At 33.8% G+C, this 60,948-nt stretch overlaps 2 protein-coding genes across 3 annotated transcripts; both read left to right on the forward strand.

Moving 5' to 3' along the window:
* Positions 1-5,420: 5,420 nt before the first annotated feature.
* On the forward strand, positions 5,421-7,565 carry LOC148619395 (glutathione peroxidase-like). The gene is made up of 3 exons (XM_088579259.1): positions 5,421-5,761; positions 6,052-6,195; positions 7,159-7,565. Exons 1-3 carry the CDS (start codon positions 5,465-5,467, stop codon positions 7,345-7,347), a joined length of 630 nt encoding a protein of 209 aa, XP_088435385.1. The 5' UTR covers positions 5,421-5,464; the 3' UTR covers positions 7,348-7,565.
* Positions 7,566-15,402: 7,837 nt separating this feature from the next.
* Positions 15,403-58,721, forward strand: LOC148619396 (uncharacterized). Of its 2 annotated transcripts, none has more exons than XM_088579260.1 (37): positions 15,403-15,500; positions 18,077-18,104; positions 18,476-18,625; positions 19,174-19,550; positions 21,400-21,580; positions 24,823-24,992; positions 25,202-25,844; positions 26,412-27,854; positions 28,079-28,264; positions 30,294-30,514; positions 31,495-31,648; positions 32,401-32,498; positions 33,039-33,932; positions 34,989-35,293; positions 38,037-38,224; positions 41,341-41,601; positions 41,778-41,950; positions 43,368-43,536; positions 44,226-44,311; positions 44,498-44,569; positions 44,771-44,896; positions 45,625-45,750; positions 45,877-45,973; positions 47,178-47,260; positions 47,492-47,740; positions 48,078-48,480; positions 49,362-49,615; positions 50,367-50,594; positions 50,839-50,940; positions 52,104-52,219; positions 53,398-53,563; positions 54,048-54,317; positions 54,474-54,959; positions 55,278-55,404; positions 55,556-55,809; positions 56,206-56,377; positions 56,838-58,721. In XM_088579260.1, the coding sequence occupies exons 1-37, from the start codon at positions 15,465-15,467 to the stop codon at positions 58,277-58,279; spliced, it is 10,536 nt and encodes a 3,511-aa protein (XP_088435386.1). In that variant the 5' UTR covers positions 15,403-15,464; the 3' UTR covers positions 58,280-58,721. The 2 variants fall into 2 exon arrangements, with proteins under 2 accessions (XP_088435386.1, XP_088435387.1); XM_088579261.1 differs by having other exon boundaries at positions 43,368-43,509.
* The last annotated feature ends 2,227 nt before the right edge of the window (positions 58,722-60,948 follow it).

The following is a 60,948-nucleotide window of genomic DNA, read 5'->3' on the forward strand; positions in this document are numbered from 1 at the left end:
CATACGTGTATTTTTTGTTTTGTGTCCGTGGCCCATCGGACAAAGCATGCTTTCGAGGCTGGTCTGGTAAATAAAGATATTAAGTGTTTACTCTTTATTGTCCTGAACGTACACAGTGATCAAAATATATTTTTCTTATAATTTAAGCATAATACTATGTATACTTTTATTCATTTGATTAATATACTTTTTCGTTTATTTATTTTGAAAAATAAGAATTTAATTATTTACATAGTTGCTTTAAATAAAACTTCAACTAAAAACTTTACTTCTAAAATTCTAATTATAAAAGTTAGAAATAAAATATCATATTTAAATTGTTCACGTACCTGGTAAATAGAGATATTAAGTTTTTACTCTTTATTGTCCTGAACGTACACAGTGATACCAGGGCTGGGTTGAGCTCCCTTAAAAACCCAGTATCACGTGCTGTCGGACCTGTCTTTATTTACCAATGAAATTTCATAATTTTATTTAATGACCAAAGATGAATATTCATAACGCCAGAGTATATGATACGTTTGGTTATGTAAGATTACGTGTACTCAAACTTACGTTATCTTTCATGTCTAATACTGTTTTAATTTATTTATCCTTAAACAATGGAAACTATTACCTAAAGCAATTAAATACCTTTTACCGATCTCCATAAAGTGTCAGTTGTTAACATAAATTATTTGCAAAACAATTAAGCAAGTACCACAGAATTCAAACCTATTTAGTCTCCTGTCACAGATTATGTATTATTCAATATTACAAATATTTCTTTCTTTTGGATAAATTTACAAATATGTCAAGACATTATCAATTTACTTATAATAAGCTAAAATGCAATTTTATTTATTTTTAATTTTTGCTGAATCATATAGAATTTTACTGCATTATATCAGCACCATACCAATATACGACCACAATGTTTTGCATTGACACTATTATATTAAATATATACATATGTATAGGCAATTTCGGGGTTTGGGCATGATCCATTTTCAATTCCCTAAAAAGCCTGTCAATTACTCTTCCTTAGGACCAACTTTGTAGTGTGTAATTTGCTAAGAATTTACATTTATAAGGTCTTTGTTTTTACATTGGTCTTAATTAAACAGTTATCTAGCAAAAGAGAATGAAACTGCATGATGGAAAAATTTCTCACTTACAGTCGTGTACTCAGCAGAAAACATTCGAAATTCACATGAAACAAAATTACAATACCGGTATATGAAAGACTTTAAGGCTAAATCCATCGATACTGGCTCACAGTTCAAAATAAATATTTCAACTACATCTTGTATCAAACAAATTTAATTAACTTCAAAATAGTTATGTACATTTGTAGTTTGAAAATTACACAAAAATTATCAAAAATGCTTTTTTATATATGTAGTTGTATATCAATGCCTGCATTGGTAACTTGCATGCACATATGTGTACAATATCATAATAACATGAGATCAGAAAAGGGGATTATTACAACCTCATTTCAATTTCCTAAACTCTTTCTCCACTTATTAAGCTAAAGCTCAAATGCTGAAAATCAAATGGAGAAATAATACTGAGAATCTTGAGTAATACAAATACATGCACATATATACAGAAACCTGAAAAATAATCAAAAGGTTTGTCAAATTAAGATTTTGTTCGTGTTTATACACGAATTTAAGTGTTTTGATTTCAAAAGACAGTTAACCGGGTTACCTTTAATGTACTTTTGTACATGTATAAAACACACTTGATTTAACAAATGTAGACTTGAGGGACACGTCGTACAGTTTATAAACTATTTACACACAATACCATGTACACAAAGTCATCATATGACGGTTTTTTTTATAAATCAGAAGTTAAACAAAAAATGGTAAGTAAATTTTAAATATTGAAAAAAGATTGTATTCGGTAAACATCTTAAAAAAGAGTAATATTTACATGTACAATGTTTAAGTATGAAGGTGACTAAAATTATATTTTGATGTACATGTATACACTTTACTTTATTTGCACAAAATCTAATAAAAAGTGGTAAAATTAAAAGTCATACTAAGAGTTGTCAGTACATGCAGTCTGACATATATAGAAAAACTGAAAATCGTTAGGGCTAGCTCCTAGGGAATGTACTTCCATGTACACTGTACTTTTACGTGAATATAACCTCTATATGTATGATCTAGAGTCGCCGAAACTTCATGTTACAGTAATGGGCAACTAATTCGAATAACCCAAATTAACAGATTCCTCAATGCCATGTGTTTTGCAACAAAACGTCGAAATGTTCATACGCGTACGTGTATGGAACATAAACTCCAAAAAGATATGTAAAAGAATGGTAATATCTAATCTTGGACGCAAAGTTTTTCCTTCAACAAAATGTGAAGAAATATGGACCATATTCAACTTGTGTTCTTAACAAAATGCAATTTGAAGAATATTTACCTACCTCCTGGACTGCTTTATGACCATTTTTACAATGAAAATTTTTTTAACAATTTGAAAAAAAAAAAATCGATTTCAGAACCGCTTTTGAAAACACAAAACCCAAACCTCATACTATTTGTATATAGACTACTACTACTACTACTACTACTACAATGTAAGAGGTTGGAATTCCGTTCCTCCATACCCCAATGCAAGTCAGAAAAAAGCTTGCCGGACAACCTCTAGCACTGCTGGAGTAATTAATAGACCATCCGTTTAGGACTAAAAATTGTTTCCAGCCACCTGCGACCGACCGTCAGACCCCCTACCCAAAAGTTTTATTTGTGATACTGAAAAAATAATAATTATACAGTCTGCCGATTGTTTTTTAGAAAAAAAAGAAGAAAATAAAGCCATAGATTTTTTCTATCATAGATGGAAAAACAAAGAGCCAGAAATACTGGTTGTTTGTATTTAGAATAGATTGTAAACACACATCCCGTGAGTGTGCTCTTGGTCGTGGATTATCCCTTATGGGATTCGGCACTTGATATATATTTTTTTGTTTTGACCACCACCGTCAAAACAAAAGAAAATTATCTCAAACGCCGAATCCCAAAAGAGATTAGGCCGTGGACTAAGTCTAAAATTATTAGTTATTTAGTCTTTGCATATTTGGTTTTCATTGCATTCTGAGTTTGGTGTCACTATGACTTATTTCATTTCAGGATAAAAATAAATGATCGGAAACATAACATTATTTGTTTTTTTTCGGCCTTGGAGATTTCTCATCAATTGACTGGCATGCACCAATAAGTTGACTTACTTATCTGTCTTACATGCACTGATTTTATCCCAAAGAGTATTTTGCTGGGTCAAAGATTCAGCAATTGCTGCGGGCTGTACAATATAAGCGTGCAGTTCACAAATTGGATCACTAGGTCACGGATCGACATTAAATCACGTGATAATGCATTTAATGAATTTAAGGAATGAACGTGGTCACATGACAACTAATTTCCCCACTACACCATGACCCACATTCATGGCTATGACTATGCCCGGGGTCTGTGTAAACGCTTTGATGCTTTACACCGTCCGTGAGAGACCCCAATTGATAGCCAGGGGCGTTAAGAAACCCCCAGTCCGTCATGTACTAGTATTACAAATACCACATATTAGTGCAAGCCGGGGATTGCAGTATTGATTAGATATGTTAGCACGAAAACAAAAATTTAACCAACTATAGGAAGAGTCAGCTGATGGTCAGCGTCACTCATATCGTGTAAATGATTGGCTAAAACCGTGTTACGAAAGATTTTTTTGGGGGGAATTTTAGTGGTTTATAACCACAAAGACAATCGAATTTTCTGCAAGAAGCAACGATGTCCTAGCTTTGTGATGCACGAAATGAAGGGTGTAACGGATATACGGAAAGTGCTATCATTTCCAACTTTGTCATAGTGTTATTTAACAACTTCGTGGTTTTCTAGCTGGTGAAAAACGTGAACTTTGTCATTCGTTTACCAAGAGAGCAAACTTCTCTCCCCCACCGAACCCGCTAGATAGAATTCTGTGGAACTTGTTCACATTCTCTATCACAATTGCCAATTGAACGCTTTTTGTATTTTTATCTAAATGACTTTTGGGGTTCCTGTGCGAAAAATGGACTTTGTCATTGGTTGGAAAATGGGGATTCTCTTCTCATCCGCAACTCATCTGAAATCGCTGAATGAATTCAATGAAACTTTCGCTCATTTTTATCACACGATGCTTAATGACCTGCTGTTTTGTATTTCCATCTGTCTCATATTGCAAAACACACACTTTGTCATTTATCGTTTAATTGGGACATTTTTCTCTGCAACTACTTTTAAACTTCCACTTGATATTTTAAAGCATTATTTTAGTATGTCATTTTATTAGATTATATTTCAGGTTCCAGTTACATAAACTTCCCGTTAGAAGACTTCGTTATGCCTCCTGCTTTGAGAGGATGCTGCGCCCGTTCGTGCATCCCTGGTTTCCATTCGCAAGGGTGTCGAATAACGCTTTAGCTTTATTCCTCCACTGCATAACTTCGTTTCCTGTTTATCTTTCTAGTTACGAGCTACGTCAAAAAGCAATCAAGGGATCCGAAATTCTAGCGGAAATCAAAAGAAAATAATCTAGGGACTAAGACCAGACATGGAAAACAATAAAGAACATAAAAAACCGAAATAATAAATACAAATAAACAAAAGTAAATGAGCAACTCGGACACTAAAAACTGGAAGAATGGAGCTGGTGCACCGGCAGGGTAAGCGTCCTCTGCTTTTCTAGAACCACCGTCGAGTTACTCATAAAAGTCAAGTCCAGGGTAGACGAAAGAGGAAAGAAAAACTACAACAAGTTGATCAAATTGGTTTTCGTACACTTTAATGATCCACGAGTTCATGATGACGACCTAAAACTTCTGTAGGATGACTTCAATCTTGTAGCAACATAACCCTGTTCCAGAAGCCTATAGCTAATTGTAAGAAGTCTAGCGCGATACAAAAAGCATGTGGCAAGCTCTGGCATAATGTATGAGTTTTGGATATATGCAAGTGATGAAGGGATGTTGCCACAGATGTAAGGAAAGTTGACTAGGCGGAATGAAAAGTCAAGTTGCCATTGTCGATTAAGTAAGTATGATATCTCGTTTCCCGTCGTGTATTAGTGCGAGATTTCAGTTAGTTCCAAACCTATTTAATCACAGGTCTATTGTCAAATAAATTTGATATCTTCCTGCAATATACATGTATTGTATATTTCATCTTTAAATAACAGAAGACCGATAACATTGTACATGGTCAGACTCGAAATTTATTCTTGTCATTAAGCAAATCAACAAATAAATGATAAAACATGTGATTAGTAACTTGTCTAATATCAGTAAAAGATAACTCACGTGAGATCAGTGAATAATCACGATAAACATATATATATATATATATATATATATATATATATATATATATATATATATATCACAAGGGTTCGGTCACACGTTAGTGGCCTACCAACAGTTAGGATGACTAGACCGTCATTGACCGCTGCCACTCTGTTGGGCAGTATTGCCCTTGTGGTTGGCCTGGTAACGGAATGCAAACGACCGAATAGTGATATATACAGCTTCAGTGCTATGGACATAATGGGGAAAAGAAATATCAGCATGTCAGAGTTCCGGAATAAAGTTCTAGTCATCACCAACACGGCAACCTTCTGAGGGTTAAACCCTGGTCATTATAATGGCTACAATGCACTGAAAACTAAGTTTGACGGACAACCTTTCGATGTTTTAGCTTTCCCGTCAAACGTCTTTGAACTTGTAAGTAGATCACCGGTCATTCCTGCTTTCTGACTTTTTGCTAATAGTGTATTAACTTACCGAATTCAATGCGAATAGAAAAATTAAAGAACAGTTTTTTTTTGTAATACTATCTTCATTTAAAGAATTTGGTTTTATTTCCAACAATCGTACTAGTGTCACCATTTTTCAGTTTAGTTTTTTGACAAATAGAATGTCCAACTATGAATAATGTATTATAGTAAATAGGAAAAATATATTTTAGAGGATAGTATTGTAAGAATAAATGAAAGAAAATAAGTTCATTTCAGCAAGAACCCGCCGACACAGGATTGGAGATCTTGAATGGTTTAAAGTATGTCCGTCCCGGTAACGGCTATGTTCCCAAGTTTACCATGTTCCAGAAAGTTGATGTTAATGGTGCCAAGGAACTTCCTCTTTTTACATTTTTGAAGGTAAATATGTTATGTATTTCATGAACTCGAAAAAGTTTTAAAAGCCTTAAAAGTTTTATGAATGCGTCAGTGTCTTAATTCTTTGTACTGCATACCCTTACTTATCAGATACTTTTCCAAAAGCGTCTAATTGCATAGTTTACCAGTTGCATTCTATGACTAGCCTTAAAAAAATCTGTGTTTCCAGGAATTGCACTGATGAATCATTATGGATTAAGAAACTTATCAGATCACAAAATTGTTTTCACGTCTATCTTAAAAAACATGATGTAATTAAAGGAAACACACAGAGGCCTATGTCTCGAAATAGACAAAATGCAGGAATGTCTACAACTAAATGATTTTCACACTGATCCATTTTTGTGATATTTTAATGTAACCAGCTATATTGGTAATGTAGGGTTATTGCATGAATACTGGGAATATTATCCCGAGTAGACTGGGAATATTATCCCGAGTAGAATTTTATATTGCACAAGTTTACGTATTTTCACATGACTGTTTGGGGTTTTGTATAAGAGGTTCCGTTTTATACCAAAAATTCATTTTATGATATCCAAAAGTTTATTTTCTCATATAAGCAAATCTTCTGACAGCAGAAAACATAATTGTTGATGTCACAAAATAATATAAAAATAATTTTCTGATACAAACAAATTCTTTTTGATATAAAATAATCGAACTTTGATATTAAAAAAATATTTGTTATTGAATACATAGTAAAATAGAATGAATGAACTCAGTTTCACTAATCTATACTTTTATTTTTTTTCAAAATTTGCAAAAAGTTTACATTATCTAGAAGGAATCAATGGTTTAATTGCTATTCAATTAATTCTGTAATGTAGGCTAAATTATTAATGAACTGTGTCCATCATCATGATTAAATACACATTTAACTAAACGCTTCGTTTTTTTTTATGAAGAATAAAGTTAACAACTTTGTCATTTTAATCATTTCAGGCTTACTGTCCACCTGTGACTGACAAATTTGAAGATAGTCTTTTTTATTCTCCACTTAAAAATGAGGACATTCGCTGGAACTTCGAACAATTTATAATTGATAAGTCTGGAAGACCAGTCCTGCGCTACAGTACAGACACTCCACCAACGTCATATATAAGCGTCATACAAAAATACCTGGACATGTAAATTATTATTCGTTCTTTGTAAAACAAATATTTAAATTGTATTTATGTTTTTGATGTAGAGGAAGAGTGAAGCAGCCTCATCAAAAACACGTGACATGAGGTTGTGGATAAGTAGCCTACACCATACTGTGAGTTCAGTGCATTGCTCACGGGAGGTTTAACTACTGCCTTTTGACATCCAAGACATAAGTATGATCAAATAAATAATGTTCAATTACATTTGTGAGTTCATTCAAAAGCAAATGCCAAATTGTTCAAACAGTGGGAACCAGGGCCAACCCCCTAACGAGTTCCGATCACAAGTCGGACCAATTTTAAAACTTGTCATAATTTCAAAAAAGACTTGAACCAACTTTTCCGAAAAAAATATTTTTGCGTTTGCGTGTAACTCAACATAAAATCCCCCCAAGAAGAAAATGGTCAGTGCCTTGAATAGAATACTTTGTACGCTCTTGTCTAGTCAGTTTGTTTATTGACATTATATGAATCACCTCGTTGGAATTGGTAGATAACACCCTTGTTGTTACGAAAATGAAAATTGGGAAAAATCACAAAGAGAAAATGACAAAACAGAGGAAAAAAAGTAGCCTTTTTTTTCTGAAATGAACATTTTTTGTCGTGAATTTCGAAGTAAGCATCTGTGCAATCACTGTAATATTTGGTTTTGGCATTCTAATACCATATGCAGCTTATGACGACCGAACTAATCAACTAATTAGTGCCCGTATAATAGTCCAATTGCCAAGACCGTCATACCAATGGTTCTCTATAAGGCTAGAAACCACTAATTCCACTTCCCATAGGCTTCTATGCTAATTTCACAATATTCTCTGGACTTTACCTTAGGTTTAACCTGATGATATATCAGCATGATTCGACATATGTCAGTTCACAAGTCTCAGAATGGCATGTGGGGTTAGCAGACTTGCAGTGCAGTACTGGTCACCGGAAGTGAAGGGTCTATAAATAGCATGGGAAATCCCAGTGTTTTCACAAGATAGGGGTATATTTCGATTTGTTTTTTGTTTGTTGGGGTTTAACGTCCGAGCAGCAATATTTCAGCTATATTCAGACGATGAACATGAAATTGATGATAAAATGAACATGAAATGATGGTGAAATGAAAAAGGGATGGGACACAAGGACAATGGGGTCGACAAATTTTGATTGCCACTGGAAATAGGGAGAGATGGGTAGGGTCGGGCAATTTAGCCTCCTGTGGCGGAGCCCTATGGTTCCTACTCCGGGAGAATACCACAGTAGGGTTCTTTAACGTGCGAGGAACGTGGCATCTTTCCCAACACGGTGCACCACTATGGTTTGCGATCAGGTTTTCCGTATTATAGCCTGACAATCCCAGCATGTAACACGCCAGGGTTACACCATTCCACCACCTGGGGCACACATCCCAGTTGCTCTGTGGGCAGAGCGCCCTAGTCCCCGGTTAAAGTTCTGAGCACTATTTAGTTGCCTTTTACGACAAGCTTAGCGCTGCTGCAGGCCTATTCTTTTAACATCCGGACCTGCACGGGGCGGTATATTTCGAAATCATTATGGAGATTAGGCTTCACATCAAAAGAAGCAAATGCACCTGTAAATTGTACAGAAATGATTTTCCTTTCAGAAACTGTTTAAAATTTAAAAAATAAAATGAGAACTTGTTTCACAGCACCTATGCGGAACAGGGGGTAATTTCTGCGTAGGACTATTTTTGCGTACGTTCCAAATGCTCATTGGTTTAATTGGTGGTCTGTAACCTATAAGGATCGATATTAATTCGTTTTTTATAGAGTTTTTTATTTTTATTGCCATCACTTGGCGTCCATCGTCGTAATTAATAATTTTTTCAAAACTCTTCTCCTCTGACACTACTAGACCAATTCGAATCAAACTTAGTATGAATGTTCCTTTGGGTATCATACATAGATTTGATGTGGGGATTTTTGATCTGTTGAAAAACAAGGCCGCCGTTACTAAAATAGAACATAGGGGTCAAACAGTAGTTTTTTGCATACATCTCCAAAACCATTAGGTTTAGCAAAATTCTGTTTGGGGTAAAAGTGTTTAGCATGATGAGATCTATCTGTGGTCATATTTTTGTTTTAATCTGTTAATCCATGTTGTAGTTATTGCCCTTCTTTTACGCTTTTTGTTACTTTTAATGTTATTTCTTTCAAAAATCTTCTCCTCTACACTATTTCATCAATTGGAACAAAACTTGGTATGAATTTTCCTTAGGGTATCCTGTATAGAACTGATGTGGGGATTTTCTATCGGACGCACACAATGAAGAACAAAAATAACCAAAATTATACGTACAAAGCAACAAAGTAAATAAGCAACTCGGACTCCACTAAAAACTAGTAGCATGGACCAGGTGAACCGGTAGGGTAAGCGTCCTCTAATTTTCTAGAAACACCCGCCTAGTTGCTCATCGAAAGTCGTGCGGTGTAGAAGAAAGATGAAAGGAAAACTGTTACACGTTGAGCAAATCGGTTCTCATAGTGCAGATATATATACACCGTAATGATCCACGAGTTTTTGATGACGACCATAAAGCTTATGTACTGGTGACTTCAATCTTGTAGCAACATAACCCTGTTTCAGAAGCTTAATTATAAGAAGTCTAGTGCGATATAAAAAGTCTGCATATTTAAAGCAAGCTCTGGCAAAGCGTATGAGTTGTAACATGAAAACTCAGATGCTTGAAGAATTGTTGCCTCAGAAGAAAGGAAAGTTTACAATACGGAATGAAAATCATCGCGTTGGTCGTAAAGTTTGGTCAGTAGTTTGCCTTACTACCGACCTCTAAGTGTAAGTCAAGATATGAAGCTGACTTCACAGTGTCTGTCGTATCCTTTATCTCAAATTCTTTTGGGGCAGGTGTGACGTATAAAATTGCCGAAGCTAGGATTTTTTAACGATAATACGCCATCTATATAGCGGAGACTGAGATCAATGGATCTGGCTAAACGATGCTTCTTCTTTTGGATTAGATCAGCTATGAAGTCAGTCTCATAAGAGTGAAGGAGTAGATGAGCAAGTAGAGGAGCACAATATGCCCCCACTGGAATGCCGATCGTTTGTTGAAAAACGCACCCACCACACTGGACAAATATGTTGTCGATGGAAAATTCCAGCATTTTGAAAACATCTTCTTCGGTATATTTTGAAGATGATTTGGAATAGTTTTTTTTACAAAGTATGAAGAATCTCCACTAAGTAATACATATCTAGGTGTATTGTCTTTTTTGGAGTAATAACGATGTATATTGTTTTTGAGTCGGGATTTTAACTGAGTATTGGGAATAGAAATATAGAGTTGACAAATCAAAGGTTTTAATGTTATTGAATTCTTACAATAATCTTGAATTGAGGGCTTCTAGAAGATCTTTCGAAATTTTCAGGATCACTACGGGAGTAACAAGTGTTGTGGTAGGACTGGAGACCATCTTTTACAGCTGTGAGTATAGAAGTTAAATGTTTTGTAAGCGGTATTGTGGTACAGTTTGCAGATCCAGCTATGTAGTGTTGTTTGTATGGATTCTTGCGGAGTAAAGAAATCCAGTACAAAGACGGTAGATCACAATCATTGTCTTTGGTAGAGAGACAGAAAGAGGATAGCACAGATTTATGGTTTTCTACCATATTTTCTTTGGAGAGTTTGGTAGCAGTATAGGTCATATTACTGCTATTATTTTCTACGTCTACCTCTTATAATAAACATGGGATATACTGTGTTTTGCAGACAAAAACAATGTTGTTTTGGACTTTTTCTTCTGGTACGACAACATATTTTTCATGTATAATAGACAATGTTTTTGCTTCATCAGGATCTTTAAAGGACCTTACGGAAAGGTTTGTTTTCTATGATATTTAAATCTCCCGTAATGACATGACCGTAAGGAATATATTTGAATTGAAAGCTTTTGCAAGAACAGTCAGGTGGTTTAGCTATAAGTTTTATCATTATATCGTCATTTCTTAGTTTCAATAACCGTTTTGTCATTGTTTCAAAGGAAAGTTCGTATACCTATTTTTGTACTTGTTATAATCAATATTTCTGGAATGTTAATTCGTGAGTAATTTTCTATGAACACAGTACTGAGGTAATTATCTGACATTTCCAAATCAAATTAATTCAGTATTGCCGTAAAGTAAATAATAGCACTACTAAACATGTAAGTACTTCTCATGCATGGTACTGTTATAAATTTCAAAACTGTATTTGCCCCACAGCATTAAACATTGTTGGTCTTGTTCTATTTAAAGGGTAAGAAGTAACATCACCCTTTTAAACTTCTACTGTTTTTATAAAAGCATTTTTATAAGAAAGAAACTCGGACAATTCCTCGATGAACTATAAGCGCTAGTTTGGTGGAAACGGTGACAAAGGCTATATTTACATGTACCAAATGGGCCCAAAATGAAGCAAATTAAAAATCGTATATTTTTATATCCAGCGGGGCAGTGTATGGTGTTCATGATATATCACCATTCGCCTGTTACACTTTGTTTACCTGTAACTCCTATTTAAAACTGCTTGAAGGACTTTTTAAAGTTAGGGAATGTAACAATGTACCTGCTATATTGATTTTTTCTGAATGATGGTGTATAACATGGACTTTGCCATTAACTAATATGGACAGTATGGGTATCATCGACGCCTTCTTAACCGCCCTAAAGATTTTAGGAGAGTTTCAGGGATCGTTAATTGTTGTCCTTGTGTATAAGCTATTTTGGTTATTGATCCGAATGATATTTGGGTATCCATTAGCGTAATGCAGAATGTGGATGGTTGTAACTGTACCTCCCCCTAAATCACAGGATGAATTGTAGTGAAACTTTTAAGCAATGAATACTAAGTAATGCAATTGTAGACATGCTATTTAGAATTTTGATCCCAATGATTTATTTTTTTATTCTCTAAGCTTTACTATGATTTTGCCATTTACTCAAATGAGGTACCATTCTGTTTTAGGAGAACAGTAACACAATACTTTTGGTGTAAAAAATGGATCAGAAATACTTAGTAACTGTGTTCATGTTCAAAGGTCGACCAATATATCTTTCAGACTGAAAATCGGAAAATTGATTCATATTAAAAATGCTGTTTCCTACTTGCAATACAATATAAAAAAAGAAACAAACACCAAATTTCAAACTATCTTTGAAGAATTCTCTATTACTCAACAAAAACTTAGTCCCTTTTTTATAACAAAAAAGCCTTTTTTTCTAGAACAATATAAATGTCTGGTTTTCTTTGAATCAATAAGAAGTACACAAATCATCAGTTTCCTGAATTGCTCCAGAAATTGACGTCAACAATAAATCTCAGAAAGTATTTGATGGTTTATACCCACAGGAATGTATAAACAAGGATTGATAATACACTTGAAGCGTTAAAGCAGCCTTGGTAACAAAGAAAGTACCATTAAATCAATCATTAATGTGAAATCAAATGAAACATTCGATGTTAATCTGTCGTTGACATTCTTGGATTGTTGGCACCTAATGTCAAAATCGATCACAAAAACATTACAATTAAAATATTATTGATCTGAATATTGTTACTTTCAGATGAGAACCAGGAATATTATTGATTGAAATTTTAATGAAAAATTTTCAAACAAAAGCAGCATAGGTGATTGTTTAGAAGTTATATTTCGAATGGAAGTAAAGGTTTTTCAGGCTAGTTTATTCAAGCGAACATAATACAGTGACTGTGTTTGTCAAGATTTTGTCAGAAATATCGACATTAACTTCACTTTTGGACTATATCATTCCCTTGATGTATACAATGTAAACGATGCAGGAATAGTGGAAAATTATCCAATATAGACAAATTAAATTACACCAAAGAACGCGGGCATATATACAATACATGTATATTGCCGGAAAGTATCAAATTTATTTAACGAGCTTTAGGAAGGGTTCCTCGAGCTAATCTGACTCTCGAAGCGAGTACAAATAAATATATTGATATTCTCGGCAATGTTCATGTATTGTTTTTATCCAGCAACCATATCTTCTAAATAAAACATGCAAAATTTGTCCAAAAGTTTATTTTTTTTTCATCCAACGTTTGAGCGCGGCGGTCGTCGAGGGTACCTTTAAAGTAGTCATCTGTTTCCTGTTATTGACGTTGCCTATAACTGAAAAGGTAACCAGGAGACGATATTATGCAATGGAGGAATAAAGCTTTGCGTTATTCGACGCCCTTTATTTGTATAGTAGAAAGTCTAGTTGCAGAATAAAAACATCAACTATATGTAAAAACGTCGGAACATTTGATCTTGGAATTGATATAACACAACAACAAATCACGTGGAAAAAATGACATCGTGTCAAGAAATTAATATAATATGCCAAAGAAAATAAAATGTATCTGTAATATCAACGTCATCACATGATGATATTGTGATTACAACATGTAACTGAAAAAAACCCAGTTGAAATCATATTGTCATTTGTTATACGAACTTCCGTTTTAGCTATTCCCTTTGACTACTGATAGATTTTATCAGTTCGGGAATTATTGTACAATTACCCTTAAATAAACGTACTTTCCCTTTATTTCATTTTAGAAGAATATCCTGTTGTTCTAGATTGTTAGCTTATATTCAAATGGCATGGTCAGTGGTCGTGGTAACTGCAACATGGTAGAAATAACCCAAATTAATCCATGTTTAATTGCTCCATTCTCAATGTGTCACCCAGCCACCAGAATGGTTGTACGTTGTTATTTTGTGTTTGACTATAGTTGTTCCTGTTGCTGACTTATATGATTATGAAATAGAGGAACACTGTTTTTCGAATGGGTCAATTACAACACTGTAAAAGATTCGTAATATTTTTGATACTATAGAAGTTTTCATTTGCATATTTTAGAAATATTTCGAAAAAAACTTATCTTCACATTTTAAACTGATCTATCTCAAATAGAAGCTGATTGTAGACCGGTTTATAATGTCAAACTCGGGAGATTTCCTAATCTATCCAGAAGTATACTAACCAATTAGACATCTGAAAATTGAAGTTAAAAGAAAAATATTTTATTAGAGATATTTTTTATGACACTTGGCATGGATTGAATAGATTGTAAAATTCTATTCTCTATCAGTATTGTCTATCTGTAACAATTATGACTTAATTTATTCTTTTGAGTATTATAGTAAAACAATATCAATAGCATAATATCTGATGTGAAAAAATGGTAAAAAAGGCTTATAACACACAGTGAAAAGATGGCAATGACAAAGAAGCACGTACATACAAATGTAACCCCAAATACACAAACATAGAAGGATAGAACAAATGAAAAGAGTAATCAAGGGAACCGAGATTCGAGCAGAAATCAAAAGAATATAACCAAGGATAATAACCAGACAGGGAAACGGACAAAAAAAAATAAAAAAAAAATGAAATAATGAATATAACACACAAAAGAAACAAAAGCAAATGAGCAACTCTGACTCCACCAAAAACTAGGAGTGCTGGGAGCAATTCAGTTGCAGTAATAGTTCGTTACATTTCTGTGACCCGGTTATAGGTTTCTCAGATTTGATTATATATGCATATTGCCCAGTCACTCTATTATCTATATGCCGGCATACCATTGTTAAGATCGTGGACGGTATTCAGATGGCAACTTATACATTGAATATGTTATAAATTGTTTTTTTCATGATACAATTTCAATAAGAGAACGGACTTAATCGTTTAAATACCAGTTGCAGTACGATGCTTCTATGACAACTAGAACTGTCTACCTAGTAGTGCGTTGATTTGATAGAAAATCGTTTGTAACATTTAAAATTCTTTTTAATAACTACAGAGCAAACAATATTTAAACTAAATTATAGATTTGTAGAACATGTTATTATATTTGGTTCCATTCCATCAAACAGTTTTGCGTCAACACCGACAATACAGAAACGCCATATCGATGAAAGCAATAGAAATGACTCGGGAGCCTTATAGATTTTATATCACCGTATCGACTGACTAGCTAAGTTTGGTGCTTTGTTCATTGGGTGTTTAATTGATGTTTCAACTTGAATAAATTACATTGATTTTACCTGGCAGAAATAACAAGAACAGTGGAATGAAACAGACATGAAATATAAACTAGGATTATATATTTTTATCTATGTAAGTAACTTTAATACAATCCTACAATATTTTCGGGAAAAAAGAGATTATCAACCTTTACACTCGAAATGAAAATATGTTGTGTTTTTTATATTTTACTTCTACTTCATATAAAGTTGAAATAAACATTACAAACTTTATCTAGATCTAATTAAAATACATCATCCGTAACATTTTGTTCCTTATAAAATGTACAAGTCTGCATAGCAATGGATTTTCAAAGAATGAATATTTCATGTTTTAACTTGGCTTGGATATACATACTCTTTAAACACTATATATTATACATTTCTTGCAATTTTGTTTATTCACCCATTTACAGAAAGGCTTATCCTTTTTACAGATAGCCCTATTACTCTTGTATTTATGTTCCTTGATGTATTTGACTGAATAGTCCGTCTAATTGAGTATTTTGTATTGCTAGTATTTATCATATTCCCACTTTAAAGCACGGACTGTGGTCAGGATGTCCAGCAGTTTGTCCATTAATATCGTATTCTTTACATCTTCCTAAATGTACGGTAGATACTTACAAACTTGCACGGAATGATTATTAAGACATTCGTCTACTATTTTGATGCAAAAGATGTTTCCGTTATCATAGTATTGACTTTTCCATTACTCCCGAAATATGACATTGAAGTATACTCTTTGTATCCACAACTTATCTTCTAAACTTTCAAGAGTTAACAGAAATGCCATTGTGATATTTGCCAGGGACCCAAAAAGGAGAAAGTGGTACCCATTTTGTTCAACAACTCATCATAAAGTTTTTAATGTGTTTGTAATAAACTTTCAGGAAATGATTATCAACAGGTATTTCCATTGTGCACCAGTTTTTCTAACACTGAACTCGAAATTTGGGGTTTTAAGTTTTCGTAGCGTAAAGAGAACTTAACTTTCTCTTAAAAAGGTTGAAGAGTACACCCATTTCTTATCCATAGTTTACTTAAACTAAATTATTTGAAACGGGAGTTAGTTTCACTGTATATCCTTATCTCCTTCGCATCAGTAATATTAGGATAGAAACAAAATTTTAGACATAAACAGATTGTTAATTTACGAAACAGCAAATGTTAATGCAGATATGAAAAATTAAGTGGCAACAAAAACGCTGCAATATAAAACAATTTTTAACAGCTTTACGTCCGACTCAAGAATTTGTCGACCAAATTTTGTATGTTCATTTTAACGATGATAAATTTATTTCTTTATGACACACATTAGTTTTACTCTGTTCTATTTTACTGGATAAGAACATTTCGGCGTGAATTTCTAGGAAATGTTTTTGATTTTTAACTACCGATGTGCATTTCTAGGAATTTCTTTTTTTATTTAAATACCAACATGTGTTTATAGCAAAATCTTTTGATAATGTTACTACCGACGGATGTTAATAAGAAAAGCATTTGATTATGTCACTACCGACGGGTATTTTTAGAAGATACATTTGATGGTTTGATTACGGACGGGTGTTTTGATCTTTTAACCACAGACGTGTGTTTAAAACTAATGCCCCTTTAACTGGTCATATGTCCTAGTACAGTTGAGCTTGGAGGTGAAACACGAGTTGTCAAGACAGTTTAGTATATTCAACTAGATTTAATATAGAAATGTAAGCTTCATGAGTCGGTAAAAAAAATCACCGAAAGCTTCTTCTAAAACATCCGTCGGTAGATCGATCATCGAAAACTTTTTTTTTCTAAAAACACCCCTCAGTTGTTCAATTATTGAAGTCTTCTTGTAGACTTTTAAACACCCGTCGGTTGTCAAAAGTGTACTAAAAAGCCTGTCGGTAGTTAAATAATCAAAAGTTTCTTTCCTGAAAAAACTAAAGTTACACAATAAAACACATTGTGGACTGATTGCTTTTCAAACACTGTTTACAAACAGAGAAATCTTGAATTCGAAGTGACGACTCTGCGAGAATCCAGAAATTAGTCATAGTACCATTCATTTTAGAAAAACCCACCAAACAATCAATGATTTTTTTTCTTTCCTCGTTTGTCTACCCCGGACTTGACTTTTTATGAGCAACTCGGCGGCTGTTTCTAGAAAAGCAGAGGACGCTTACCCTACCGGTGCACCTGGCCCATGCTCCCAGTTTTAAGTGGAGTCCGGGTTGCTCATTTGCTTTTGCTGCTTTGTATGTATGATTTTAGTTGCTTTGTGTTGTTTGTTGTGTGTGTCTGTTTTCCATGTCTGGTCTTTGTCCCTGGATTGCGTTCTTTTGATTGCCACTGTGGCTTTGGTTCTCTTGGTTGCTCTTTCCGTTTATATATACTATATTTTTACATAACGATGATCCTTTTTGTATTCAGATCTGTACTTTTGAGAAAATCATACATTTATCTCCCTATAAAATCAACCAAATCAAACAAAATCATAGGATAGGTAACAGTTTCTGAATAAGAAACAAAAAAAATCGATGGGTTTTTGACATGAATGAATCTCCTCTTGTCTGATTTTTACAAAGATTGCTACTTAAATGCATAAAATTGGTTATTTACGTATATTTGTAGCCAATCTAACAATATAAAAGAAAACAGCTTTTGTAACAATCGTTTCGTTTGCAGGTGGTTACTCTAGACAGTGTATCGGGAGGTAGGTTCACTACGTACTTAATATTTATTAAGCAGAATAAACCTTTTAGAAGATAAACAATAATTATATTGAGTTTCTTTCAGACTTTGTTTATGAATTAATGGTTACTTAGATTTTGCCTTCTATAATTCGAACGTGGCGATGAACTTGTACCCTGCTATATTCGATTTATATCTGTAAAGAATTCAAATTATCAGATTTTGAAAGGAACATTCTGAGAATGACTCATTTATAAATATTTCATTTTAAAAAAATTAAGTAGATTCGTGGGAGCAATCCATGTTAGCAACAGGATTCAACTGCAAATCAAATTTGTTAACTTTTTTCAAGTTTTTCAAAGAAAATATTTTTATTGGCTGATTTAATTCCAGTGATTGCAGGATTAGGTTGCTACAAAGAAAACAAACGACATCGGTATTTTAGGAGAAATCCAGGAGATTTTGATCCAGGAAATTTAACGCCAACAGTTTGTGCTGCGAAATGTGGTAGTTTTCAGTTCTCTTATGCCGCCATTGCTGAAGGTTAGTATTAATGTATAAGGTATTGAAATTAATGTAGGTATATATTGTTTCATTACAAGCAAATAAATATAGCTTGGATGTTTTTTTAGTTTTTTTGGGAGGGGGTTTTGTTAGCTCTGATAATAAAAATATCAAAACATTTAAAATATAAATATTAATGGGAAAATTAATTGAAAAGACTGAAAAGTGAAGTATTACGAGTGCCTAGGAGTACCTAGATTTAATGAGTGAGCGGGACTCATTCAGCGCACGTTTCTGATTTCATGTAATTATATTTTGGTTATTCACGATAAACAATAGATTATCATTTTTATTTAGATTTTCTTCACAATTTATTGCTATTTTCAATATAAAGTTAAAAGTTCGTGATCAGCGTATTTTTATTTGCGTTGTGACGCTTTGACGGGAGAATGTACCAAATTTAGTATTTCACAGCGTGAGCTATCGTATTTTTTTATACATGAGACATTCGATAAAAAAATTTATAAAAATGTAAAGGGTGATGTAATATAGATCTTTTACTCCTTCTGACATTTGACACATTGCAGGGAGGTTTTGTTTTTGTGGTGATAGTTTACCAGCAGACTCATTGAAAGACAATTCTAAATGTACCGAGAAATGTTCTGGGGATAGCGCTCAGGACTGTGGTAGTAAAGATTATGTAAGCGTGTTTACAGCAGCACCACCCATTCTTGGTCTTACTCTGACGTCATCAGCAGGCAGCAATGTTTTGGAACTTCACAACCCCGTCACATTTACTGCTAGTCTCTCGTCCGGTGGAGCACAACTTGCATTTAAGATGGATTATGATGATGGAGCTGGAAAGACAGACCAAAACGCAACCAATATGTGGAACAGAAAGTATCATGTGCCAGGGCACTTCAAAGTTTCTGTATATGGAAATGACCAGATGCAGTCATTAATGGTAGGAATGCTTTGTAGTTTTGTAGAAGAGTATTTGTTTTTTTTCTTCTAAACAAACAGTGAAACCGACCAAAAATTATTGTGACACTTCATAAAAATCTCTAAATATGTAACTACATTGTATATAATTAGAACAAAATGGTAAAGCTGTTTAAGTTAATTGATGAAAATACAAGTATAACGGAATTTGCATGATTAGCCTTAAAGAATAATATAAGGAAGGTGACACGTTAAACGCTCCCGAAGAAACACCAAAGTCCTTTAATTCTTTCTGTCCGCCCTATTATTATAAAGTTCCAAAATGGTAAAATCTGTTATGATATGCGGTTTTTATTGTCCTTACGCCTTATCCTGCTGTCGAGGTCTGAAGTATGTATGGACCGCAATGTTCGGCTTTGGTAAAGAACTAGGTTGTTATGGTTCGAAATGTTTTTGGGTCGAATTGTCCGGTATCGATAAGCTGATAAAGCCGTTTTCGTAAAAACGATTGAATACGAGAATGAAGCTACCATGATGCTGTTTTGTTCTGAAGTGGAATAGTATGTAGAAACGTAGTCTAAAATAACACATTTATAAGAATTACCATTATTACAGTTATATGCTTCGTGGATGAAAATAGGTATAACGTTGTGAAGACAAAAGATTTAATATAGTTTACTTTAGTGGAGGAGCGATATTTAAGATTATCTAAAATATCTTAAGAGCTTGTGAGTCTTTACATATGATTAATACCATTACGCGTGCAAACAGATTAACAGTATTTTTTGTTGTCCCCCTTTACTGCGGACAAAATCTTGGTGAACCATACTGCTATTTGTTGAGTAAGAGGATAATCTTGTTCTGTCCATTTGCTTGTATGAATTTTTATGAATTGTTAGGATTCAATACAAATAGTCCTCAGCCTTCTCACTTGACAGAGTATTCAACGAGACCATAAAGGACTTACGGTTAACTATGATTGTCGAACGTACCACATTTGTATTTAGGGTTACCCGAACTATTTTGAATTTCTGGAATTCAATACACGTTTTGCTTGATTCAATTTAGAACCGTGATTGTAATTTGGTACACTATTTGCTTGATTTGGCCAAGAAAAATGTTTGTAATGCAGAAAAAACATTTGCTTGATTTAGCCAAGATCCTTGATTTGACTAGGAACTATGTTTGTTATTCAGTAAACTATTTGCTTGATTTGGCCAAGAAAAGTGTTTGTAATGCAGAAAAAATATTTGCTTGATTTAGCCAAGATGCTTGATTTGACCAGGAACTGTGTTTGTTATTCAGTACACTATTTGCTTGATTTGGCCAATAACCGTTTTTGTAATTCAGTACACTATTTATTTGATTTTTCTAAGAACAGTGTTTGTAATTCGGTACATTTCTTTGCTTGATTTTATTTAAAGCCGTGTTTCTAATTAAGTACATCTTTTGCTTGTTTTGACTAGAAACCATGTTCACTTCTTGCTTGAGTTTTCTTGAAACCGTTTTTGTAATTCAGTACACATTTTGCTTGATTGTTCCTGAACCGCGTTTTTAATTCAGTGACTATTTGCTTGATTTGTCTAAGAACCGTTGTTGTAATTCAGTGACTATTTGCTTGATTTGGCCAAGATCTGTGTTTGTAATACATTACACGCTTTGCTTGTTTTACCATAATTTGTAATTCAGTGCACTTTCTGGTTGATTTTTTTGGGAACTGTGTTGACACTATTTAATTGATTTGACTAAGAACCATGTTCACTTCTTGCTTGATTTTTCCTGGACCGTGTTTGTAATTCAGTAAACTTTGGCTTGATTTTTTCTTGATCCATGTGTTATTTTTGTTCTTGATTTTGATGTTCGTATTTTAGGAGAAGGAAGCTACTACAACGGTTATGGTTGATGCTCCAGTAAAAATGCACACATTAGAGTGTCCTCTGTATATGGCAACACACGAGGAAGATTTCTGTACAGTCGGGGTATTAGAGGGATCCAATATGGAACTGAATTATTACGAGAATAATGTACTCAAATCAACGTTTACCATTGCAGGTATATTGGTTAACATACGACTGTTCTCGAGTTATATCTTCATAGAAACTTTTAAATAGATATCAAGTTTGAATACATGCATTCCAAAATGTATATCTAAAAGTATCTTCACCGCTGAAACTGAAAAAATGTACGATTTTGCGTTGAGTTGACCATTCGTGTTTGGGTAAAAGCATATGTCTAAATAATCGAAGAAACGATATGCAAATGAAACAATTGATGAAAATATTTGAATGAACAATACGCAAATGACCATAAACGGGAAATCCGTCCACCAATGATAACAATATTTGCAGAATAGACGGTCTCCTTGGAGCTTATAACTCATAATAATTTTTGTTTATTGTTTTTATGATTTCCATATTGGAAGATGCGTTAGATTGCTGAATTTAGTGTTTAAACAACTTCATTTCAATTAAGATTACAATTCAGTTAAGAACAATGTAAGATATTCAACAACCAAATAAACAGACGAAAACGAAGCAAAAAGAAAATAAATGATTTGCTAGAAATATATAAAAAAGGCACGAAACTCACAGTACCGATGACTTAAAGTAAAGAGCACCCTACATTCACAAGTCATTACTTGATGATTGTAGTGCAGTACAACATGGTTAATGTATTATTCAAAGCCTTACGGATATAATGAGTTTGAAGTGGTAGATAAGTAGAATAATAATGCAATGAAGACGGAACGATCTTATCTATATCATTTGACAAGTTTTCTATGACATAAAAATTACGTTGTCGTGTATATTCATCTTGTCACCATCGTCATTTCGTCGATATTCAGTTTAACGACAATAACTTCAGTATAAATTAATGGAGTTCTATAATGGAGAATATTAAGATTAGTTAAAGAGGACTTTCACCTTCACGAATTAGGACGTATTGTTCAAGTAGTAAAGACACACACATTTTATTACCTTAAGTAAAAATTGCTGATTTCTCCACCAATATCAAGGTAATTTAATTTGAGTATTTCTTTGGTATCCTCAATTTTACCTTACATTTTTAAACTCGCAAAATATTTTATATTCAATATTTGGTGGGGAAATATATACGATCCTTTGAAGTGATGACTTTAGGAAGCATACCTCGAATGCTGTGGGAATGCTTTTCTTAATCCACCAACGGATAACAGTACACATATTTGCTTTGTCTTCATCCGACTCGAGAATAAATATTTTACTAAGTTTCTTAATTTAAGTTATAATTATTAGACTATCATCAATTATAACCGAGTGTGAGGCTCTGAAAAAATGTAGCTGAATGTGAAACTTGGTTATGAAAAATGAATTATGTTATTATTATTATTATTATTATTATTATTATTAGTTTTATTATATGACATTTGTGTTATGCATTATCTAGTAACACTATTACTCTTAGCACTTTACATGTTAAATACATATGCAAACATGAGCAATACATGTATACCAATATATAAAAAATATTGATCACATCAGCATGCAAAAAGTATTGAGGAAAATTACATAGATAAAAATAATAAAGCGGATAAGCAAAAATAAATAAATAAATAAATAAATGAAAATAATCAAATAAAAAACCAAAATGAATGAAATCTATACTGAAATTAACAAATGCTAGTGAATTGAGTAAAAATATAAAATGAATTGAAAATTTCTAACATGTCAAAGAACGTATTGTAAACTTGCAAAGATAATAAAATTAGACTGAGAAAACCTAGATTCAAATTGGACGGAAAATAAATATGGTTTGAAATAAATCATATAAATTAACCAATATAAAGTATAGGTAAAGGATATGTACCGTTGTAAATTCAATAGACAAGCTTAAATCAAATAATAATAATGATAATGAATATAATATTCAAATTCAAACAATAAAGATATAAAAAAAAGTATCACTAAAATATGATAGATAAAAATCTACGACAATAAATACAAGGGCGAAATAAAAATGACGTCTCAAAAACATGTTTAAACAGGTAAGTTTCAAGGTACTCTTTAAAACATTCAGCGATTTCACATACGGTGTTGAAGTTGATTTATCTGAGCAGATAGATCTACATGGTTGTTATGGAAGTATGCTAGTGCTGTCCCAAGAATTGCTTTGATTTCTGTATGCATTAAAGTAGATTATGCACTGACAGCGAAACTATTGATAACCGATAAAGAGTTATAAGTACAAGTGTAACATGATCATGCTTCTTTCTTCTTGTTACAAGTCTTACTGTCGTATTTTAACACGCTGGCGTTTTGCTATTGAACTTTCATTGACGCCGTATAGTAATGCATTTCCATAATCCGTTCTAGAAATACCTAATGAACACACGTTTTACAGGCATTTTCAGTTTATATGGTAGAATACGTACGCCTGTATTTACTCTTGTTAAAGACCTTTTGGTTTTCTCTGACAGTGTTCAGTCTAGAAATTTATCACCGTGGGTCATCATGGCCTAAAAAGCTTGGTAGAGGGGACTAGAAACTGGAAAAGTGGAAAATTATTGTGGATTATTGTTATTGATGGTAATAAATAAGTAACTAACAAACTGAAATTTAAAAAGAATTGATGTTCTAGAATTGAAACACCCAGCATGTAGGAGTCATGCCATTACTTTTTATTTGTTGGAATAAGACACAGAGATCCATACAATTAGTGTCTTCCTGTAGCATCCCATTATTTAATTGGGAATCGGAAGAGATTGAACATCGTCTGCACAACCTCTAGTATTCATCAAATGCCGGTGACTGTCATTATCAGATACGAATTTGTCTTGGATAGTCTTGTATTGATAACAAAAGTGATGGTGAAGGCTGTGCCACTGACAACACTTGCCGACGTGTACGATTAACATCGTATTTCGGATTTCAGTAATTTTCTTTAATTTGGCTTCCTATCTTTATTTATGGCGTTCACTCGTTCTTTCCTCATGTTGGAAAAGACAAAGGTTTACAATTTCTTGTCGATGAAGGGATCCTGAAGGGATCGATTTTGCATGCCAGATTCAGCCTATAGGAGTTGAAATATTTTAAAGAAGAAATCTTTGTCAAAATAATAAAGTTTATAAATTCTTTTAAAATGCTTCAGAAGTTTGCCTTTTCTTTTTTTGGGACATTAGTGGTCATTAAAAATGGGATTTACAAATTTGGCTAAATCCGTGTTATATGTTTATAAATCTTACTACTATTTCTTATGTTATAGACAGTAGTTTTGCACTTAATTTGTCGTGCATCAAATATATTTCCTTCGAACAGATCCTCCGATATATACCACCGGTCCTGCTATCCCAACAAAGGGAGGGACCAGCATATTACCCGGAGAGACAGCGTCTATCATCGTTATGCCAGCCTCCGAGTTTCAGTACAAAAGTGTCATCATTGGCTTTGAATTGTATGCTGAAGTAGCTGGGAGTATAGAAATACTGGTGAGTTTGGTTTAGAATGTTATTTGCTTTTTCTCTTTTAATAATCTTTAAATGTTTATTTTAAGTATAATTGAGAATAACACCTATATTATCTTTGTTGACACTGCTGATTGATTTAGAATTTTCATGAAATAGCAAGCATCGTATACGATAGATTTGGGTAAACGATATATAAAAAAGGAACAAATAATGCTTTTCCTCATTTCCAGATCCTCTCACCAGTTTGTTCGCCATCGTACTGTTTTGACACTAATAGCTGTTCTGGTAGCTGTAGCGGTGTTCATGAGAGATCCTGTATTTCTGACGAGTTTTGTCCGGCGTCCATGTCATGTTGGTCGTCTGGAGCATGCGTAAACAACCCTACTAGATACGATGGTACACAGAGAACTAATTTAAATCTTGTTAGATCTATATCCCATAACATTGCCGCCATTGGCTATAATCACATTTCCATTGATGCTACTACAGATTACATTGAAGTTGACTCCGGATATGTTCTTGGATACAAACCAATTGCCGGCAAACTTAGCACCATTACTGTTCCTGCAGCAGATAGTGACGTTAAAACCACTGACGTCACAAGTAATGGACTTCAGCAAGCATTACCCGCCATGAAGCGACATCTACTGAGAGCAGTTTCATCGGGTGGAAGTGGTGCTTATATTCCTGTCAAATTTACATCTTCTGGAATCAAAGACATCACTGTAACAGTTTCTAATAAAAGAATTGTTCGAAAGGAGACCAACACTACCCAAATTACTGTCATAGAAGGCATTGACAAGGCCATCATAAATATTCCTAAGTATATAGAAAAAGGCCTGAGCACACCCTTCCAACTTCTACCACATACAGGTATTATAAAAAAAATCCACTGTTTGACATCCATGAGATTGTTCCGTTACATCTTGTATTCATATTTCAAAGTTTCTGAAAATTGTAAATGTATTTACTCTCGCGGATACTGTAAACTTATGGTTTACGAAAGTATTATACTTATTTTTTTGCTTGTTTTGTCTATCTTGAATGTATCGAAGATTGGCATATAAAATAATAATACATTTACATAAATAATACTGTAGTACACACAAAAAAAAAATGTGACCATTATTGTTATCGACGGAATAAATTTTATTGTGTGAATATCAGCAGAAAATACCGAAGCGTCAGCGTTGAAATAATTCAAATTAAAATCCAAATACATGGCCTGAATGTGTAAATCACTATAGCTTTTTTGGGTCTAATTTCTTTTAAAAAGTATTAGATTGATCTTCAGTGAAATTTTATGTATTGCAATGTAACTGTAGTGATATTTTGACACTTGTAAAAATTTTTTTTTTTTCAAATAATGAATCGAATGTAGTTTCATACATAACAAAATATAACAACGAACAAAATTCAAGCAATTTACCATAATTTCAGGAACTAATGTAACATACACATGGGACTTCGGTGATGGAACCATAATCAACACAACTGATGCAATTCATGGCTATATATACAGCACTGTTGGTGAATTAACAGTATCTGTCACTGCCTTTAACCCTCTCAGTACTAAAACAAATACCACAGTTATACAAGTAGAGGAGCGTATTAGTAGTCTAACGCTAACTGATTCAGTGGCAATAGTTGATGAAATAACCTCAATACCTACACCAATGACTACAGGCTCCAATTATACATGTACGTGGAAGAAAGATGGTGTCACTACGGCAACGACGACTGATACAACTTCGCCGGTTGGAGGAACATTTGATTATCAGTTTACAGATGAAGGAACTTTCCAGATGTCTGTTATCTGTTTAAATAATATAAACCAAGAGTCAGCTTCGGCACAATTTTCCACTGAGTACAGAATAACTAACCTACAACTGGTTAAGACAGGGGCTCTTACAAATCAAGAATATTCAGTCAACTGGACATGGACAGGTGGAACTAATCCCACTTTCATGCTGACTTTCGACTCTGTCCAGCGATCTTTTACCAAGGATCCTTACTTTAACCGGGCATACTCCGAAACTTTTCCTCCTGTCGCATCAAGTACCCAATATCCTATGAACTTGACAGCATACAACCGTGTCAGTAATGAACAAATTATAACAAATTTTGGTATCGAAGCCGAAGTTACGAGCCCTGCAATAACATGTGGTGGTTGTATAGATGCATCTAAAGGGTATGGTACAATTGCTAAAGGGGATTCTGTCACATTCGATGTGACTGCAACTGGTGGCACTACTGTAACAGTAGATTGGAATTACGACGACGGTAGTCCGGTAGACAGAGAAACGTTTTCGACATGGCCGAATACAGTACAGTCTAAAACACATACTTTTGCCAGGTTAGGTTGGTTTAATGTTGAAGTAAAAATACACAATCTTTACAACTCGCATACCGAACAATTCCGACTTCTTGCCATTGCACCCGTCCAAAACCTGATAATGGTTGTCAGCCCAAACCCTGTTTTGTTTGCTCCACCTGCAACAGTGTCAATAAGTTTTACCAAAAACGCAGGTGATGATGACCCAAATGAAGCTAAAATGATCATCGATTATGGGGATGGAAATAAAGGGACCGTTGATTTTGATGTAAACCAGGTTTACACCTATGAGTACAGGGAAGCACATGGCTCTCAAACATATTCAATTGTTGCCAATGTGTCAAACGCAATTAGTCAGCAGACGGTGTCTGGTTCTGTACAGCTGGTGGAGAAAATACGGGATGTTGAAATAGAAACCGTACCATTGAACGCTGCAAGGGGAGATTCCGTCAATGTTAATGTCAAAATGCGTATGGGTGGAACAGGTACAGATGTTACAATAGAATGGGATTTTGGCCATGCGTTGGTTGGACCCCGTAGCCGAGTTGGTAAGTCATAACAGTTTGACAATTTCTATTGAGAGGTAGTTATTTGTTGCATAAATTAGTTTTGAGTTTTTACATATGTTTCACATGTTCATTATTAAAATACATGACACAAATTCTATAAAAGTTTGTACGTTTATTCAAATAGTTTTTGGAATGACAGCAACAGCTTTTGACGGTATCATTTAAAATTTTACAGTTTAATATTATACTTTCAATGCTTACAGGAACAAGTCCCGATGGAGTTGACACAGAAACTGTAACATACAACACCGTTGGGACATACACCATCACAATTAAAGTAAAAAGTTCAATGGAAACAGTCATCAAAACTAAACAAATCATCTGCCAAGAAAAAATAACACGTGACCTGATAATAACGTCTGACCATCCAAAAGATTTTACGAATTCTGGTTAGTATCCTATTTTATTTCCTAAACTATCTTCGTTAGCTTAGTTTGCACAAACTAGTTACATGATATGCAAGCCAAATTTACTGTGTGTAACCCTCATTTCAGATTTCCTTATTGATAATTTATTTGTTACATTTGGAGTAGCCATTTTTCAAAAAAACTAGTTGGCATTCCAACTGTGCTTCTCTCCTACCCAATTTGTTTCTATATTCATACGAGACTGAATTTCTTCAGTACCTCGCAAAGAATAATAATTTTAAAGATGCTAAACCCTTTAACTTTACATACAGATATAATTGATGATGTATTCTCCTTCAACAGCCCTTCTTTTAGAAAATGGTTACCGTCAATATATCCATCAGAATTTGAAATAAAGGAAACTACAGAAACAGCCTGTTCTGCATCTTTTATGGACCTACATCTGGAACTTGACAACAGTTGTCATCTCAACACTATATAAGAGACGACGCTAATTTGGATATCATAAATTGTCCTTACCTGTGTAGCAATGTCCCTTCATCTCCTGCAAATGGTGTTCATAATTAACAATTGATTCTCTACGCCAGAGCAAGTACTGACTACTCTGATTCCCTTCAACGCCATCAATATCTCTGTAACTTGCTCCTGAATCAGGGGTATGAGGAAATACGTCTTTAAAAGTCTTACCAAATTCTATTTAGATATCAGTCCTCGGTTGAAAAGTACTCATTTTTTTTCTTAAACAATGAGTGATGATTGTTTTTTTTAATTTGTGCTGATGTTACCAGTGATTTACCGATTATGACAATAACATGCAAATAGGTTTTAATCCCCACTGGTGTAGTCACGCCGCAATGGAATTGAGGCGAGGGGATGTTCAGCTCGCCGTAAAACCAAGAACTAACCCACCACTTCGGTGCTTGTACGAAGTCAGCATCATTGCGGTACAAGCTGATCCGGTGGTGCCAGATTTATTTTGGCCTTGACTTGATTATGAATCGGATTAGTGTTCGGTAATTTTGGAATTGAGGCGAGGGGGTGTTCAGCTCGCCGTAAAACCAAGAACTAACCCACCACTTCGGTGCTTGTACGAAGTCAGCACCATTGCGGTACCAGCTGATCCGGTGGTGCCAGATTTATTTTGGCCTTGACTTGATTATGAATCGGATTAGTGTTCGGTAATTTTGTTGTTACCTTTATTCAGAAAAAAGATTGTGAACTGAATATTTTATTTATAGATATTTAGATTTTCAATTCAATTAATCTTGGAAAATGGTAATGTTGGAGGTTGACATCTTTGTTGTAGAAATTGAACAACGTACTTAGAATATCCTTTGTGGAATAATCGTTTTATATTACATGAGCCAATTTACCTTAAAAAACCGAAGTTAATCTTGATTTATCTGTCAAGATATTTATATTTTGGTTCATTGTACATTTACTTCATTGGTGTGTTAACTAAGCATTAGTGACCTGAATCGTTGACTGAACTCAATCACAAATATAGTGCAGATGTTTCTAGAAAAGTAGAGCACTCTTACCCTACCAGTGCACCTGGTCCGTACTTCCAGTTTTAGTGGAGTCCGGGTTGCTTCTCGTTTTGTTTATTTGTACTTGTTGTTATGGTCATTTCATGTTCTTTATTATGTGTGTCTATTTTCCTGTTTAGTCGTTATACGTGGATAATGTTTTTTTTTAAGATTTGGATTATCTTTCGAATCTTGGTTTCTTCTTAACGTATTACACTATATTCCATCGGACGAAAACTGTTATTCGATCTTATACAGAAACAAAACTTGATCTTATTCATTTATATAAGTACTTTAACTTAACTTGTCTTTATGTATTTACTATACTTTATCTTATATAAAAAAATCTTATATGGATCTGATAATGAAATCTTAATAAACTACTTGTAAGTGGGCCATTAACGCAGCTTATGCCGATTTTCAGGTTATAGCAATGAGTTTATTCGGTAAGCTTTGCTAATACACATTGACGGCTTAAAAATCGGGTTACTTTCTTCCTAAATTTGTAATTGTGTTTACAGCTGGAACAATTCAGTACACCTTTCGTTATACTAGTACACCACCTCCAACCGACGCTACCATCACTGTTAATTACGGGGATAACAAGGAAGAAACTAAACCTGCAGCTTGGCTCTCATCTAACACACAAGAGACGATGTCTCACATCTACGCTCAGGACGGAAATTATATCACAACCTTTACCCTGTCCAACTTAGTGTCAACGGAGGAGTTTTCCATATCGGTGAGTAAAGAATGTATTGCCAAAAGCCAATGGCGAAGCATGACTACATTAACATCAAGGTAATTTGTATACCTACTCGTAAGAACAAAGATATACTACAATGATAATGTCCGTCCGTCCGAGAACAATATTAGTCCGATTTTTTGCTCCTTCACATGTAATACATAATAAATCAAAACTTGTAAAGCAAAATAGTAATGTGCAGCAATTTTTATGGCAAATTATACTCCATTTTTGTTTACGTATTTTACACTTGTAGTTTCTTCTTGATTGACTTGTCAAGAAGCCCCTTCTCATGACAAAATTTGCATTTTTTAGCAAATGTGCCTAAAATTTCATACGCGTACTGTGGTAAAAAAGATAATTGTTTATTACGATAATTTTATTCAAAATTACTAAGCTAACGGAGTGATATTTAGAAGGGAGGGTTGATTTGTTTGTAATTCTATCATTTATTGATATCTGTTTTCTGTTAACACATGAATCATCTTTTTTTCGTTTACTGACATCTTTATACTTGACACCAGAAACTGCGTCATGTTACCCATCAGTGAAAAATCTCAATGACTTTGCCATGCATGCATTGTGGTCACATTCGTTCGTTAGGTCGTGTTTTTCCTCTTCACCAGCATTTAAAAACAACTTTTATTTTTACAATATAATCAAATATGAATTCTGGGAAAAAAAGAGAGAGAATATAATATCCGTTCGCATGGAAATCATCTCACAAAACTTAATTGTATTCTTTGTACGACATTTGAACATGAAAAAATATTGCTTTTTTAGTCTTTCTTACATGTTAATGACCCCACTTTATGTATTATTGGAAAGGGGTGAATATCCTATATTTTGATATAAACTAATCTTTTTGTGTGACTGTAGAGTGGTTTATAAGTTGTTCTTTGTCATAAACTACTCTTTTCTGAATGATAGTGGTGTTTAATCTGAATTATTTTATATTTCTATGCATATGATTGCAGAGTGGTGTATATTTGGATTTTACAAACCTTGCTGCAACGCCTATGTACAAACCATTTGTACCGATTAATGGCCCAGATGAAAACGGATTCGGTACCAATAAAGACATCTTTCCACACGACACCTCTGTCAAGTTTCATATGTCTAAAACACAAGGTATACAAATGGTAATATAGAATGAACAGAACTAATCACATTAAATTGAACTATTAATTCACTTCAAACATTAAATTTATTTAAAAGTTTCATTTGACTCTAACATGCTAATGAGCTAATCAATTTAATTAAACTTCAGAACACGCAAGGGGGGGGGGGTTTCAATCAGTATCGTTAACTTTAATCTCTGGCAACATTACTTCAGGATTTGCGTATTAGCTCATAACTTATACCAGTGCTTACCGGAACAATTCGGACTTATAATACTAGACTTCTTACCATTAGGCTTCCGGAACAGGGTTGTGCAGCTAAAAGATAAAAGTCTTCATTACAAAAGTTTTATGGTTGTCATCATGAACTCTTCGATCGTTATTGTGTATCTATCTGCACCATGAAAACTAATTTGTTCAATGTGTCATAGTTAATTTTCCTCTTTCGTCTACCAGAGATGTAATACTTTAAGAGAATTCGGCAGGTATTTCTGGAACAAAAAATGACGTTAACACTGGTCCGTGTTCTCAGTTTTCTGTGTAGTACGGGTTGCTCATTAACTTTTGTTTCTGTGTACGTGTTATTGTGGATAGTTCATGTGTTATATTGTGTATGTCTATTTTCCCTGTATAATCATTATCCTTTTGATTATTGTTTGAATCCTGGTTCCCTTGACTTCCATTTCAAACAAAAAACATGTCAATGCATATTAATAAAACAATCTTTAAATTGATGCTGTTATGTAAATTTTATCGTTGTAGGAACACATGTATACTACAGCGTTTTAGCATCTAATGGCGCTGACGTCATTATCTGTAACAAGACAAATGAAGATGTATTTGAAATGTTTTTCAACGAGGTAAATCCATTTTGTTTCCAACCTTTTTTTATTGTAACGTTTCTTTACAAAAATAGATTGGTATGTTTAAAAACTACTTTCGTGTCATATAAAATCTTGACAGTGGTTCAAATACGCTCAAATACAATTCTTTCCGCTTGCATGGTTATAAATAGATCAATATTTAATAGAGTACGGTTTTAACCTAAACATAGAATACGAGAGAAAAGTACAACAAGCACACCGACTCATGTAATAAAACAAATAATCGCTTTGATATGAGTCGCTATTACGATTTATCAGCCCTCAATAATGTTAGTCACCTCGCCTACATCTCGGTGAATGTAGCATTTTATTGGGTTGATAAATAGTATAATAGCTAACAGTATAATGATGTACCCATTTGTATTATACTCTTTCTGCGAATATGATATACGCTTAACAGGAAATGACGTAACACTATGTCAAAACATACATGCAAATTTATTAATACTTTTCGTTGTTATTCGACAATTATGAGTCAAACACTATTATATTTAATTTCAAATTGTCACTTTTCAGACGGGAACATACTCCGTGGAAATAACTGCAAAGAACCCTATGTACAGTAGTACTACAGTTAAATCTGTAACAATCATGAAAAAGGTGATTGGCCTTAGTATCCAGTATGATGGTCAACCCACCAAAGAGAACGAACCAAAACTGTTTTATGCATCGTTTGATGAACCTGGTACTTCAACATGTGTCTACGTTAATTATGGAGATGGATCTTCTGATTTGTTTGGTGATACTGCAACTTGTCAATCTAGTGAATACTTTGGACAAGCTACATATGTCGGTACATTTACTGGCAACAACCTACAAGTGAACCATACGTTTATCAGTAAGAACACGTATGAGATCAGTATGAAGGCTTTTAATGCATACTCCCAATCTAATGCTTCAGTTAGCCATGTTGTCTCAGCATTAGACTGTTCTATGCCACAACTTGATATCAAGTACAAACACATAAAGTTTTGGGAACCCGAGGTCATAGAAAAAAGTAAGAGAGTTCGTGTAATCGGTGAAACATCTATTTCCTGTGGAATGATATTGGAGAATCAAAAGAAGTGGTTGGTTGAGACAGTCGATGAAAATTATGGAACTGAAATATCTACCATTGATCTTTCCGCTATAAGCTCCAGAGAAAAGGCAGAATTGGGACTACCAGCACGTTACCTGAACGAAGGGTTGTATAAGTTTACTTATATCATGGAGATGAAAGCTGATGCTTTTGCAAATAATGAAACTTTCAAGTCAATGGTATCAACTTACATCAAAATAATTCCATCGCAGCTTGTAGTTAAGATATTTCCTGGTGGTATGTCGAAGGTGCAACGTGGTCATAATATGTTGACTACTATAGATCCATTCTCCAACTCTTATGATCCTGATCTACTTGACGGGAGTACACAAGTAATAGGTTTTAGTTGGATATCTTTTCTTTTTAAATATTGATATTTTCTTTTCATATATTTTAATATTCTTTGAAAAATATTTCTATTGAATATCAAGCTACAAAAAGAAATTGACATTAAGTCATTTGATATCATCAGATATCAAACGACCAACAAAAATGCATACTTTCAAGCCTTACATCGATATATTGAGGCCAAAGGTCTTTATGTTTTAGCTTAATCATACGAATTTTTAACAAGTAAAAAACCACTATAAGGCTTATGAAGAATAATTTGGTATATTGAGATAAAATGTTTAAAATATAACCTTAAGTCTGCTTTCCCTTATAGAAAAGCAGGTTCAGTAGAAAAATTATTTGTTTTGAAAATATTTGTTAGAAGATCCAGAAATCATACAATGACTTAACATATATTTCTCTTCGTTTTCTACAAATAACATTTGAAATTGCTCATTTTATGCTTTAAGTTTTCAATATTTGTAGTATTTTTGTAAACATGTGATTGATTTAAGATATAAATACTATTGGTCATTAAATAAACTTTTTATCCCTTTGGAATTCGATCATTTAGAAATTGTTTGATTGGATTTTTCTACCGTTTCATTAATTCATATCATGACTTATACGTACTAATCCAAGATGAAAACAGTTTAAGAACAATTTACAGGGTCCAAATTTTGAGAAAAAATGTAGAAAAGTATGCATTATATGCCTTTATTTCATAAATACAATGCTAAGTAACAATTATTTATTCAACAATATTGCTTTCTGACCGGTACACCTGGTCCATGCTCCTAGTTTTTAGTGGAGTCCGTGTTGCCCATTTACTTTTCTTATTTTGTATGCATTATATTGGTTATTTTATGTTCTTTGTTGTGTATGTCTATGTTCCATGTCTGGTCTTTGTCCCTGGGTTACACTCTTTTGATTTTCGCTAGAATCTTGGCTCCTTTGATTACGCTTTAAAATGTTTACAAGATTTAACTTTGAAGACTGACTTCAGTACTTTTAAATCATTTAAAAGCTCACATACAAGTTTCGTTTATATTAAATAGTCATTTTCCAACTTCACCTGGTACTGCCGAGAGGTAAATGAAGAATGGCCGACTACAGAAAACCCTTCAAAACCATACAGCACGGCTGAATTGGCAGCCAATCCCGTCGATAATGGTGGTTGTTTCATGCAAGGACCTGGCAGAATTGATACCATAGCAGGATCTCTTCTCTTCGACACTGGAAATATGAAAATCAACAAGACATATGAGATAAAAGTGGCAGCATACAAAACTGGTCACCAGCATGCTGAAACTTCGGCATATATCACAATTGTAGAGGGGGTTCCCCCTGAAATAACAATCAGGTAATTCTACACATCTCAAAGATAAAGTTTAAGGTTTACTTTTCCATAATATGCATTGTTTCTTAATAATCTGAAAATGTAAATGATAAACGAAGTCAGTTACCTATGTTACTATGTAAGGAAACGGGATGAGAAAATCAAAAGAAGACTGTACAATTTGACACAGAAGTTATGCCTGTCAATAACATTGCTAAATATAGAAAAAAAAATCTAAAATCTTAACCTTACCAAAATCCTGACAAACGTGCTTTTCGTTTTTGTTATGTATGTGCTTTAATAGAAGCATCATTGAACCTTTATTCGTTGCTATGCTTCACCTAGTGTACATTTAGCTTGATATTTACATACCCGCAGACAAAACATACATTTATTGTATATGATTTGGTCGTTTTGTCTACTTCTTGGACGGATAGACATTTGCGATATCACACCATAGACGATGTTATACGAACAAGTAATACGAAAAATTCGCTGTCGATATTGGTTGTGTGATACTGTTGTAATGTCTACTAAACCTTATTGGTTGAAGACGATGTTGTGACGTTTCTTATGTTGTTCATCCGAATAACTTGAGGCTTTATAGACGGACGATTGCTAGAATTTCCACCATGACAGATGTCAAGATCCGAAACATTCCAACAGAATAATTGGAAAAAAGTTTTATTTAAACTCGTGAAAGATGAATATCTCAAAATGACAACTCGCTTTATTTATTTTCAACATCATAGCATACTCGCTAAGGCTTATATTAAATGATATTAAATCAAATAACAAATATTTTGCAGTATTAGACTTTCATGCATGATGAAACTTCATATGATTTTAAGAGATTTGCCTGTGAGGGAAGGGGTTGCTTGTACTAGAATAACACTTGGCTTTGTTTATAATACACCAGATTGTTATATTGCTACCTAGTACGTCTCGAACAACTGGAATATGAGAGTCTGCTTGTGTGTCTGCGTGAAAAGATCAAACAATCCTTACGTCATTTCCTAAATACGTTAGGTCCGACAGAATGGCTTTGAACCATTCAGGTACACTATATTGTTACATTTAGGCGAACTGTTTCGCACACCAAGTTGACCCGGTTAAAATTAAAAGTTGAAATTTAATTGATATATTGTTTACATGTAGTTATACATAACGCCAGATGTAATATATGTAATGGTAAACAGGTGTAATTTAAATGAAAAATGGTAACCGTAACGTTTCAGTCGCCTGCCGTATTATGTTCTCTCCTCAGCATCAGCTAGCTATTTGTCAAAATATATGATTTCGAACGAACTTTAGGAACTAAAATTGCGAGAAAATGAATTGAAGAGGGTGTTATTATTTTATACCCTTTTTCCACCACATCCACGCATGCTTTCATCCTGTGCTAGTGTCCAAGTACCTGATATTTTATAAAACATAGCGTTTGACTGTTAGTTTTGGAAAGGCACCCCTTATTTGAGTTTCAACTCAGTAATGTTTTTCTTCAGTATGTTACCATGGTTACTGGATTTTATAACGATAATCGTTCAATTACATATTAATTGCTTGAACCTCCACACACCACAGATAAGAAAAATATGTACTTTTTATGACAAAACACTTGAAATTTCTGTGCAGAGTGCCTCAAAACAGCTTTATCTCAACGAAAATTAGACGAAGTTTCAGAATTGACGTAACTGTATAGTGCTGCCTACAGACGATGATTGTGGTCTTCCGTCCGTGTTTTGAATTTTAAACAAATCACAAGAATCCATACAGACAACACTCCATAGCTAGAATAGCTGCAAAATTTACTACCAAACCTCTTTCGAAGTTTTCAACTTCCATACTCACATATTGGTATCAATTCAACGTGGATCCTGAAAAAAATAAAGATATTCTGGAAATCCTTAATGCTAGGTTATTTTTAAAGTATAACAGCATCAAGGCCTGTGATTTTTTTAACCTTTTATACTACCATTCCCTATACTCACTTGAAATTCCGACTCAAAAGCATTATACATCGTTCTTAATCTAAAAAGACTGAGCACATTGATACAAGTATGTAGTACCTGGTACAGCATTTCCATACTTAAACAAAGATTCCAAATCATCTTCTCAATATACCGAAAATTTTGTCGTAATGCTGGATTTTTTTTATCGACATTGAACGTATGTATCCTGTGTCGTTGCAGTGTTGTTGTTTTTTTTTCAATACAAATTCCTGTCGGAACAATTGTGCTTCGCTACTCACTGACATATTCCTTCACACCTATGAGGCCGCATTTACAGCAAATCGATCCAAAAGAAGGAACGTCCTTTAGTCAGATCTTTTAATCTCAGTTTTCGCTATATAGATCACGTATTGTCTGTAAACAATCATAGTTTCGGGGATTTGAAACATCGTATCTATCCCGAATAACTAAGAAAGGGGAAACTACAGACAATATGAAGTCGGCCTCTTATCTTGACCTTCTCTTAGAGGTCGATGGAAAGACAAAACTTAAGAAAAAACTATACGATCAACGCGATAACTTATAATTCTGTATTGTCGTATGTGGCAAAATCCTGTCAGCACATGCATATGAAGTTTTCATATCACAACTCATACGTTTTTGCCAGAGCTTGCCGAAACTTCGCGGACTTTTTGAACCGTGTTAGACTTTTTGTAATTGTGTTTCTTGAAAAGGGTTGTGTAATCATCACTACAGAAGATTTATGGTCCCTATAATACATCTACTGAAATTTCTTTTGTTTTTATCTCTGTAAGGTGTTCAAATGAAAAACTTTGCGTGCCAAAAGCAAATGGATTGATGATATCACCTTCAACAAGACTCGGGCTTCTTGGCGATTGCACTTCCGGTTGTGACAGTAATACTGCCTTTAAGTGGAAGCTTTATACTAAAGATTATCAGTGGATTTGGAAGGAAGTTATAAACCTGCCATCTAAATCAGACGGTAATTTTTTTTCTTTGCATTACATTGTATTTTACTTCAGTAATTTTATGAATAACGCTATAATGCCCTTACAAATTCAATTTCATGAATATTGGTATGGTTCAATAACTGTTTTTGACCAGCGTTTCCAAATAATGTTAATTAACTGTACTATACTATGGAGTTATAACTTTCTCTACTACGCTTTTCGGGCTATTACGGCAACCTCTTTGTTGTGGGCTTTTGGTAATTGATAATACACTGTATTGTATGTTTATTATTTAATAACATGGCGTGATTTAGGACATGTGTATTGACTCAGTTCGAACAAACAAACGCGAATGAAAACAACCACGAATGATCTGCTATTCTTAGCCTGCAAATGAAAACAACTGCCCATGGAGTAATTAGCTGAGCAATGGAAAAAACTACAAAGTGATTGTAAGAACTAGCAATAGTTGAAACATGTAAAAAGAATCAACAGAGCTTATATTTGCCAAATTATGCAACGAGTCTTTCAACAAAGTTTATCTGCATTAAACCATTTTTCCGTCTGTAGTTGAACTTTTTAATCGAATCGTCTAATTTTTTTTGCTAATTTTAAAATCTTTTAAAAAAGATATGATTGTTTTGAAAAAAAAACCCATAAAAAGTGAACATTTAATAACGTTCAGGTTCTTTTCTAGATATGCATGAAGGTATACAATTATTTTCAGAGGACCCCAATGATTTAATTCAACCGAAGGGATTTTACATTAACCTCCAATAATTGTTAAATTGGAGGATTTTTTCTCTCTGTGAGCTTGCTCACATTATTTGTAGCTATGGTCTCACTAACCACTTCCGGATCAGATGGCCATCCCTATGTAGTACCAGAAACACAATGAACCCAGAAATATTAATTGAAAGTGCATTTTTTGTGTGTATTCTGATCAAAAAGTAATCTAGGGAACCAAGGTTATAGCGGTTATCAACAGAATGTAATCCGAGGACAAAGACCAGACATGGAAAACAGACATACACAACATAAAGTAACTAAAATCATACATACAAGGTAACAAAAGCAAATGAGCAACTCGGACTCCACTAAAAACTGGGAGCATGGACCAGGTCCACCGGTATGGTAAGCGTTCTTTGCTTTTCTAGAAACACCCGCCGAGTTGCTAATAAAAAGCCAAGTCCGGGGTAGACAAACGAGGAAAGAAAACTATGACCCGTTGAATAAATCAGTTTTCATGGTGCAGATAGATACACCATAACGATCCACGAGCTCATGATGACGCCCATAAAACTTTTGTAGTGCTGACTTCAATCTTGTAGCAACATAACCCTGTCAAAAGTAGTCAAAATAAAGCTTAGAATGTGTACTTTAAAATCATATTTGTAATATACTACAAAAACGTATGAATATTGTTTACACGTGTGAGTAATTTGCCTCCATGCTGTCAGTTAGCAGAAAAGGTTAAAATGTGGATTTTCAATATTTTTAATTCAAGTAAATTTTGTGAAGAATTTCTACCGTCATCGTACCATTAGAATAATGATTTTGTAATCCTTATTTTCCAATCTTTCCAATGGTAGGAACTTTAAGGTGTCATTTGTCCTGGGAAATCACAATGAAACATTGAAAATTACTTGTTTAACATGTACAGTAACGGGAACGTTAGAAATGGTTAGTGAGACCTATGAAACAATGTCTTCCTCTCTCTTTACATATCTTTGCTATTTTGTTATTAATACGTTTTGTTCATGCATTTGCACTATTTTCCATTTGCTGCTTTGCGCGCGCAACTCAACTTTAGGCGTGAATGGTAAGACTAGTATGCGTTAGTTGATTTGACACCCATTAATAGATAGATGGGTTGTCCCTAAGAAGCTTGAGTGCTAATTAAACCCCTCTTGTTCAATAATTGTAATTTCACCGCTACAAGTATTTCCTGCTGAAAAATCCTTTTGTCGACCCTGACGATTCGCTTATGTTGACTAGCACTTGTCGAAAATTGTAGTCATGCATTGTTCATGTTGTGAATTTTAACTATTCACTTTAGTTGATTTTTTATGGCATGGAAGAAACCCATCCATTCATGTGTCTACTTGTTGTTTTAATTTCAATGTTTCTTTAGTTTCTTTTGTTACATTTAAACTTTTTTTTCTGTGTTATAGAGCTTTTCACTGACAACGTTATTAGAAATTTTATTTTTATACCCTCACTAAACGAGTGTGGGAAGGTGTGTTGGAATTACCTTGTCCGTCCGAATTTTTCTTTGCGGTTATCTCTACTCTCAATGGATGGATTGTTTTGAAATTTGCTTTGTTGCTTTATATGAATATAGCAAACTTTGTAAACGATTTTGGTTCTGTTCAATATTATTTTCCTTGGAACTTTACCATTTTTTACTATATGGAATGAAAAAGAAAATTTGTCGAACAAATCTCAGCCATGACTGAATAAATTCATTTCAAATTTGGTGTGTTGCGTTTTATATTTGGGAAATACGTTGTAATTGATTTTAGTTGCTTTCCAATATTGTCCAACATCAATTTTCTGTGAGAGTGAGGGTACACTTAGCACGACAAACATGTAATATGATGATGGAGAGCTTTTTTTTTATCTGATGGAGTCCGAAAACCGTCTTATATTTTAATTGTACTCTGAAACTGGTTTTATGAGCCACATTTTATTGAAGATCATTCTAGATTTTTATTGTCTAGACTCAGTTTTAAACAATATTGAGTTGAGTTTTCTTACATAGTTCAGTTAAATTTATTTGATAGTTTTTAAATCGATACATTGACAGCAAATTAGTAATGTATCTATCGCTCATTGATGTAGTCATTTATGGCCAGATGCCTATTACCATATATGTTTCCAGTACGACCTGCCTTTTACCTTTACATTTCATACAAACATATCTAGACTTACAACATATATGTTAACATATCATACATATATTTCCAATAATTAATTTAAATATACCTTTTTATATATAACCTTTAATATATTTAGCCTTTGCAACGGAAACTTTTATTTTAAAAAATAAGAAGGGTTTTCTTTGAATACCTGTACATTTGGACTTTTGCAAAATAATGTTTCCATAAAGAATTAAAATAAAACCAATTAAAAACTCACATTTTAGGTGTTGAATCAATGAACATCGCCATAAACAAAACGCTGTTCGAAGAGTTTCCGAATGTGACAGAGTACCAGGTCTCCATAACTGCAACAACTAGCAATGGTGATACGGCGACTGCCTATACAAATCTTATGATAAACACTCCACCTGTTGGAGGAATATGTTCAATATCACCTAAAGTTGGGACTGTTTTACAAACAAATTTTACGATTGATTGCAACAGTTGGTCTGATGATGATGGAATCGAAGAGTACCAAAGCTTCTGTGAGTCTTTAATTTGAGTTCAATGTTATTTTATTTAACACGATTTACCGTTTCAATTTTAGATGTGCGACAAACACAATGTTACGTGTTTAGTTTTCACTGCAATTAATTAAAGCTTCGAAGCGAAACACTGCAGAACTCTTCATTGTCATTTTCTATATTGTATGTATTGGTAGGTAAATTTGGAGGAGGCGATGGCATTTTGAAACAAATAGCATTTGGAGGGGAAAGTAAATACTTCGGTAAACTGCCATTAGGTCCAGATTACAATGACTATAAGATGAATTGCTTTACCAGGATCAAAGACAAAGCTAGCTCGTATACATCAGTAGATCTAGGAGAGATTCAGGTAAATAAAAAAGTAAATAAAAACAAAATAAAACAAAAAGCAGAACATTTTTGTGCAGTTATTTTGTGAAGCACGGCTTGTAATTGTCTTTTTTATTCATATAGCGCATATATGAACTTTTTTACTCTGAAAAGAGATTGGAGGTGTAGATGAACAGGTGGACAGTGTCTTCATTAAAACGTATTGCATCAATGGTCATATTATTGGGTAATTCAAGATTTAAGGTTATTGCTTCATTATAAGAAAATCAGCTTAAGTAAACATCAAACATTTTATTGTCTGTAAAAAAAATATAAGCATTATATTTCAGCACCAGAAGTAAAATTTATAACTGAGCTGTCTTTTACCATGAAGTCACAAATATGTATATTTTTTCAATCAAACTAGAACGTGGTCAAGCATTGAGCAGAGATAGTTTATCCTTGGGATATCACTTCATATAGTTTCAGATAGGGGCGGGGCGAGAAACTGCCAAAGCTTTTACCCGACCCTTATCATATATTGAGGATCACCAAAACGTAACCTGTAAATATTTATATTGATATGCGAAAAGGTTCACCAGTCGTTATACATGGTTGTTGAAATAAAATTGTGCATTTACACCATTTTGACAATAGGGTCTAATAAAGTCAATCCGGGGTAGACGAAAGAGGAAAAGAAAACTATGCCATGTTGAACAAATCAGTTTTCATGGTGCAGATGGATACACCATAACAATCCACGAGTTCATGATGACGATCATTGAACTTTTTTAGTGGTGACTTCAATCCTGTAACAGTATAATCCTGTTCAAAAGCCTAATTGTCAAGCGCGATACAAAAAGTCTGCGTAGTTACTGCTACTCTGGCATAACGTTTGAGTTGTGATATGAAAATATATGCAGGTGCTGAATGGATGTTGCCACAGATAAAAGGAAAGTTGACAATAGGGAATAAATAGTCATTGAGTTTGTCGTATAATTTGGTCAGTAGATTTCCTTTACCGTCGATTTCTAAGTCTAGATATGAGGCTGACTTCACAGTGTCTTTAGTATCCTGTATGAACGTTTATAATGATTTTGCGGTCGCACCGACTAGCTAGAGCTTTACTGACTTCATATGGCAAAAAGGTGTAACTTCTTGTCTATATGTTATCAGAAGTGACATGACGGTCTCTCTGCGTTGCGGTTGGCATCGATCATTGAACTTGGATAGAGGATTAATTCTTTAGCCGAATTGGTTTGTCGCTGGATTGTGGTCGACTGGTCTAAGGTCAAACATTTAATTGCAATACAAATCCGTATCTCTATCAACAATAAATAGTAAATCCATATTTAAACTGACAGTGCATGATTCATCATCCGTGTTTGTATCAAGTGATGTCCGATGAAGTAATTTGTAAGCCTTCGTGTTAAATGATCAAATTTTACACATTGTAGGTGAACCCATTGCCAGTTTCAGACGTGACTGACATGTTTACTGATATGAAAAAGAATATTGCCGACAGCTTTGACAAGATAGCTGCCGAAGGAAGTGTAAACGATGTCAACAGTCTAGCCCTTGCCTATAGTACCCTTATAAGTATGGCTAGTCAGAATGATTCTTTAGGTGTGCATTGCATGAATTTGCTTGGTTGTTATAACACACGATTGCTCAATTATATATGCAATAACTAAAATTTGACTGTTTCAGATTTATCTATATCACTTTACAGTATCTAAGTAAGTGTAAAAGCTTTTCCTGGAAGGTAAGGTTTATGAAACTATTTACATGTTGATAGCACGTGACACCTTGACCCAAGGGCATGTTTACACATATTTTTCGGCATGGCACATATATATGATATATCACCATCGATGTTTATTCACTACGTATTTTTGGGCATGATACACGTGTATGGTAACACATTAAATGTAATTCACATATGTTTTGGGCATGATATACATGTATAATAACACCATCGATGTAATTCACTAAGTATTTTGGGCATGATACACATGTATGGTAACACCATAAATGTAGTTCACAAATATTTTAGGCATGATGTGCAATAATTTATATCTTCACCAAAGTTCTCGTTTTCCATGTTTTACATAAATTGACACTATTGCTCATTTTAACATTTGTATTTCTATCATAATATATTGCGTTCGTTCAATGAAAACATGATAACATCAGAATTTCTTAATCTGGGAACAACAATCCCCAAATGTTGGATACATTGTACGTTGCTTTGTATGAAGATAATGACAGATAATCATATAAATATATATATATATATATTGGTTGATTTGTAGAATATGATAATATACTGATAGCAGCTAGAGAGACATCCACGGGAATGGGACCAGATTATGCTAACAGGACTAGTGCGTTTACTACTGTAAGTCATGTGATACTTTACCATAAAATCACTATAGTTTTGTAAATCAATTTTTTTTAATGATTTAAAGAAAAAAAATATTCTAAAAAAAGTAGCAGTAATCAGAGATTTCGTTTTTGCCCTCGTTTGCAAGACCTCTTTATGTCATAAAGCACTCAGTGAATACTACATTTATATTTTATGTAGACGCCGATGGATCCTGAGGTTGAGAAGCAACGTAAACAGGAATATGAAGAGAAAAGAAACACCAGAGCCGAGGTAATCCTAAATATTACCATCATACGTTTAATGGATCAGTATAAAAGCATCATTTGTCAAAATCTTGCACTTAGTTATGATCATACGTTCCAAATGTACAAAATCAAACATCAAACTGCCAAAATAATGATTTAAATCCTGAATATTTCTAAATAATATTGAGTTATTCATTTATGTAATATAAATTGTCTTTCATTACAGTTTACTAGTCAAATAATGAGTGCGCTGGAAAACTGTACAATTTCAACAACAAGTGCCATTGCTTTAACTGGTAGTACAATGGCCGAACTGACGCAGTTTACTGAAAACTGTGGCAGGGATTGTCAGGTAGGATTGATGAACATTGTCCACCATTTCCTTCGGAAATGCATGTACCATGTCAGGACTATTGCGCTTTCCAGCTTTCCGTTTTTTCCGTTGGTTTTGTCATTTGTTACACGGATTTTCTTTTTTGACTTTTCCTTCCGGTTATTGTCTAGATTTTTATAGAGAATTAATGGCCACTATTCATTTGTAAGTGCGGAATTTTTCCTCACGGACTATATAACTCAAAAAAGGCTTTCAGCCATTTCCATGATTTTCTAACAAACTGTTTAAAATATCTATATATGTAAACTGTCGTTCGATTTATATAAAGTTCTAGTTTTACACATTCGAGCTACTGCAGTTTATACATAAATACATTTTTCAAAGAAATATTTCATGCCGTACACATTTAGATATAAACCTTAAAATTTTTGAATTTTAGCGTTCTACATCTTATTACATAAGCCGAGGTAGACTGACTTATGAATAAAAACACGTAAAATTTAGACGAAAGAATCAGCATTAAATGATATTTTACCAGAAAAGCATGTCATGACTTCAAATGGATTTTAATCTGCAATATACCTACTGATTAGTATTTTGTGCATATAGCAATTACATGTTAAAACCTTTAAACAACATTTTGTGTTATCTAACGAAAAAGAGACACATATTTATGAAATATATTTTGTATACTAAATATGCCTGTCTTTATAATTTTATTTTGCAAATTTTGAATTATAATCCAGGAAACAGCAGCTGACCTTGCCGGTAACATGATTGACACACTAGAAGAACTGTCTAGTACCAGCAGTAAAGAAGATATGGTAGAGGCAGCAGAAGGAATTCTGGCAGCCCTAGCAAATGTACAGGAGGTAAGCTGACTGACTTCAAAAATCCCTTGAGTTTGCATTCCAGTAAACGGACTTGACTCATGACAAATCATCTATGCATTAACTGCACAAACTTAGTTTTAAAAGAAATAATACTACATTTTTCAGGCAGGGAAGGTACACAAAACAAATCCTACGTTAGGAGACAAAGAGAGCGTAAAGCCTTACGCAGTTTACGACACAGATCTAGAGTCACCCGAAAAAGGTTTGTTCAGAAATAATTTCTTAACTCTGATTAGAATTCAAACAGAATAGAAATTACGTGTGATACTATAATTATATTACAAAACATCTTCATACCATGCTAAAAAACATTACTAGAAAACATAGGAATGATCATTAACAAGTAACATACTTCCATAAAAATACAAAAATACCAGTTATATGTATTAATGACAAGTATATTTCCACTAAAAACCATGAGAATTCCTTGGTACACTAGATGTTAAGCAGCTCCAAATTCTTACATTACATTATCTGTTCTGGTAAAAATGAATATAATGGATTTCTTTCTTTATGTTAGAAACTGACACCTCGTAGCAGTCGTTTAGATCATGATGATGATTACCGAAAAAATCGAAACTACTACATTAATTCTCGGTCAAAAATAGGTGGATGTGTATTATAATCACAATCTTTGTTGGCAATTTTTTTTATAACAGGATTATGTTATTTCAATATTCAAGCCATGTGTATGGTCACTATCAGAACGTTCTCGATCGTGTCCGAGTTTCTTGTTAACTTGAAGTTGTTGGGGTGTCTTGCATTTTATTTCATATGCCGTTTGGCAATTTTGAAATTTCTTTTTGGTGATTTCATTCACCGAAGACGCCCTTCATTTCTGTATATACTGTACAGTTGTCATACTAAAGCTTGGGACTTGTTAGCGCTGTTGCCTTTTCATGTCTTGTCTGTGCTTTCGACAACAGATGTTTGATTTGATATATTTTCTGATTCATTACTTCGTGTAAGGAAAAAGACGAAAAAAAACAAACCAACAAATATCAGCAAAAAGAAAACAGAAGATAAATTTAATGGCATCCCTAAATTGTTTTAGTACTAGGCGAGATGAGATTAATGAGTACTGTAAACCGGGATATTTTGGCAGTCCTTTATTTTTTGGTGATTTCTGTGATACATTTATTTTCGCACATTCTTGAGTTAGCGATAGTTTTCCAAATCGTATTAAAATATTCTTCGAAGAGTGGATAGAATGTTGTGGTAGGCTAAGATGGATGCACAACTCTGGTCAGATAAACAATTTTAAAATAACATATTGACAAGATGCATAGTTAGGCTAAGGTAAATAGGCACAACTAATCCTTTTGACAAAAAGATGAGTGAACACTGTGCTTTTTGTGATGCTTTCCTCAGATACATATATAGAATTCTCTTTTTTCTGCCTTCAGCTATGCCAGCTGATATAACAGATTTCAGTGAAGGAGGGGATACATTATTGTTGTACACCAGTGAAGGATTCCAGGAAAAGACAGTATGTTTTTTTTTTCTCAAATTTTTGTTAAAATATTAACTCAAACCTTTATTCGAAGACAAATATTACTTCTCGTTGAATATAATTTGCTTCATTCCTGAATATATTCATGTTTTTATTCAAATGAAGTTGCAAAACTTGTACGAACAATGTGTTGTTTTTTTAAATCTGAATATATTTTTTCTAACTTGCGGTTTAATATTTGTTTTATTGTTTACGTTCCTCTTACAGTCAACGTTTTGTGAATCCAAGAAACAGAAAACGTTGTCAATTTTGCGGAATGTTCTTGACAAAGCTTTAGTACCTGGCGAAAAGCCTGTAGTCATAAATACTCCGAAGATGACGGTTCAGTTTGAGAAGAATGACGCTAGTCAAGTATCTAACAAGACTCTTGACATTGGCAATGCCAAAGTTGAACTCCCATCATGGTGCGAAATGCAGACAGGGCCTTGTGATACATCAAAAACAGTCATGATACAAGTAAATATATTTATGTTGCAGCTTACTGCTCTAGATGCATATTCTTATATTTAAAGTTTCGGTCATCAACTAGACCATATGGATGAACCTCCATAAAGTGCAGTTATAGTATTTTGCTTTACACTATGGGTTGACATCTTCTTAAAATCTGTATTTTGTCATTAAACGTTATAAATACAATAAATTTAATATTCTACTAAGCGTCAAATGATATTTATATTTAATATCAATATTTTATAACATTATTAAATTAAAGGAATATCAAGTGAAACAAAATATTGAAAAATATGATAAAGATCATAGAAAAAACAATTTAAACCTGTTGTTGTCTTTTTAGAGCACTTACAGTACTTTTGCGCCTTATCAAGACGCTGGAAGTGCATCTCAAATTTCACCAAGAAGTGGTGCCATCAGTATTGATTTCTATGATTCTACTGGAGGAACCATAGGAGTGAAAAATACAGTCAAACCCATTACACTGTTCATACCATTTGATCCCCTCAATCCAAAACCTGAAGCAAAGCACGTAGTACCGTATATACCCGACAGAGATCAAGAGTATTTCTATTACCACACAGCAGAAAGCAACCTAGACAGAGGTTCTCTGCATGTGAATATTGACATCGAGGATCCTTCAGTTCAGTTCTTAGTGGTGGTTCGTCTCGGAGCCTTCCCTAATATAACTACAAAAGAGTTTGACTTTTCTTGCCTTGTTGGTCCAGCAACTGGCCAGGCATCAGGTTAAATGTTTTACCTGTCATAAGAGATAAAACAAACCACAAAACTTCGTGTTTCAACTCTTTTTAAAGTGTCTTTAACCTTGTGAAGATGTGTTGTTTTAGCTATTTTAATTAATTTTATATAAGATATACATATGTGATTAAGCCACTTCAATAGTTTACAAAGGTAAAGCTCAATTACTTTGAGCAACACGCACAAATGAATGTCCTTGTTCTTTGCCATCATTATCCAATAGATACAAGCAATACCGAATTACATTCAAACTTTACCATTATACTTTGCAATGTAACACTATGATTTTTAAGTGCTAACTATTCTATAGTCTATGAAAAACTTACCGATGTTTAACAATTAAATGAGCATCGACATATTTAATTCGTCATATAGTCATTAATCTTCGCAGACCGTTTGGTTGAATATACTGAATGAATGTTGTTCAAAACATGTAAATTAATCATAAGAATTTTAGATTACATCAGTTCTATATATGAAATAGCATCTGTATTAGCAAAGTATTTTGTCTTCATAATATAGAAAATTAAATATTGAAAATCTCAATTTTAGTTCGGTAAAATTGGTGATACGTACTGGTAATTGTACCTGTAATATAAAATACATTTTATTTTTAATGACACAACAGGAAAGGTCCAAAATATATATTAACGAATTATTTATAACAGCGGAAAATTGCAGCAATCCATTAAAAATATGGATTGCTGCAATAAAAATAAAACAATCAAAAACCTGGATTTGGGAAAATGGGGGTTTAATAGATGTTTATTTACATCACGTTTTATTTTTAAATAAAATAATTCTTAACAATTACTGAATATATCGTCCGCTGCTATTTTCCTGGACCTTTCTGTACTATTTATTTCAGTTTCTGATGGTTCAGTGACGAACTCATGTTATATTAGTAGTGATGAAATTAATGGGTACAAAGGAAAGGTGTACATCGGTGTACGAGAAGTGAGACCTTATGAACATGAGAGATACCGTGAAAACCGTCTGATTCCTACCTCCTTTCCTAAATCAAATAACTTCTTCACCACCAACTATACTATAACTACAATAACGGCATCTTGTAATTATTACAACGTCTTCAACAAACAATGGCAGTCTGACGGCTGTAATGTAAGTACAATGATCATAGACAATGGCCTGTCTTACTGTCTTTATACTACGTAATGGTATTTAACATACTCATTTAAAAGTACTGACGCCTTATCAGATGACATATACATTGTAAGTATCAGTTATTGATATTGTGTACAAAAAAAATACTAGACACAAAATATGATATCATAAAAGTTGTAATTTAGACAATAAAATGTGAAAATTGAAAATAACGATTTTATCGATATTTTTCTTGCCTTTTTTCTAAGCTGCCCAACCTTAGCAATCACTTTAGTAGATTGGTTACCAAAACTAACAATATTACAAAATTCAAAATCTCGAAAAAACCTAATGCTTTATTCCTTGTATTGCACATAACAGAAAACAATGCTTGGTCATTTTTTTTTATTTCGATATCTTTGGTTAATGATACTTTATGTATATATACTATTAATGTTTTTATCACGATTTTCCTATGCATTTTACTCATAGAACAAATGTACTGCAAACCGAATTTTGCGATATTGATATACAATCATTGGAATTTTTAGTTTAAAACAGCGTCGATACGACTGCTAGTGGACTAGAGATCCCAATAATATTGACAAGCCCAGTAGTAAAAGAAAACGCAGGCACCCATCCTTCTGTTGCACATGAGAGATCTTCCTTTGTATTGGATTCTTGTGTTATGAGAGGATACTCTAGAAACAAGCGTACAACTTACCGAATGTGGCAATATTCATATGTGCTTAATAATTTTACTTTCCAGGTTGGTCCTGAGACGAATGTGTCGCTCGCTCAATGTATTTGTAACCATTTGACAACCTTTGCTGGTGGTTGGGTTGTTATGCCTAACACCATTGATTGGAATTTTGTCTTTAGTAATGCTGATTTCATGAAGAATCCAACTTTATATGCAACCATGATTACAATCACGGTTGTTTATTTAGTAGTTGTGGTCTGGGCAAGGCGGCAAGACAAAAGAGATGTGGAAAAAGTATGTAATGTTAGATCGAAACATTATAACCTAATTAAACGGAATTTATACTCCACGAATGAATAGATGAATATTACACTGTACATCTATCCTAACTGAATCCATTAGATCTTGCATTTGACCGTTCAAAGAATTTATAAGCTTGACGAATTGAAAAAATTTCAAGTTCAATTGTATTTGCTATTTGTGTGATCATTGAACAAAACAATCTGTGTGATCATTAAACAAACAAAATACATTTCAGCTGGGACTTACTCCGTTAGCAGACAATGATAAGGGAGACAAATACTTCTATGAGATTGTAGTAGTAACGGGTATGCGGAGGAAAGCAGGAACTGATTCAAAGGTATTTAAGGATATGTTTTAATCTTACAAAACTGATGCATTGTTTTCGTGTTACTCAGAGATGATTTACTTTTCTCTAGCTTAGTGACATGTTAACATTGTCTCTATCATAACTATTCTAAAGAACCTGAGCTTAAATAATATATTTATGATCGATATCCACATCATAAGCGTTAATCTTCTATTTACTTCTGGTTGCAAACCACGTGTATTCCTGTGGATCGATTTTCACTGTACAACTCGTACATAAAGCTGACGAAAGTTTCACGGTTGTTTCAACTGTGCTTATATGTTTTTTTTCAAATAGTCTTAAAAATGTACAATATTGTTTTACTGAAAAATTAATGTATTCATTTCTTAGTTTTATGGCCATCATCAAGAACTTGATTACAGATAGTTGTACTAATTTCCAATAAAGAGACGTTTATTTATTTTTGAAACATTTGGCAGCTTTTTTTTATTGGACATGAACTAAATAACCACCTTTTGCTAAAGATCAGAAAACGATTGCCATAAGGCATACATGATTCTTCGGAGTAATCATTTAATCTGATATCCATCAACAGACAGAATATAGATTTTAAAATCCATAAATTCATTTTCTTTATTTTTCCGTAAGATGAAGATTTACTGACTTTGCATTTTGCTAAAAAATTAATTGCTAGAGCTTGCCGAAACTACGCAGACTTTTTGTATCGCGCTAAAACTCTAACAAATAGGCTTCTGGAACAGGGTTATGTTGCTGCAAAATTGAAGTCATCATTACAGAAGTTTTATGGTCGTCATCATGAACTCGTGGATCGTTACGGTGGATCCATCTGCCCCATGAAAACTGATTTGTTCAACGTGTCAGTTTTCCTTTCTTCTTTCGTCTACCCCGGACTTGACTTTTATGAGCAACTCGGTGGGTGTTTCTAGAAAAGCAGAGGGCGCTTACCCTACCGGTACACCTGGTCCATGCTCCCAGTTTTTAGTAGAGTCCGAGTTGTTACTTTATGTTCTTTGTTGTGTATGTCTGTTTTCCATGTCTGGTCTTTGTCCCAGGACTACATTCTTTTGATTACCGCTATAACCTTGGTTCTCTTGATTACTCTTCCATTTTTCATATAAACAAGTAGGTGAAAAAGGAAGCACTGAACTTTTACAACATTTTCCCTTCATTAGGTGCAATTTATTTTGAGTGGCGAAGATGATGAAACAGACGTGCGGACATTATCCGACACTAAACGAAAGCCTTTCAGACGCGGAGGTGTGGATGGCTTCTTGATGTCAGTTCCAAGGTATTGAATTGAATCCATACAAACTACGCTATATAGCTGGGTTTACAAAATGTACAACAAAGCCTCTTTCGAACTAATTACTCCCATACTTACAGCTGTCAAAGAGGGTCTTCAGTCTAGTCACAACGCTTGTTACCAAGTTACTCAATTTAGCAGTAAACATTGTTTTTGCTATAAGGAAGATGGCATACCTAGATGCGAATACATAGTACTCGGTAGAACTTCTGCTAAAGGATTCCAAATCATCTTAATATTCGAAGACGCTGTCAAAATGCTACTATTTTTATTGTCAAAATATTTTCAAGTGTGATAGACGTGTTTTTCATTAGACGGTTGGCATTCCAATGGGAATGCTAGTCTAAGACATATTTCTTCATTCTGTGAATGAAGTGATGAGGTTGACTTTATAGGTGATCGTATCCAAAAGAACGAAAATCGATTAGCCATATCATTTGATCTCATTTCTCGCTGTATAGATGACGTTTTTTAGAAATCCAAGCTTCAGAAATTTTTCACAACACAACTTTATATATCTCAAAGAACTTGAGATAAAGGACACTACAGACACTATGAAGCCAGCCTCATATCTTGACATACTCTTAGAGAACGAAGGAAAGGGAAAGTGGTTACCAAACAATATGACAAACGCGTTTCTTTTCATCTGAGGCAACATCATTTTATCACCTGCGTAGCAATTTTCAAGCTACAACTCGTACGTTATGGCAGAGCGTATCGAAACAATGCTGACTTTTGGACGACTTCTTATAATTAAGCTTCTGTAACAGTGTTATGTTGCTACAAAAGCTTGATCATCGTCATCGTGAATTGTTATGGTGTACCCATCTGTATCATGAGAACTGAATTGTCAATTGTGTCATAGTTTTCCTTTCCTCTTTCGTCTATCACGGACGTAACATTTTATGAGTAATTCGGTGGGTGTTTCTTAAGAGGCAGAAAATACTTACCGTACCGGTGCACATTGACTATTTTCCAGTTTTTAGTGGAGTCCATTTACTTTCGTGTCTTTGAATATGCCGTTTTGGTTATTCATGTTTTTGTTTTGTTTTTGTGTCTATTTTCCCTGTCTTGTTTTTATTCTTGGAATATATTCTTTTGATAACCGTTCGAACACTTAAAACATAGAATGAATTCAATCTGACAATATTTCTTAATTTTAGACCATTAGGATATTTAAACTACTTGCACATATGGCATGACAACTCTGGTAAAGGAACACAGGCATCTTGGTATTTGAGAAGTGTCGTCATCCGTGATGTACAGACCGATCAGAAGTTTATCTTCATCAGTAACCGATGGTTTGCAGTGGAGGAAGATGACGGACAGGTATAGAGTTAATAGTTCTACACTACAAACACCGGTAACCTACAGGATTAAATATTCATGGTGAATAAAGGGTCTATTGGTGCTCTTTGGGGTGAGGTAAGGGAGCTGAAATAGCTTGATAATGTCCTCTTGTTGTGTTTTATCCTTAAAGCTACTGGTATTGTACGACGGATACATTCTCCATATCTTTGATTTAGTATGTTATAAATACATGGTCAAATGTTCTTCAATATAAATGGATTTATACTAATACTATTAATCTAAACTAAAATTTAGTAATTCATGGGAGTCGACGACTCCCATCTTTGAATCTCAGCTATAAGGGAAAACAAGGCGTTAATGACTGTACTGAAGTTGTTTTCATATAGTACAGGCAGTACTTCAAGTTACTTAAAAATTACTTAAAAAGTGTTAAAATACATTATTCCATCCTTTGATTGTTATACTTATTCTAACACAACATTTCAAATGTTTCTGTTTTAAGGTTGACAGAGTAATTCCAGTTGCTGGCAAGGAACAAATGATAGAATTCAGTCACCTGTTTACAGAAAAGACGACAAAGAGTTTAAGTGACGGTCATTTGTGGTTTTCAGTCGTTGCCCGACCTCCACAAAGCAGATTCACTAGAGTTCAACGTGTGTCATGTTGTTTATGTCTATTGTATCTAAGTATGTTGACGAACGCAATGTTTTATGAGAAGGATGAAGGCAACAAGTCATACACATTTGGACCATTTGCTTTATCACCAGAACAGGTAATCATATATTTCATTTTATATCCATTTGTTCAAAAGAGATTCCATCATCAAGTAATTCTCGCGAATATGTTTATTAAATGTTTTATAACTTACAATTTTAAAATGGAATGTCTAAGAATTAAAACTTAAGCAGAACATTTTCTTTCTTTTTAGATCTATATTGGAATCATAAGTAACATCATTGTGTTTCCTGCGACCTTTTTAATCATCACATTGTTCAGAAAATCAAGACCAAAGAATAAACGTCCATCTAGGGTTCAAACTGCTTTGAACAACACAACAAAACGGGCAACATCAATGACGGATGTCAATCCAACACTGGAGAACACAAGGGAAGGTACACTTACGCCATCCGTACTTCTAGAGCAAAAGAATCGCCCGGATACGTCACTATCACGTGGTTACACGTCATTATCTGTTGGCGAGTTGGCTGAGAAGCCTAGTAAAAAGAAAAAGAAGATGGATTGTCCTTGGTATTTCGTCATTTTTGCCTGGATATTGCTATGGTTGGCGACATTGACAGCAGCGGCCTTTGTACTGTTCTATGGAATTCAGTTCCAAGATATTAAATGCAAGAAATGGATTACTTCGATGTTGATATCATTCTTTGCATCTGTCTTTGTTACCCAACCAATAAAAGTAAGAAAACATAATAAGATGTTTTGTATAAAAAGGAACAGGTGCTCCATTTGAGGTAAAACTTAATTTTGCTAATGCTAATTATATTCCCAAAAGATGGAAAAAGGGATTATTCTCCCATCAGCTAAAACTTATTAGCGAATATGTCAGGTCTAAAAAACTAAATACTTACAATGTATTTAATTTTACGATATCAGAATATATTGTTCAAAAATCTTATTAACATATTAGACATTAAAACGGTTATCCTGTTCATGGATTGATCAATAATAATGAATGTGTTGCCAGTGTTGACTTAAACAGTAGGGATTCTTATAGGTGTTCCTTACTGCTATAGTACTGTCACTGATAGTAAAGAATCCAGGATCAGAAGATGACGATGAAGAGGAAGATGAAGAAAAACCTCATCTATCAGCTGATGAACAACTATTACACGAGGACTCATGTACGTTTCATTAGAAGAATCAAATTAAACGTATACCATACTTTTAATAGCTTATTTGAGAAAAAAACTAAAGGTTAAGAAGTTCGTTTTTTGATTTATAAAATGTTTTTTGATTAAATTATCTTACTAAAATTACCATGTTTTGTTATAGTGTACTCTGCAACAAGACCAAAACGAGCCGCTTATGCCCCACCAGACCCGGTGTTGATGGAGAAAGCTAGACAGGTCCGACTTAAAGAAATTAAAATGTGGGGTGTGGTCCGAGAGCTTTTGTTTTATGCCTTCTTCCTGTGGATTTTGATGATAATCAGCTATAGGAATAGATCTCAGCTGATGTATCGGTACAAACACAGCATGGAGCAAGTGTTCATAGTTACCAATGATACAAACCATTGGTTCATGAAGGTACATCTTTATGTAGAAATTACAGTGTAGTTAATATACCCCACACAGGGTCCTTTTTCTTTTACGTACTTGCCATATGTATGAGTTTTAGCTGAAGAAAACCAAGTGAAATTTCGAAATCATTAAAACAAAACTGTGAAAGACTTCTTAACAGCAAAATTATAATGTATAGCATGTCAAATTTTTGGAAACGAATTTGCTGTAATATATAATTTTAAGTGACTAATATATGCACAACATAATAAGTGATGCTAAAATATATATTTTTGAATCGAGTGATAGGAAAACTTACTAACATACATATATACATAAATATACAAGGTAATACTTACTTTATTCATAATGATGTAGTAATTTTGATATAAATATTGTTTTACGTTTTTCGTTTATTTTTAGGCAAAAAATCAGGAAGACTTTTGGTCTTGGGCAAAATCTGGGATGGGCAATGGTTTGCGAGCATTAAACTACTACAATGATGAACAGCCTTTGTTTCTCAGGGGATACATTAATGACAAACAATCCAGGATAATGGGCTATGCTACCATGAGACAGCTGAGAGTGACCCCCGGTAGGAAACACTTTACATAAACCAGAAATTAGCTATGCATACAATATTAGATATTAGCAAATTATCTAAAGGATGAAAGTACCTATTCAAAGCTATCTAAAACTACAGTCGTTTACTTAACTTAATTAACTTAATTACTATCAATATTTCATTATTGTAAACCTATAAATTTTTGTGATTTTCGCGGTGTGCAAAAAAGCGCAGAAATAGTACCAACGCACTACACAATGCGAATAGTTTTTTTATACAGCTAAAATTGATTTCCGCGAATATATTCAATTGCAGAAATACGTTTACAGTAATTGGTCACATTTTTTTTCTCACAGAGTTTTAGTATAACATAAACATGTTATCTGTCCACAATCGGAATGTTTGGATTCATTTGTCTAATTTTACTTACTAAAGTTTCAAATCGTACAATATAATGTTTACCAAATAACAAAAGTTACGTATTTTGAAGGTTCTTGCACGGTGGCAGAAGAGGTAAAAGGAATAATTCACGAATGCAACGATGAATATAGCATTACTAACCAACAAGAAGGAAGCTATGGGGTTGGATGGTCACCACTTGTTGGTAATTCTACAAGGGAAGAGTACAGGTATACAACAGCTAACGAGTTAGAAGGTTATCCATATTGGGGTGAACTTGGAATGTATAGCGGAGGAGGATATGTTGTGAGACTCCGAGGAAATGCGTCTGCTCTACGGTGGAAGATGGAACAGTTACAGTCCGAGGAATGGATAGACAAGTATACGCGAGCTGTGTTCATCGAATTTACAGTATACAACCCTGGTATTAATTTGTTTGCGGTTTCTACCATGCTTGCAGAGTTCAGACCAAGTCAAGGTATTGTTCCGTCTTACAGATTTGAACCAGTCATGTTGTTTCCATACATGAACTCTGCTATGCTGTTTGTAGTGGCTTGTGAAATAACTTACATGCTTTTCACATTGTACTTCATTATTGCTGAAATACGTAATATTTACAAAGAGAAGGTTGCCTACTTTAAAGAGTTTTGGAACTTGGTAGAATTGGCCATTTGTGCTATGTCTGTAACTGCAGTCGTGATATACTTCTATCGAATGTTTGAGACCAACCGCCTAACTGAACGATTTAAAGTCAGTCATGGAAATGAGTACATGAAATTTCAATACATCGGGTATTGGAGTGAAATATTCACTTACATCATTGGGTTCTTGGTCTTCTTTGCTACTCTGAAGTTCCTGAAACTTCTACGATTCAATAAGAAGATATGTATGCTGGCATCGACAATGAAGGCATCAGTTAAAGATTTACTGCACTTCAGTGTGATTTTTAACATTGTGTTTTTGGCCTTCATACAACTGTTCTACATGATCTACGTGGCAAACATCAAGTCGTTTAAGAACTTTGTAACGTCTTGCGAATCTGGTATTGTGATGATGATGGGGAAATTCGATATATACGCCATGAAAGCAGCTCAGCCAGTACTGACCCAGATCTTTATTTTCTTGTATGTTGTTATGATAACATTCATTGTCGTCAACATGTTCCTGTCCATCCTAAATGAGACCTTCACTTCCGTCCGGGTGGATACAAACAAACAGGCTAACGATTACGAGATTGTTCAGTTCATGATAGGCCGGCTTAAGATGTGGACTGGTCTTGGAACGCCAGATAAATCAGTCCTGAAGCCTAATAGTGTCCAGGCTGCTGACAAGCGTGGTCCTGCAGAACTCTTTCCTGACCAGATTGATCGTTTGCTCCATTCTATTTCTCATATTTACATGGAAAAAGAACGAATGGATGAGCTATTTGATAGGAATGCTTATCATAAAGGGAAAGGTGCTGACCTTCCAATGTTTGAACCTCCGTCCGTCCGTAGTCTCAAGTATGAAAAGATGACAACCGTTCAAACCTAAATCGACGAACAGTGACATTTGGACAAAGTTCTTCTGAACCGACTTTTAAGAAAACTACTAGATATTTTATTGACATTCATTTTAAAATTTCTACAAACATAACTTAAATGATATAAATGCTGAAGATACGTAGAAAAATTGGTTCGTAATTGAAACTCAGTAAAATAGCATTTTATATAATAAAAAAATTAATCCATGACTCTTTAAACTAAAAGTTTCGTTTTAATCAAATAATTCATTGATATATAACAATTTAAATTTTTATGGTAACTCTTCAAATGTATTCTTTTTATTAAAAAAGGAACTGTTTTGTAATTATACAATTACTATTTTGATGGCAATTAAAAAAAGTCATTTCTAATAACGAATTACTAAGTTTTTCTCTTTATTTCTGGATCCTCTACTTTGTAAAATTTATTCAATAAATTTGACATCTAACGACTTTTCTTTCACGTGTGTCCATCTACACTACTATATGCAAAGAAAAATGTGAAAATCACAAAAAATATATATCTGAGGGTCATATAGTTTAAACAGTGTTTTATCAAAGAAAGAATATATTAACATAGCGTATCCATCTCCGCCATGAAAACTGATTTATTCAACGTGTCATAGTTTTCCTTTCGTCGTTTGTCTACCCCGGACTTGACTTTTTAAAACAAACTCGGCGGGTGTTTCTAGAAAAGCAGAGGACGTTTATCCTACCGGCGCACCTGGTCCATGCTCAAAATATTTAGTGGAGTCCGAGTTACTCATTTGCTTTTGTTACTTTGTATGTATGATTTTAGTTACTTCATGTTCTTTGTTGTGTATGTCTGTTTTCCATGTCTTGTCTTTGTCTCTGGATTATATTCTTCTGATTACCCTATAACCTTGGTTCCCTTGATTATTCTTTAACATAGTAATGAACACAATGGGAATTGGAAATCAAGTGACACAGCATTTTTATAAATTCCTTTCCCGTAATACATTATAAGATACGATAATAGACACAAAAATGATAATATAATTAGCACAAGAAGAACGAAAATAGAGATGGCCAACTACTAATTACCAACTATAGAGACATGAATATTTAGACACACAAGACCCAGTAAAAAAATTGACATTGAGATCAGCCAAACCTTTTTGAGTTTAATATAAACTTATGTATGATCAGAAAGTTTTCAGAGTTTTCATTATCTGACAAAGAGGCATCACCATATAATAATTCATCTATAGTAACAAGATCAAACATAATACGTCTCTGTACGTCAAATCTAGAACATACAAAAAAGAACTGTTTAGAGGTCTCAATTTCTTGTTTACATACGCAAAATGGATCGTCAACTAAGTTTTTCTTATACATGTATTAATGATCGTTTAAACCATTACTTTGGGTTCTTATTCTCTTATGAAGAATTTGACCTTTTCTCTTACCGATACCAATACTTTGGAACCGGATTAGTTTTTCTCAGATATTTCTTAAAACAATAAAAGGAGGAGAGTCTTACATGAAGTGGTAGTTGATTCCACAGTCTAATGGTTGAGGGAAGAAAACTAATAACTAGTTCGCGTAGGTATGTTGACCAAATTGTCAGCGTTGCGAGTCTGTAAGCATTTACACGATCAAATTGGCCTGGGCCTAAGTCACAAAGATATGCTGGAGCATTATCGTTGACCATCTTAAGGAAAAGAATAAACTTGTGGTTTGTCCGTCTGTCTCTTAACGTCTCACATCCCGCCTCGTACAAAAGAGTATTAAGACTGGTCAACTTGGTGGCACCGGTTACTATACGTGCTGCATCGTAGTTAATATGGTCTAAACGATCCTTCATATATTCAGTACAATTGTCCAATATAACGTCAGCATACTCAAGAATAGGACGAATATAAGAATAATACATAATAAGCGACCGATTATCAATCCTAAATTTAAGACGACGTAACAAATTTATGCGTACAGATGCATTCGTACAAATATCATAAATGAGTATTCCAGGTACCGTTATTGGAATATGTAAGACCCAAGTGTTTATGTGAATCAACAATTTTAATATTATTACCAGCCATATGTAACCGTGGATGGTAATCTGGTCTAATTTTCTAGATAATATCATTGGTTCAGTTTTCTTTGGATAAAATGTGACCATCCATCTGTCGGCCCATCGATGAATTATTTGCATATCAAAATTCAAATAAATCGATGCCAACGAAATTCATGGCATACTTATAAACACATCTCTCGAATGTTTTACTTTAAACACTCAAAAATGAAATAGGAAGATAGTTACTAATGCAACTTCTATCTTCCTTTTTAAACACAGGGATAACATTAGCTTGTTTCCATAACGAGGAAAATATATACTAGACAAACTTAAGTTGAATATGATATACAGTTGTTTATGTAAAACATCAAATGCCGTTCTCAGTAGCCTTGGGCTAATACCATCAGGACCAGTAGCCTTATTAATATTAATATTAATATTTATTATTTGGAGGATATCTTTTACATCATTTTCAGTGAGAGCTATGGAGTTAAGTTGTCTATCTGGGACAGAGTCAACAGTCGGTACCGATTTATTGTCATCGTTAATATTCCATTGTGAAGCAAAGAAGTTATTAAAGGTGCCAGCTTTATCTAAATCGTTAATAATAATATCGTTGTTCATTTTGATATCAGGATCACG

This window comes from Perna viridis, chromosome 4, assembly GCF_037379345.1.
Source record: "Perna viridis isolate PV_CMFRI_1.1 ecotype Kerala chromosome 4, ASM3737934v1, whole genome shotgun sequence".
In the NCBI taxonomy this organism is placed as follows: domain Eukaryota; kingdom Metazoa; phylum Mollusca; class Bivalvia; order Mytilida; family Mytilidae; genus Perna; species Perna viridis.

What these genes read in the sequence shown, in the direction of transcription:
- LOC148619396 (XM_088579260.1), top strand. Translation starts at nt 15,465, where the DNA reads ATGAAATATAAACTAGGATTATATATTTTTATCTAT. An exon ending in TAGTCAGAATGATTCTTTAG is followed by an intron (nt 43,537 to 44,225) that starts GTGTGCATTGCA and finishes GTTGATTTGTAG; the next exon opens with AATATGATAATATACTGATA. An exon ending in TGGAGGAAGATGACGGACAG is followed by an intron (nt 53,564 to 54,047) that starts GTATAGAGTTAA and finishes TTCTGTTTTAAG; the next exon opens with GTTGACAGAGTAATTCCAGT.